A 72089-nucleotide genomic window follows, 5' to 3' on the forward strand; every position below is an offset into this window, starting at 1 on the left:
GACTGCTGTGCGAGCCACCCGGGCAAGGCTGACAACAGCAAGTTCAGCCTCGGGCGCAACCGGAAGCTCCGCTTCGCCCGACCTTAGGCCTCGGCCTCGGGAGGAGGTCTCCGCCTCGCCCGACCCCAAGACTCGGCCTCAGCCTCGGCCTCGGGAGGAATCGCGTCCTCACCCGACCCTGGCCTCGGCCTCAGGAGAAGTCTCCGCCTCGCCCGACCTTGGGCTCGGACTGACCGCGCCACAGGGGATACATCATTACCCTACCCCTAGCTAGCTCAGGCTACGAGGGAACAAGACCGACGTCCCATCTGGCTCGTCCCAGTAACAGGTAATGATGGCTCCCCGCGTGCGTCCATGACGATGGTGGTTCTCAGCCCCCTACGGAAGCAAGGAGACGTCAGCAGGATCCCAGCAACGCCGCCAGCTATGCTTCTAGAGGGCTCAGGCACTTCTCCGACGGCCACGTTATCGCGTACACAGGGCTCTAGCACCTCTCCGACAACCACGTTGGCATGTACACAGGGCTCAGGCACCTCTCTGCAGGACACGTTAGCGCATAAGCTACACCCCCATTGTACACCTGGACCCTCTCCTTGCATCTATAAAAGGGAGGTCCAGGGCCTTCCTGTGGGAGGGTCGTGCGGAGGGACGAGCAAACGAACAGGCTCACTCTCTCTCTCTCTCTCTCGCGAACGCTTGTAACCCCTACTATGAGCACCCCCTGGTGCGAGATAATACGAGCCGCGTTTTCCCCTTGTGTTCCATCTCGCGCCAACCCATCTGGGCAGGGGCACGCAACGACAAATTTACTGGTTGGCTTACGGACTCCCCGGGTCCGAAACGCCGACAAATGGTGGCCGAGAAATGGCCCATGAAATAATGAAAAAGAGCGAAAAAGATATTCATGACGCTCGAGAAGCAGAGAAAAAGCTGAGAAAGCCGCAGAACTCGAGAGACGGATAGGTATCTGTTGGGACCATGCTTCGTCGCCGAAGGTCCTGTAGAAAGAGACAGCTTCGGCTGAAGCTGCTCATACGTGACGCCGAAGGCACCATTCATGAAGCTTCGGTATTACAACATATCTGAAGATGAAGGGTTGAATCGACTTAAAGATAGAATGACCTTTTAGCCCATGAAGGTCTGAGTCAATGTTGTAAACTTTTATGAGGGGTATAATTGTAATTCCTCATAGGCTGTGTCCTGTGCCTATAAATAGTGAACAATATTCCTTTACTGTTCACGCATCCCTGTAATTGCAATCGCATCACTCGGAAATTATTCTTTGCCAAGGCAGAGGTATAAATGTGTTTAATATTTGAATACACCAAGTTTATATAATATAAAAATGATATCGTTTACTTATAATTTATTTGTCTTTAATACTTCATATCTCGTATTGTTTTACATAATTTCTGAGAGTTCAATTACGAAGATTTATCCTTCGTAATTGTTCCGTTTTTAACCTTCGTCCGAAGTTCATTAAATCCTTGAGGAAATAATGCTTCAGCGGGCGAAGGGCATTAACATTTAACATTTTATGTTGCCTTGTTCTTAATTCATAGCATTTGAGAGCAAGTCCCCAACAGTATCGCTTAATGGCTTTTAGTTTCGTCATTTGTTTTCGTGGCTTCGAACTAATTGATTTTTTCTATCGCAGCTGAGCTATCTCCTCCACCGGAACCGTTCGACCCACTGGCCGACCCAGAAAAGCGAAAGCAATAGAAATCATTAATATGGCCGAAGCTATCATCGACGAAGTTGTTACCAAACTTTTTAACGAAGTTGCAGAAAAAGTTCTAAAGGAAGAATAGTAGTTAGTGTAAAAACATCTCTAGAATGTTTGATGTAACATTTGCTGAACTATGTGTTTAATATTTGGTGTTTATAAATTCGAATGCAATATGCGAAATGTTTGTAATTCGGTTCTTTGCGATGCATGAAACTTTATGTACGTACCGTTTTTGAGCCTTCGGCGAAAAAACACCTTCCCTTCTTTTCATGCTTCGTAAAGAAGAGTTTTTATGCCTCGTAAGAATCATCCATACTTGTAAAAACATCAATGCTTCATAAACAATAGATCCCTTCTTCCACATCAGAACCGAAGAAGCTGTAATTCTCAGCTTACTTTGTGCCTTGGCATCTTTTCATTTTTTATAAAGCATTCTCCGAAGATCGGCTTCGTTTCCAATTGATGTTGTTGATGTGATATGATGTATGATGTGATGCTATGCGATATGATGCGATGATATGATGCAAAGAATGATGCTAATGCTGAAGACACATACCCACGCTGAAACACAATCTCTGCGTCCCCTTAGGAACCATCAAAATCTCTTTGCCGTTTATTTTTCGGCTTCACCGCTTATTTTTTGGTGTAAGTTCTGCATCCCCTTAGGAACGTCTTTTGAACTTCTTCGCCTTCTATTTTGGCGGTATTCTCGTTGACTTTTCACGCTTCGCCTTATATTTCGGCGGTATTTGGCTCTGCATTCCCTTTGGAACGACTTTTGAGCAGAAAACTTACACTGTGCTCCCTTGGGAACGACTTTTTGTAGCTTCGGCAAACTTACGTTGCGCTCCTTAGGAACGACTTTTTTGTAGCTTCGGTAAAATTTGCAATGCGATTTTTAGCTCTGCATTCCCTTAGGAACGATTTTTGAGCTTCAGCAATTTTTTGAGCTTCGTGAGTCTATGGGAAAGATATATTTCATTATGTCAAGAATGAAGCTATTACAAGAAATTAAAAATGACAAGAAGACTAGATTTATATTGATTGTTTCTTATTAAAAAGAAAATGACAATGAATGTAAAAATACTTCAGAGGTAGGATATCTCTCAATAGATGTGTTTTGATTCTGGCACAGTACTGTTGAATGTGCGAGCTTCGGATTCCTCCCTGAGATCTCGCTGCTGATGAGTCTGATGGCTCCCTTCTGGCTGCTGACCTCGTGAATAGGCAGGTTGTAGTGGCGGCGGAGGTGGAAGCTGTGGCCAAGAAGCCTGTGGCTGACTAGCCGAAGCAACAAAAGCTGCATGATGATTACCCACATATTCTGGTATATAGGTGAGTGACACGAAGCAGTGTGCAGGACCTGCTTCGGTTGACTTTGCCAGGCTTCGGCTTCTGCGATCTCCTTCTGCTTTTGGATGGTGATTTGGCACATTCTTGTAGTATGACCCTTGTCTTCACCACAAAATAGGCAGTAAATCTTCCTGGGCTGGTCCCCATATCTTCCTCCGAAGCCCCTGCGCCTCTGCCTCTTAGAGCTGGCGACCGAAAAGAGTTTTGTTGCTGCCCCGAAGATTGTGAAGTATGCTGCGGCCTCTGCAGCTGACCTCCTCTGTCATCACTCTGAGTAGAGTTGTGAATTGACCTGACATGCCTCAGGTGGATTCTTCCTCCGAAGCCCCTGGTCATCTCAGAGAACCTGTAAGCTTCCTCCATTCTTTGGCGGAAGTCATTGTCAGCCCTGATGTACTCATCCATCTTTTGAAGCAGCTTCTCCAGAGTCTGTGGAGACTTTCTAGCGAAGTACTGGGCAGTAGGTCCTGGACGAAGCCTCTTAATCATGGCCTCAATGACAATTTCATTGGGCACTATGGGCGCTTGTGCTCTCAGACGCAAGAATCTTCGGACATACGCCTGGAGATACTCCTCATGGTCTTGTGTGCATTAAAATAGGGCCTGAGCTGTGACTGGCTTCATCTGAAAGCCTTGGAAACTTGTCACTAACATATCATTGAGTTTCTGCCACGAAGTAATAATCCCTGGCCGAAGAGAAGAATACCATATTTGAGCCACATTCTGAACTGCCATGACGAAGGATTTGGCCATGACGGCTGCATTGCCTCCATATGAAGATATAGTTGCTTCATAACTCATCAAAAACTGCTTCGGATCTGAATGCCCATCATACATGGGGAGCTGAGGTGGCTTGTATGATGGGGGCCATGGAATAGCCTACAGTTCTGCTGCCAAGGGAGAAGCATCATCAAAGGTAAAGGTATCATGATTAAAATCATCATACCATCCATCGTCGTTGAACAAGCCTTCTTGATGAAGCTCCCTGTGTTGGGGCCTTCGATCTTGTTCGTCTTGAGCAAGATGGCGTACTTCTTCAGTGGCTTCGTCGATCTGCCTTTGAAGATCAGCCAGTCGGGCCATCTTATCCTTCTTCCTCTATACTTGCTGATAGATTATCTCCATGTTTCTGATTTCTTGATCCAACTCTTCTTCCTGGAGTGTCGGACTAGTGGCCTTCCTCTTCTGGCTTCGGGCCTCTCGGAGAGAAAGGGTCTCCTGATTTGGGTCCAGTGGCTGTAGTGCGGCAGCCCCTGGCGCTGAAGCTTTCTTCGGCGGCATGACGAAGATCAGTGCTTGCCAAAGGTGGTCGAAAAGGGTTCACCGAAGGTGGACACCAATGTTGGGGACTTGTTCTCAAATGCTATGAGTTTGAGAACAAGACAACACAAAATGTTAAATGTTAATATCCTTCGTCCTTCGAAGCATTATTTCCCTTAGGATATAACGATCTTCAGACGAAGGTCATGAAGGACATACCTTCATTATCGCAGTTATATTAATGAAAGTTGAAGCATATGAAACATGGAAGATAACATGAATAATCACATAACATCATTAACATAAATTTATTATACCATCGGGGAGAAATAGAAACAATATTAAATTACAAATGTACCTTCAGCTTGATAGAAGGTAAAAGTACAAGTGTGACGCACGAGCAATTACAAGTCAGCGTGAACAGTACGGGGGTACTGTTCATCTATTTATAGGCACAGGACGCAACCTGTGAAAAATTACATTAATGCCCCTTACATTTATTATTGACTTATATACAAATCTATAAGGACTAAATAGCCTTTTCTCCTTTAAGTCGGTTCCTTTTCCCGTGAATGAGCCGAAGCTCCCTTGCGCGTAGCTTCGGAGCAACGGCAACCTTCGTCACGATCATACTCTTCTCATCGTGTACGCTTTTATCATGAATCTGAAGGTACCTGTCCATAATCCATGCTTGAAAGACATTGTTAATTACGTTTTTGAGGACCTTCGGAGGACGAAGGCCCCCAACAGTGTTGCAAGAGGGATGTAACCAGAAAAGTTTTTAGAAGAGACTGAACTAAACCATTAAAAAAATACAACCTTACTAAGGGGTCGTTTGGAAGCACCTAATTTTTAATAAACTAGTTTATAAAAACTAAGATGGTTCCAAACATTAGTCTATACCCCGGTTTATAAAAACTAGATTACTAGTTTCTTAAAAATTAAGAAGATAGACTTCTCTAGCTAAACCAATTTATGAAAACTGAGATTGTTCCAAACACTATTAACTAGTTTTTTTATAAACCATTTTTTTAAAAACTGAAAGATAGAAATTGGATTTTTAAAAACTAGTTTACCTCTGAACAGAACCTAAACCACTTAAAATAGACATGTATAGTAGTTTGAAATAGTATTACGTTACAACATCGAGGTAATAATATATTAAAACATCAATAAAACTATAAAATACTCTCTCTGTTTTCAAATAATATTCACTATAACTTTTAGTTTTTATGTCTATAATCAAATGGATAATAATAAATTTAAACACATATTTTTATATCTTTAGTAACTTCCCTATCCCATCCTATATTTTAAGTTTTACTTTTAAAATAGTGTGAAATAATATTATTTATAGTGCTGTGTCTCTTATTCTACACGATTTGTAGAAAACAATCTTAGTATACATTTTAGTGGAGCTCTATGGATGATAGTGAGGCTGGATTCAACCTTACGTCAGCGCTAGATCCGTGCCTCGCAATAACTCAGCAGCCGTTCTCACAGTATGCGAGGCTTTGTGAGCTAGAACAAACAACAGTGTGTGAGCAGAGAAATTTGTAATTTTTTGCCACTCTCAGTTTTAGCTTCTTGTTATTATGATATCCCATATCTATAGTTGGTAGAACTATTTGTGTTTATGATAGCATATTAGCGAAACCACAGGTAATAATGTCAAAATTGCCGGCCACCCCAGTGCCCCACCAGGCCACCACACCCGGGCCCGCCCGCCGTCGTGCGCGCCTCAACTCAAAAAACACAAACGGAGACGAAAACCACAACCCCAGCACCACCACGCCTAACGCCGCCTCAATCCCTCCCGTTTCAACGATTCTCTCCGCCTCCAGCTCGCCCCGCCGCCGAGTGAGATCCACCCGCACTCGGCCCTTCCGCGGCGGCGATGGCAACTGGCGCCGGGTGGGCACCTGGGCGGCCCGTCGAGAGGCATGGCGCGCCCCGCGGAGGCAACGCGCGGTCCAAGTCGGTCGTGCCGGGTCCGCGCCGCCCCTCCCCGTCCCCCGCGAGGTCGCGGCCAGCCGCCGACCACAGCGGCAGCGCTGGTATCTACTACTATCTATTTCCCCGTGAACTATAGGACAATGCATCCCCCACCCCTTTTTTCCATCAGCAAATCGAGGAGGCGCGTGTCGGAGTTTCGCTGTTTCATTTTGTCGGTTTCTCTCAGTGCGTAATCGATTCGACTCGAGAGTTGAAATCAACCGGGGGTGTTGCAACGGTAACGGAGATGCAGTGGGGGAGATAAGCGGGTTGCTGCATTGGCGGCTCGCTGTTGCTTCTGAGCTGAGTCATGGATCGTTGTGGTGGCACCAATATATATCTCTCAGACGATAGCCCTTCCCTACTGGCTAGCTTGTTCACGTCAACCCTGCTCACTTGTATCGAATTTACGCACTGACGGTTGTGGTTGCACAATAGCACTGGCCTAATATATACCGTAACATGTGTTTTTTATTGTAGTGCGTTGTTCTGATCATAGTAGATCTCCGCTTCATTATCATGGAACCCTTAGCTTGTTGCTCTATTAACCCAGAACTGACATAAAGATGCTCTTCACAATCACAGATTTGTGCAGAGTGAGAGTTGCTGTAAGGCTCCGGCCGAAGAATTCAGAGGATTTAGCTCATGGTGCTGACTTTGATAGCTGTGTTGAGTTGCAGCCTGAGGTTAGCTTGTCCACCCCATTTAACCTTTTCATTTTTTACCAGTAATCACTATTTTTTTCTGCAGCTGATTGTGTTGGTGGTCTTGTTTTCTGTAGTCCAAGAGGCTGAAACTGAAGAAAAATAATTGGAGCTGTGAGTCCTACAAATTTGATGAGGTCTTCAGTGAAAGTGCTTCACAGAAACGTGTGTATGAGGCAGTTGCAAAGCCTGTGGTTGAGGCAAGTCATGCATTCCAGATGCCACTAATTAATTTAGTTGTTGCAAAATAGAACAAATTGAAAGATGTAGATTTGCTAGTGCTGTAACCTGGAGTAACAAATGTTTACAATATTTTGCTCATGGTTGAATCACGATAATAATTAATTATTATTTTTTTCAGAACAAAACCTGTCAACTTTGCTTATTAGTTTCCTTTTGTAGGCACTGCATTTCTAGTATAGTGACTAGAAAGTTCATTCATAGTGTATTGTGTAATAATATTTTACAAGTCAATCATCACTTCTGCATTTCCATGATTTCCTTTTCTAGTTCTCTTGCTTGACAAACTACTTCAACTAATATTTCTTTTTTGCATCCCCTTTTATTTCTCTACTGAGATTTTGGGGTTGCCTTGTAAGGGTCCACTCTTTCTCTAAAGATACACATCTCACCTGCGTGTTTGAGGGAAAAAGGAGGAGGTAGTCATTGAGTTACATTTCTTTTTGTAAGAATAAAATAACTGCTGATTTACTTTTGCAGAGTGTATTAGAAGGCTATAATGGGACAGTAATGGCCTATGGTCAAACAGGTACTGGCAAAACATACACAGTTGGTCGACTTGGGAAAGATGACCCTTCTGAACGTGGTATAATGGTCAGAGCATTGGAGCATATCCTCTCTAGCCTGTCTTTTGAGACAGACTGTGTCGCCATATCATATCTACAGGTTCTTTTCCCAATAACTGATATAATTTGTTATTTAACTTTTTTCACTTTTTAAATTAGCGCCCGTGAATATTTTTGTAGAATTGCTTTAACTTTCTTATTTGATGTTATTATTTGTTGATACTTTGTTATTGCAAAAACAACCATATTTATATGTTGCTGATCATGTAATTTAGCTTCGAAGAATTGCTTACTTATCATTGTTTATAGATGTTTTGTTATCACAATATTAACATTTACTTATATGCTAATGGTCATGTGACTTGTTTCAATCATACAACTACATATTCTGTTAACCTAATTGAACTGGTTCTGGAAGAAGATAGCACACATCATATGACTTGCTTGAATGTTTTTTGCACGGTAAATTGTTATGTTAAATAGGTTATGAATTGCGGGAGGGTCTGAATATTTTCATCTAATTCGGCACTTAACTGCCAATCCATGAAGGCATAGAGCAAGACACTTGTGCAGATGTAAATTTCTATAAATGTGTTTTGTCCATGTTATATTGTAGTTCTTCATGCTAAATAAATCCACCAGACGAATCTATGGTCTTATGGATGGGATAAAGTGTCAAAGTTTACTATGTAGACTTCTGACTGTGTACTATTAAAATGGACAAAAGATGGCATAATATATTTAAGATGTTCATTGGCAATTTTTCTATCCATCCTTCCTAAGTTTCATCTTTATAACTAGACAAATGGTGGCTTATCATTTGAGTTTGGTTTATCATGCTAACTTGTATCTACTTGCTGTATAGCTGTACTTAGAATCTGTACATGATTTACTGGCTCCAGAGAAGACTAATATTCCAATAGTAGAAGATGCAAAAACTGGTGAAGTTTCCTTGCCAGGTGCTGCGATAGTTGAAGTTAAAGATCTTGAACATGTTTTTCAACTTTTGCAAATTGGTGAGGCAAATCGTCATGCTGCTAATACTAAGATGAACACGGAGTCATCTCGTAGTCATGCAATTTTAATTGTATGTTCCTGCATTGCAATAATTAGTTCTGTTATCACTTCTATTTTAGGTTCCGTAAGTAATGATATGGATATGCACTATTGATGCCTTCTTTTCAGATCCATTTGCAAAGAAACACAAGAACAAAAGAAGAAAATGGTAGCTCTTTATATGATGTTAGACATGACACTTTTCCTGATGATCTGCCACTTGTTCTCAAAAGTAAACTCTTGATTGTCGACCTTGCTGGATCAGAACGAATTGATAAATCAGGTAAAACTTCTCTCCATTTTTTATTTTTCTACTTCCTCCAGTCTGCTTTCTAAGGTGTTTGAGAGTTTTGGAAAAGTCCAGTTAGTAAGACGCATGGGGTGTCCGTGGGATTATTCAACGGAGAGAATTAATTCTTCACGGGATCCTAAGCATTGCATGACATCATGCAGACTATCCGCTGGTGTTGCGGGCGGCAAGTCGTGCAGTAACTCACGAGCGCGACTATCAACCGAGTTTCTTCACTTTCTTGGTACCTATGTTTCTAACTTTGGCCCCTTAGAAAGTGGACTGGAGGGAGTAATTGCAAATCAAGTTGGTTACTAAATATTGTCACAATGTGTTCATTGCTCTGTATTACCTTTTTTCTCAGGAAGTGAGGGTCACATGATCGAAGAAGCCAAGTTCATCAATCTCTCGTTAACTTCCTTAGGAAAATGCATTAATGCGCTAGCAGAAAATAGTTCTCATGTACCCACAAGAGATTCAAAGCTTACAAGGATACTTCGTGATTCATTTGGAGGTGCTTATGATTTGCTTATGTTGTTTGTTAATTACTAGCTTCTGTTTGCTGAGTTCTCCCTGAGTACTAGGCTATCAGCATGGCATCTTCTAAAAATATTTCTTACATGGCTCCAGTTCTTAGCATAAGGCAGCAGCAAGTACTGTGCAACTCCTAGCTGAACAAGACAAAAGGATGATATATATGTTATACTTTCCAAGTTGAATTTGGATTGTGTCATGTTTTTAGGTTGCTGGTTATCATCTTTTTGATGTCCTGATGTCGTGTCGTGACTGAAGTTCCCATTTAATTATTCCCTCCGTCCTATAATATAAGACATAACCACTTTTTTTTTCTTGTCCCACAATATAAGGTGTGCTCTCTCTATGCACACGTATATCGATGTAGTGGTATAGAGAGAATTAAATGCATTTTTTGGTCTTTGAACCATAGGTGGTTACACCTTATATACTGGGACAGAGGAAGTATTAAAGAACAAATAGCGTTGGAAAGAACTATTTACAGTAATGATTGGCAGGCTGAGTTACAGTTTCGCTGGGTAAAGTATTTGGATAAGTTAGTCATGTTAGGTGTAAAGTTTTCATATGCAATCTTAAAACTTTGGAACATGCACATTAAGCCACAGGAAGCTAATTTGGGGAAAAACGAGGGGGGGATAGCACTGTACTGAAACCATATTGTATTATTCATGTGTTTGATTAATTCAATTTGGATATCAATTAATAGTGGATTAACTCAATTTATAATGACATAATAGTTACTATTTTGCTATATCATCTGGTGGACATTTGTTCAAGTCTTCAATTGGCAGGGACTGCTAGGACTTCTCTTGTTGTGACAATAGGTCCATCTGCTAGGCATTACTCAGAAACTTCAAGCACAATCATGTTTGGGCAGAGGGTAAGTTCAATTCACCATTCCATTGGTCCAATGTTGCATTATCTTTCTTTTCAATATTATTGTGTTTTTTGTAATACTGGAAGTTTGGTCGTTTCTCTTTTCATATGTGTAGGAACACCTTACTCTTAAACAGTTAGTATTTATCTTCTGCGTGTCTTTCATGACTAAGGTGTTCTACAAAACCCAGGCACTAGATTGTTGAACCTGGTAGTTGAGACAACTTTCACTAGTTGTATGATGGTTAAGCATTACCAAATTGCAATCAATTATAGACATGTATTTCTCGGTGCACCTGCCTTTATTCAACTTAATGCACTTTCACCTACTAGCGAGCTGGTTATGTCATCTCAATTGCTTCGGTGGTAGAAAACTAGAATTATGATTGTGAAATTAAGCAAAGTAACAAACCCAACTTTGCAGTTCTCCACATGGGTTACTGGGTTCTGGCACCCCCTGTAGATGAGAATAGCAACACATGACTGCAAAACTGCTTCCGATGGCAAATACTGTTAGTCAGTTACCTAGCTGCCTTTTGAAGCAGTGAGCTAGTGACTGCCTGAGGCTGCGACATCCTGAATCAACGAGTGCCTACAAGCTGAACCGTTGAACCTCCCTCCCTACTCTGTCAGCCAACTCAAAGAAATGCGTGAAGACCCCCCTTCCCCTACCCATACACACTCACCCTTGGCATTCATCCATGCTAGTAAACGCCATCAGCCATGGAACACAAGTGGTGGGATCTGGTCTAGGGGATGCTAGAAACCATGGACACAAAATTTGTGTCCTTTACACGACGTATAGTAATAGACTTATGAGATTATGATATAATCCATTTCTTGTTTTTGGTACCGTAGTGCTACCAAAGACATTGGATCATTGAAGATTGTAACCACATTTTTCTTTGGAAAAGGAATGCTTTCTTTGAGTCTCTTAAAACTTATTTCTTGGGTTTTTATTTAGTTTGTGATTTGCAGGCAATGAAAGTAGTGAACACAATAAAGCTGAAGGAAGAGGTTGATTATGAAATTCTTTACAAGAAGATGGAGCGTGAGGTTGACCAACTCACATCCGAGATGGAGAGACAACAGAAGGTTATAAGAAGTGAGAAAATGCAGATGGATAAAAGGTTGAAAGAATCTGAGAGGTCCTTCCATGATTTAAGAATGACATTTAACATGCAAATTGAGGTATCTTTTAAGAAATGCCTTTTCCCCTCCCCTTTCTCTCTCTTTCTCTTTTTGGTGAGTTCTTGTTGGGTTTTAACTCTAGCCTACCCCAACTTGCTTGGGACTAAAAGGCTATGTTGATGTTGATGTAAAGAAATGTGTTAGAGATTGTATAGGATTGTATTTAGGCATATCTTCTAGATATGTAATTGCCTTGTACTCCAAGCCATATTGGCCCTATATATATGAAGGTCGATGATCAGATTACACATTAGCTTTTGGTCACCATTGACAGCCTCTTCACCGCCAACAAAGCTCCATGGGCGATCTTCCTGAGTCATGAGTTTCACTCGATGCCCACGGGCGATCTATCCATCAACGAGTGTTGCAAGCAGCTTAAGACCCTCATCAACGCCCTTTGTGATATCGACGTTGTCATCATCGATTCCCATCTCTCCTGAACCTCCTCTATCGCCTCAACGCCTTCTACATCAACACCGCCCGACGACATTGCCAACGCCAAACCCTTGACGTCCTTCGTCGAAGTATGCAACATGCTGATCCTCAGGTCCTCAAAGAACCGCGCCTCACCAACAACGTCAAGGATGCCTAGGCTATCGACCACCTTGCTAGCGGTGCTGGCGGCGGTGGGGGATGTTTTGGCTGCTGCAAGGGCCTTGCTGCCTTGATAGCAGCTAGCGGCGCGGGCACGGTTCCTGCAGGAGGCGGCAGCTGCCGCAACTGGCACAAGGGCCATGGGAACCACCAACAAGCAAGGTCGTGTCCTTCTGGCCAGTGGGTCGTGCTCTCTACTGGTCTTGCTTGGCGCCCACCTTATGTAGCTATGCTCAGGCCTTATCCCCATGTCAACACCGTCTTCGCTGGGTCTCAAGCCCTCTGACCATCTAGCCATGGTCGGAGCAAGCTAGGACTGGTCTTAGCCTGCCCCTGGGTGGCAGGAATAGGTCCCCTTCCCTAGCTAGGACCCATCTGCTATGGTGGTTGTTCTGCAACAGCTGCAACTCCAGGGATCCAACCCATGGGTCCTTGACACCGGTGCCCAGTGTTATTAAAAGTCACTTAAGCGCCTTTTAAGCGTTGTTGAGAGCTTAAAGCGTTGCACCATTTCACGAAAAAAATGTAAAACACTCGTTTTAAGAACTAAAGCGTCCGTTTTAGGCGTTTAAGCGCTATCGGCCGTAAAAAGGCCAATTTTAATGCTTTATGGAATTTCAGCCTAACCTAGCCCATGTTTGGAAAAACACTTACCCTAAAACTGTCTAGGCGTCCTCCACCTCACGCGTGATCTCACCCTCGTGCCAGTGCCAGTGCCCGCTTCCCCTGCTCTCAGGAAGATAGGAAGATGGTTGCCTCCTATAAACCCCTGTAGTGCTCTTACCCTCGTCCAGCAGCAATATTCCCCACCGATTCCCACCAGCCTAGATATGAGCCAACATCAGGTTGAGGAGCCAAAGAATGCAGACCGAAATTCCGTAACAACAGGTACCAGAATTCCCTGGAGAAGGAACAGGTAACAAGGAGATGATCAATAGTTTCATCTTCTTGATCACAAAAGGGGCACTTCTCAGGATGACTCAGCCCTCTTTTAGTAAGTCTATCCACTGTCCAGAGACGATTTTGTGCAACCAGCCAGATGAAGAAACGACATTTTGGCAAGGCCCAAGTTTTCCAAATTTCCTTGTAATGAGGGAAAATTACAGACCCCAAAAAGAAGCCCTCGTAAGCAATCTTTGCTGAATAGATGCCATTAGGAGCAATACTGAAAACATGTTTATCCTCAACCTCAGGCTGCAGCTGCCAAACTGAAGTCATGTCCCACAACTGAAGATAATCTGTTAAGACTCCCACTGTCAGAGGACCTTTAATGTCAGTGATCCATTTTCTGTCTGTAATTGCCTCATAAACTGTCCTGCTATTGATAATCCTGTTGGGTATAATATTATGCCCATGTTTGTTTCAGCTTTTTGTGGCTTCTGGCCACCAAAAGCTGTTGCGGACTGCCAAACGCGTCAGCTTTTCAGCCAGCTTCTATAAAATTCGTTTAGGTAAAAACCATTTAAAATCAACATAAACATATAATCGGTTGAGTTGTTGCAATAGTAGGAATCTGTCACTTTCTAGATCCTGAGTCCTATAAACATCTTTATCTTCCTCCGCACGTAATCCTAATAATACTCAGATTCTCCTCACAGCCAGATTCTCCTCACAGCCAGATTCTCAGAAAAGCTGGTCAGAAAAAAGCTGAACCAAACAGGCCCTATATAAACTTGGAGTAAGATCTTTAATTCGCTTACCATATAACCACTTATCCTTCCAAAACTTTGTATTTGTGCCATCCCCCACCTCAGTAATGACCACATCCATGAAGAAAGCTCTAGCTTCTCCAGGTACTTTTATGTGGAGATCAGACCAAGGGCGAGTAGGATCTGTCTTCTGCAGCCAGAGCCAACGCATTCGAAGGGCCCAACATAATTCTGGAAAACTAGATATGCCAAGACCTCCAAGCTGCAGTGGTCGGCAAACACGACCCCAGGCGACAAGGCAATGACCTCTCGCCTCCTTTTGGCCCCTCCAAAGAAAGCCCCTGCATATTTTATCAATTGCATCCAGACCCCATTTTGGAATCTCAACTGCCAATTGACATACACTTTGTCCATGAGAAAGTCACCTTGGGTCAAGTTTGGGTGCTCCACGTGCCGTCCTCACATCAGTTTGCCGCCATCATGACCAAGGGCTTGCTTGTTCAGTTATTTTACTGATTTTCGGTGCAGTCTTTCCGTTCGTGCTTCTCCCGCCGCGATTGCGGGCGAGTGTTAGAGATTGTATCTAGGCATATCTTTTTAGATCTATAATTGCCTTGTACTGCAAGCCATATTGGCCCTATATATATGAAGCTTAGCCCCCTCCCCACCTTAGGGTTGTTACTAACCTTGGATTGATAATTGATAATTAGTCCCTAAGGACTGTAGGTAATATATATAGCCAGTAGGCCTGGGCCTAATGGGCCTTAACACCCCTCCTCAAACTCAAGGTGGAAATGGAGGATCTGAGGCTTTGAGTTTGATCAAGTGAAACTGATGTTGTGCTCTTGTTTGTGCTTTGGTGAAGAAATCTCCCAATTGATATTCTGAGGGCACATATTGAAGATCAATAGTCTTCTGCTGACAATGAGATCGAGTAAAGGATGCATCAACACCTATATGTTTAGTAAGTTCATGCTTCACTGGATCATGAGCAATTTGTATAGCGCTCAAGTTATCACATAACAGAGGTGTAGAAGTATCACAAGAGACACCAAGATCAGCCAAGAGCCAGCGCAACCAAATAATTACAACAGTGGTAGTGGCAAGTGCCCGAAGTTCGGCTTCAGCACTGGAACGAGATATGGCCGCTTGCTTCTTGGATTTCCATGCAATGGGAGATAATCCAAGGAGAATACAGTAACCTGTAGTAGAACAACGGTCAACAGGATCACTTGCCCAAGTGGCATCTGAATACGCATGAAGCTGAAGTGGGCTATCGGAAGCATAGAGTAAACATCTGGATCTTGTCCCACGTAAATATCGAAGCACACGAAGCAAATGCCCATAATGAACTGAAGTAGGGGTTGATACAAATTGGCTCAACATATGAACAGCATGAGCAATATCAGGTCTGGTGATGGTGAGATAAACAAGACTACCCACAATATGACGATACCGAGTTGGATCTGCTAGTGGTGTCCCATCCTTTGGACGAAGTTTTAAATGAATATCCATCGGTGTTGCAACTGTGCGTGTATCAGTAAGTCCAGAGCGATCAAGAAGATCTTGTATATATTTGGACTGAGACAGATACAAGCCTTTTTGAGTCTGCTGAACTTCAATGCCCAAGAAATAGCTAAGCGGTCCCAAATCAGACATCTGAAATTCTTTACTAAGATGTTGCTTGACATGAGAAATATGTTCTGAGTTGTCACCTGTAATCAACATATCATCCACATATAATAGTAGTAAAGTACGACCTTTTGGAGAGACATGAACAAACAATGCAGGATCATGTTCACTAGAAGAAAAACCAGCAGCTGTGATGACAGAGATGAATCGCTCAAACCAAGCACGAGGAGCTTGTTTCAGTCCATACAATGCGCGACGAAGACGACAAACATGACCTGAGGGAGTATCAACCCCTGGAGGAGGATGCATATAAACTTCTTATTGCAGATCACCATTAAGAAAAGCATTCTTGACATCCATCTGGGAGATAGTCCAAGAAGATGAGGCTGCAACTGCAATCAAGGTTCGAACAGTAGTCATATGCGCAACAAGTGCAAAAGTCTCATCATAATCAAGTCCTTGAGTCTGTTGAAAACCATGGGCCACAAGACGAGCTCTATACCTCTCAATAGAACCATCTGATTTTGTCTTAACTTTGAAGACCCATTTACATGTGATAGGAACAACATGCGAGGGTAAAGGAACAATATCCCATGTACCAGTGCGTTCAAGAGCAGCCAATTTATCAATCATAGCTAGCTGCCACTCAAGAATCCCAGAAGCTTCCTGATATGTAGTGGGTTCAACAATTGCTACACCAGCCCGTGGAAAACCATAGCGATCTGGAGGTTCAATGGTACCACGGTCACGAAGACGGTATCCCTGAGTAAAAACATCATTAGACTCATTAGTGTTAGTACAAGAATCAGGTACAAGATCAGGATCAGGACCAGCCGTAGGAATAGAGTGGGAACGACGAATGTATGTTTGGATGATAGGTGGTTTGGAAGAGTAAGAGGTGGATGACGTGGAGGTGGAAGGTGGTGTTATGGGAATGAGAACATCAGATGTGGATGTAGAAGATGATGGTTGAGATGCAGGAATGGAAGGAAGACACATGAAAGAAGTAGATTCTGTGGGATAATAGGTGGAGTGAGTAGACTGGTTGTGAAAGAAGGGGCAATTTTCATTGAAACTCACATATCTAGAAATCCGAATATGACGAGTAGATGGATCATAACAATGATAGCCTTTGTGTTCAGGACTGTATCCAAGAAATACATACTCTATAGATTGAGCAGTCAATTTAGTCCGCTCACGTGGTGGTAACAAGACATAGCATATACATCCAAACACACGAAGATGATCATATCGTGGAGAAGTCCCAAAAAGAACTTCACCTGGTGATTTACCAGAAAGTTTAGATGAAGGTTGTCTATTAATGAGATACACGGCAGTGGAAACAGCTTCACTCCAAAAGTGCGAAGGTACAAAAGAAGATATCAAAAGAGTACGAGCACTCTCAATAATATGACGGTGTTTGCGTTCAGCAACACCATTTTGGGCATGAGCACCAGGACAAGAAAGTTGAGCTAGAGTACCCTCTATGGTCAATATCTGGCGAAAATTATCAGATATGAATTCACCACCAGAATCTGAACGAAAATTTTTAATAGTAGCAGAAAACTGGGTGTGAACCATGCGAGTGAAGGACTTGTAAATAGAAGGCAATTCCGAGCGACGTTTCATGAAGTAAATCTAAGTATAACGAGAATGATCATCAATAAAAATGACATAATATTTATGACCACCTTTAGAAATAAACGGAGCAGGACCCCAAACATCAGAGTGAATTAGATCAAAAGGTTTAGCAGAATGAGAATTACTAGTAAAATATGGAAGCTGTATTTGTTTTCCAAGATGACACCCTTTACAATGAAAACTAGACTCAATATGAGTAGAGCCTAAACATCCTGACTTTATTAGAGTAGACAGACGGGATCCACATAAGTGACCCAGACGATGATGCCACTGGGCGAATGACGTCGTGGGGCCCGAAGCAGCGAGCACATGAGGTGTAGTGGTAGGGGATGAAGGAAGACGCAAAGTGTCCAAGATGTAGAGGCGAGACGAAGATTTACGGCGACGGCCAGTCCCAATCACATCCCCTGTTTTGCGATCCTGTACAAAACAAGATGAGTCATCAAATCCAACAAAACAATTGTGATCGGTAATTTGACCAACTGATAGTAGATCCATGGATAACTGAGGTACAAAAAATATATTTGGGACAGTAAAAGTTGGATCAGAAAGAGAACCCTTGTGGGTGACATGACATAATGTACCATCAGCAGTCTGAACAGAAGTACCCTCGGTGACAGGTGTAGTAGACGCCAGCCGTGACTGATCAGATGTCACATGAAAGGAAGCTCCAGAATCAAGAACCCAAGATGATGACAAAGCACCAGCAGATGAAGTAGCAACAACCGCAACTGAGCCTCGAGGAGATGGTCCTGTACCACGACCACGATTAGCACGACAGACACGAAAATCAGCCAGCTTCTCTGGAAACTTAGCAAAGCAGTTCTCAGACCGATGAGTGGTCTTTTTGCAGTGTTCACAAGGCTGAAAGTAGGTGTTCCTAGACCTCTGAGCAGCAGCCAACACACTGTGAGAACTCACACCAGTAATAGAGGACATAGACTTCAGACGAGTCTCTTCAGCAAGCAATTCGGACAATGCCTGAGCCATGGTGAGAGTATCCGAACTGTGAAGCAGCCTTGCACGAAGGAAATCAAATTCAGGTCGAACTCCCATAACAAATCTGTAGGTAAAGAACTTCTCAATAAACTTGTGAGCTGGACAAGGCACAACTGTACAAGCGGGCACCATGGAGGTCAATGCACTCATAAGACGATCAAAGGCAGAATAATATTCATCAATGGACATATCATGTTGTTCAGTCACATGAGTCTGCTGCATAAGGGTATGTAAAAGAGCACCACTATCCTGAACAAATCGATCCTTCAGATGTGACCAGATAGCCTTAGCAGTGGTAAATTTAGACAGACTCATAATCATAGTTGGTTTAGTGCTATTGACCATTGCAGCCATTACCTTGCCATCATTTATCTGCCAAGTCTTGATTGCAGCAGCATTGCTTCTATCAGCTGCTAAAACTGGAGAATCTTCAGTCAAATGAAATAGTAACCCGTGACCTCTTAATGCAGTCTGGACACAAAAAGCCCATTCTGGATAATTCTGCCCATCAAGCACAATATTGACAACAATAGCGTTGGCCGACATATTGAGGAGCAATAAAACAATGAAGAATAACAGATCTGAAATAGACTGGCTTGATGGTACCAAATAAAAGAAACCCTAGCGGGTGCAGCAGATGAACAGTAGATACGCCGACTGCAGTCTTGGACGAAACCGTGCCCAGTCACAGCAGATGAATAGATCTAGCACAGAGAATCTGGCAGAGCAGGGGCCTTTGCTGACGGAGGCAAAGCCGCGACGGCGGAGCAGGGGCGGTCGGTACTGCAGACGGAGCAGGGCTGCACACAGACGGAGGCAGATCCGCGGAGCAAAGGCGAACGACGCTGCAGACGTAGCAGGGACGCGCGCAGACGGAGGCAGATCCGCGGAGCAGAGGCGGGCGGCGCTGCAGACAGAGCAGGGGCGCGCGCAAAGGAGCGCAGGGGCGGGCGGACGATGCGGTGGCCGCGACGGCGGCTGGCCGCGCGCGCCGCGCAGAGGGATGGCCGCGACGGCGGCTGGCGCGCGCAAAGGAGCGCAGGGGCGGGCGGACAGTGCGCGGTGGCCGCAACAGCGGCTGGCAGCGCGCGCAGAAGAGCGTAGGAGAGGGCCGCGACGGCGGCTGGGGGAGGGAGGGCCGCGACGGCGGCTGGAAAACTAGGAAACCCTAATCGTAACCTCCTCTGATACCATGTTACTAACCTTGGATTGATAATTGATAATTAGTCCCTAAGGACTGTAGGTAATATATATAGCCAGTAGGCCTGGGCCTAATGGGCCTTAACAAGGGTGTGTGGTGTTTCCCATGTATTTTTCTACAAAATGGATAAAAAAATTTGTGTGGTGTCTAGGAGCAAAGTAACCGGTTTTTATAATGTACTTGGCAAATACACAAAAACAGCGGCGTTGAACAGCCAATTCCATCAAAGAACGGTCTACTGCTTTGTTTATGAGATACAAATTTGAAGTTGTGCTTTGCCCTGCTGTATTTCCCTCAAATAGGAAATTGTTTGTACATTCACTTTGCTTTTCATTGAAGTGTTCACAGCGTTCAGTATGACCCTCTTCAGTACCATGATATGAAACCTTGCTTCAGGGGGCAAGAATATAACAAGTGATTTATTAACCCAGAATCTGGAGAAGGAAAACCGTCATTTGGAATCTTCAGTCAAAAGATTGACGCAGGACTTAGACAAAGAGAGAGGCCAAAACAATTTGTTGTCCAAACAAGTCACTGAGCTTGAGAAATTGCTCGACGAAAACAAGGTAGCTTGACACTACCACCTTATATGTTTCTTTATGCATTGCTCATTTTTTTTTATTTTGTTCTAGTTTAACATTGTACTGTTGCTGAATTGAAGAAGTCCATCTCATGACAATGTTGCTATTCTGGCATCTGTTGTTAGCAGCAGCAACAACTTGAGAACCTCTCAAAAACGAAAATTATTACTGATGAGTTTAAAGAGTATGAAAAGGAAATGGGAGAATTAGTAAGGAAACTTGAGGAAGAAAGGTGCTGTTCGTCAAGCATGAAAGATCGCATGAGTTTACTACAACAGCAACTATGTGATGCTCAGAGTTCTGCCCAGGTAAACTTTAAGATGCAGCCATTACCAAAATCAGGTAGTTCTACACCTAGTAAATGGGCAAGTTGTGACATATTTTTAGATTCTGGTTTCTAGAAATGTCATGCTTGGATATTATGTGTTTTTGGCTTTTTGCCCCTTTGTTTATTCTGTCACCAGTGTTGAAGTGTATAAGGGAATTGCCTACCTTCTTCTAATTGCTAAAACTTTTGGGTTGAACTGGTTAGTGTGTCCATTCTAACATGGTATCAGAGCCAGAGGTCTCGAGCTCGAATCCTGGTAGAGGTTGTATTTGTGCCTCCGTCCATTTAATTCCATGTCTGCGTATTTTCTCTGACTGCACATGAGTGGGGGCGTTGAAGTGTATAAGTAGATTGCCTACCTTTTTCTAACATGTTAAGCTTTTGGGTTAAACTGGTTAACAATCAGGACAACTTAAGTTGAACTTTAAGTGGTAAAATACAGTTTTATATGATTACAACTTTATAAGAGTTGTGTCATATATAATTATTTTCTTTTTCTCTCTATTTTTACTTTTTTTTGTTGGTGCCATGTTAGGTTTTTAACTCTAGCTTACCCTAGCTTGCTTGGGACGAAAAGGCTTTGTCGTTGTCAATGTTTTCAAGTCGTCCGATTAATTGCGATTAATCGTCCAAGTCGTCCGACTAATCGTGATTAATCGCCCTAGTCGGTCAGCTAGAACGACCAACAAGTCGTCTGACTTGAAATCATTGACTGTTGTTATTTTAAGAGTTCCATACTCCCAGTCTCAATTAGATTTAATATCTGCACATTGATAGGAAATTCTCATCTCCAAAATCCAGACTAACAAAACCACTTATTAGTCACTGGTTCCATTGTTTTTGAGCCTTGGAAGAGTCTTTGGAAGTCATGGGCTCCTCCCAAGTGTAAAGTGTTAAGTGTTCCTTTGGCTCCCCATCCGGAATAAGTGCTGGACTACAAACAGGTTAGAAAAGAGACGATTGCCTCATCCAGATGTTTGTCCACTCTGTGATTGAGTGAGAGAATCTGTGCAACACCTTTTGATCAGCTGTGTTTTAGCCCACCAATTTTGGTTCAGTTTTCTGGAACCACTAGGGCTCGGTCAATGGACTCCTGATGGTGATGATCTCTCCTTTGCCGAGTGGTGGAGGATAGTCTCTAATCAAGTTCTGAAGGACAGAAAGAGAGGACTTAATAGCGCTATCATTTTAGGAGCATGGTGTCTTTGGTTACAAAGGAACAAGGTTGTGTTCGAGGTTGAGCGACCGAGTCTCATGAAGGTGCCACAGTTCTTCAAGGATGAATTGCCCTGCTCGATGTTGGCTGGGACCAAACATCTTCAAGAGTTGGTTGCTAGGACGTCCCCTAGCGTTTAACATGTAATAGAGTTCTCTGTTGGTCGTCCCTTGCCTTGGCAAGGTTTTTGCATTTCCTTTTTCTTTTCTCTTGGTTTGTAAGACCTCCTTTTCTAATCTAATATATGAAAGATGCACAGCTCTCTTGCGCGTTCGAGAAAAAATGTTTTAATTGCCATAATATTTGATTTTTTGACTAACAAGATTGAATCTACAACAGAAAGCTTGTTTAACTTTCTGTTTAAAATGTATTGTGCCTGCAAATGGAAATGTGCAAGCAGTTCTACCACTTTGAACCTAATTCAATGCTACATAAAGTTAACAGCTTATAGGCTTAGAAGATGGTGTACTCAACCTGCCTAATTAGCATTGCGAATTTATTTTTATGTGCACCTGGAATAAATACTGCAGTTGATAGGTGTGTTTCATTGAGTCAAAGCATTCCATCTTGTAAGTGGTTGCCAAGGTTGCATATGAATTTGTTTTATGTGCACCGGGAATAAATACTGCAGTTGATAGGTGTGTTTCAGTGAGTCAAAGCGTTCCATCTTGTAAGTGGTTGCTAGGGTTGCATATGAATTTGTTTTATGTGCACCTGGAATAAATACTGCAGTTGATAGGTGTGTTTCAGCGAGTCAAAGCATTTCATCTTATAAGTGGTTGCGAGGGTTGTATTGAATTATTTTGCAAGGTCAAGTTATATCCAAACGATTGAATGCTGCACAGATGCCCTCAACTGAATATGAAGTATTGCCTTAATCATCAGAGAATGTGACCAAAGTATATTCCAGTTGCAGGAAAGTATGGCCCGTGAATTGGAAAAGGAATTAACCAAAGCGACTGAAGAATTTACAATTGAAATACAATCATTAAAAGGAAAGATCAGCGGACTTATTTCAGAGAAGGTAAAGCAAACCAGTCTTAGCTAGCCGACCCTGACTGTGAATCTTATAAACAAATGGTTTGTTTATTTACTTTAAATTTTCTGTAATTCTTGGTTACATGTTTCTTTGGTAATTGTTGCAGGAATCAATATATGATGAACTGAAGTCTACTCAAGAAAAGGTGCAGCTGGAAATGAGCCAGAGAAAAGGCCTTGAAGATCAAATTCTAAGGTTCAAACAGTCTGTGTCTGATAGTTGTGCTGAAGAGGTACAGTTCTGTTGTACCCTTTGCTATTTTGATGTTTATATTTTCTTATATGTATTTTTTCTCTTTGACAGTCTAAAACATCATGTAGTATGGTTAGATCAGGATCTGGATTAGGCAACACAGCTTTTGTGTCCAAATCAGAAAAATTAAGAGAGGCTCTATCTGGTCAGAGAGGTACCATATCAAAGATATTTGAAGAAGGTAACTTTGCTTCAAGGAAGATTAGCAGATCAAGTATTTGTCTTTTTTGAGTCCTTACCTTTTTTGTCTTGGTGATAGATAAGGTCACAAGGGGCATATAAGGGGATATCCCTTGGTATATGTTTTTCGTGGACGATGTACTAACTAGTTGGTGAAAGTTGGATATGAGTAAATAGAAAAGAAGAGTTAGCGAGAGACTCTAGAATCCAAAGGTTTAAGACTCAGTATAACTAAAACATAATTTATGAGATGTGATTTTGGCACTAAAGATAAGAAAGATGTTAGTTTGGAAGGTCAAGTACACAAAAAGTACACCTTTAAATATTTAGGATCAATGCTATAGATAGACGAGATTTTTTTGAAAGAAATACTGTAGAGGAGGCCCCTATAATAGAAATTTATTAATTAAAAGGATATAATAACGAAGCAAATAGAAAGGGGGGGGGGAGGGGAGGATCAGTCATCTAGAGTTTAGTCATAGGGATACAAGAAGCTTAAGAGCAGGGCTAAATCTAAACATCTACAGCTTCAACGTGTCGTTGAAACAAATCCTCCAAGAAGAGAATGAAGGGATGACGTTTCTGAAGATGTAGTCATTCCGCTGTTTCCAAATGGTCCAAGCCACCACCGCAACAATTTCCATGAAAAATCGCCTGCCAAAAACATTCTTCGCTTCTTCAAACATACTGAAGAAGTCAAAATCAAAATTCCATTGGATGCCCACATGACGCCAGCAATTTGAGTTGAAGGGGCGCTCGAACAGAAGGTGGAATGTAAGGGCCCAAGAGGGCCCACTGTCGATGTTATGAGCGGCAGATGGCTTGGGGGGTTAGAGGGCGATGGATAGGGTTACAGAGCGACAACTAGGGTTAGGGGCGCTGGGAGGTCGACCGTAGGGCTTTGCTCACGGCCGGCAAGAGAGAAGGGATTTCCTTCTAATATCTTGCTTACCTTCAATTGATACAATCCCTCTCCTTATATAGAGAGGGTTACTTGACCCCTAAGCACTAGATCTAATCTTATCTCTAATTTTAATCTTATCCAAAACAAGTCTATCTTTATCTAAACAACCTGAGGGGCATGCTACAGTGCCGCCTGCGGCAAGGAGTGCAGGTCAAAGGATAAAAAGATTAGTTGAGATTATCTAGGAGATTAGTTGGTATTATCTAGAAAGGTTACCGGTTAGTAGTTTGTTGATAGTTTTTAGGAGAGCTTTAAGGAGATAAGGATATCTAGCTAGATAGGGGCGGCCAACCGGCGTATTTATGTAATCAATAGATGAGAAATAAAGTAAGCAAGATATCAAAAGGGAGAAACCCTACTCTTGCCCGGCCGTGGGCAGAGACCCTCAGCCGATGTTCTTGCCCATCGATCCCCCTCTCCAACCCCCTCTATGCATCTACTGTTCATTGGCGGGACCGCGCTGCCTCCACCAGCAGCTCCAATCCCTCACCGATCTAGCGATCATAACATCTGGTATCAACTAGCTTGGGTTTTGATCTGATCCCATGGCTTCTGTTGCCAATTTCACGATGCCGTCCTAGCAACCGGCATCCCTTTCTCCATGGGCTGCGTCGCATGCCACCTTCGTCACGCCGTCCTGGCAACATGCATCCCCATCTGTCTCTTGACGGCTGTGGGCAAAGCCCTGCGGTCGGCCTCCCCAGCGCCCCTAAGGCCGTAACCCTAGCCGTCGCCCCCCTAACCCTAGCTATTGCCCTCTAACCCTCACAACCATCTGCCGCTCATAACATATACTATTGAGCATAATGCCATTATTGCAATGCACAGATCTCTTGGCTTCCTTGAGAAATGAATTTGTTAGATCAAGTCTGTTGTATTCAGGTTCCTCAGCTGTTCTCTTGAATGGTGTTCCCGAAAAAAGTTTCAAATGCAAGAGAGGGGTTCGACAGGGTGATCCTCTCCCCCCCTTTTATTTGTCATAGTTGCTGACCTTCTTCAGTGCATCATCAATAGAGTAGGTTCTCTTGGCGTGTTCTCGGTCCTATTTCCATCGACAGTTCACCGGATTTCCCAATCATTCAATATACAGACGACACCTTAATTATCTTGAAGGCTTCCCAAAGGGATTTGTTTTGCCTAAAAGGAATTCTCCATTCCTTTTCAGCTTCACTGGGCTTAATATAAACTTTGATAAATCCTGTCTACTGCCCATCAACTTGGATCATCAAAAAGTAGTTCACTTGGCAGCAGTTTTTGGTTGTCGGATTGGAACTTTTCCTTTCACCTATCTGGGTCCCCCGCTAGGAATCACTAAGCCAACGATTAAAGATTACCTCCCTCTCATCAACATAATTGAAAGAAGACTGAATTCAACCAACCTTTGGCTCTCCCTGGCTGGAAGGCTAACTCTGATAAATTCCACCTTCTTTGCTATGCCAATCTTTGCTATGTGCACTCCCAAGTTGCCGGCTGCTGTTATTAAGAACATTGATCAAATTAGAAGGATATGTCTTTGGAAAGGGAACAGTGATGTTGCTCATAACAATCCTCTCATCTCTTAGGACAAGGTCACTTGTCCAAAAAAGGAGGATTAGGTGTGCTCAATCCGAGAATTCAGAACTTGGCCCTATTGATGAAGTTTGGTCACATGTTTTATGACAGACTCGACATCCCCAGGGTTAATCTGGTGTGGGATTACTACTATTCTTCGGGTCGGATCCCTCACTGCTCCCTGAAAAAGGGTCCTTCTGGTGGAAAGATGTTACCAAATTATTAGCACTATTCTTCTGTGACAGGATGTTTGGAACAACCATTCCCCCATGACGGCTTTCCCTTGTCTCTACTCCTTCGCAAAAAATAAGGAATCCTCAATGCAGTCCTTCCTCAGCAACATGTTTTTTTTTCTCGAATACGCAAGAGAATTGCGTATTTTTTATATTAATAGAAGAAGCAAAAACACAAAAGTTATAGCCAAGAGGCCACACAAGAATTACAGGGGATAACAGGAGGAGAGAAACAAAGACAGACATAACAGCCCCAAACACACAATCACACCAGAAGCACAATATCACTTAGGTAGCAACATCTGGCAGCGACAGACCATTGGCACCAGCCAGCTTCCAAAGCATAATATCATGCCCAACCATGGCTAAGGCAGCAGAAAGATTTGGACTCATCCCATTGAAAACACAATCATTCCGATGCTTCCAAAGACACCACGCCCCCAAGATCACTAAGGAATTAAGGCTAGCCTGAGAAGATCCCCCCACGAGAGTGGAGATGCCTTTCCACCAAGCCATGAAGTCCTCTTCACCCGGTTGCGGTGCCACACCAGCAAGCCCAATCCTCTGGAGAAGGATAAACCAGAATTGCCGAGCGAAAACGCAAGACAGCAGCAGATGGTTGATCAAATGTTGGGATCATGGAAGATACTTTTCATACTCCTCTGTCCGTGTAGGCTGAACAGGAATACAATATCTTTTCAGAGATCATTGATCAAATGTTGGGATCTAGGGAAGAGATGGATAGATGGATTTACCCTTAGGGAAATAGCAAGTTCAGTTCCTCGAAGTTCTACAATCTCAGCTTTGCTTCCATCAACCCTCCCCCACCGTTTCTGTGGATTTGGCAGTCCAAAGTGTGCAAAAAGATCAAAATCATTATCTGGCTTGTCTTCAGAGACATAATTAATTCGAAGAATCTGCTCAAGAGAAAAGACCTTATGAATACGACTAGCAATCTTCATTGTGCCCTCTGTGACTTCAACTGCGAAGAGATGATCTTTCGTGATATGAGCGACAGATGGCTGCGAGGGTTAGAGGGTGATGGCTAGGGTTAGAGGGCGACATCTAGGGTTGAGGGCGCTGGGGAGGCTGGTTGCAGGGCTTTGTCCACGACCAACAGGAGAGAAGGGATTTCCTTCTAGTCTTTTGCTTACTTTAAATTGATACAATCCCTCTCCTTATATAGAGAGGGTTACTTGACCCCTAAGCACTAGATCTAATCTTATGTCTAATTCTAATCTTATCCCAAGCTAGTCTATCTTTATCTAAACAACTTGAGGGGCGTGCTACAGTGCCGTCGTTATTGTAGTGGCACTGTGGCGGGCCCTCTTGGGCCTGACACTACACCCCTCCTGGACAAGCAGGTCGTCCTCGAGCTGCAACCTAACGATGCTCCTCTAGACACAAACCTAACACCTAAAAACTGCGACTCTTTATTTTTGACCCCTTAAGATAAGGCGGACACCCCTGCGCATTGGACTTGCACGTGTGCAGTCACCTGGATCCCATGGACGCCATCTGGACGAAAGGGGAGCACATGGATGACCACCTGGAGGTCGCAACAATGAACAGCGGAGGTGCCCTCTTGGGGGCCGGTAGCGAAATGTGGTGGTGCTAAGAAGTGCACCCTTGTCGATGACGAGGGGAGTGCCTTCCCTACCGCCACTGCCGTAGAGTTGAAGTCTATCGCTCACGCGACACTCACCATGCTCGCACTTGGAGACAGCAGGCCGACACGGTTGCCGATGGCCGTCCGACAGGGCGAGGTCGCGCCCCTGTGCGTCGAGGTCAACCGCCACCAAGGTTGTCTTGAGCATCTGCTGGTAGGGCTGGACAAAAAACCCGTAACCCGAAACCCGAACACGGAATACCCGAACCCGAAATACCCGAAACCCGAATTTTGTTCGGGAATTTCGGGTAGCAACTTGCAAAACCCGAAATTATTTCGGGTAATTCGGGTATCACAATCGGGTACCCGAAATACCCGAATTACCCGAACTTTCATGTGTCATGTACTCATGTCATGCTTAATTATTAATTTGTACATCTATAATTATGTGTAAGTGTGCATAACTTGTGATTGTAGATTGCTTGTGTTTTATATGTCCATGTATATCATTATTCAAACTATATTTTTATACTAATTTAATAGGGTGTATGTGTTTTTATGAAGCCAACACAATAGTTCGGGTAGTTCGGGAATACCCGAACCCGAAATTCCGGGTACCCGAATTTTCAGGTATTGAAAAACCCGTTGTAATTTCGGGTATCGATTCTCAAAACCCGGAATTTTAAAAACCCGAATTACCCGACCCGAAAATTTCGGGTAACCCGAACGCCCACCCCTATCTGCTGGCGCACTAGGAGGCCACGCGCCACAGCATGCAGACACGCAACTACCAACGTCTGGTGCCGTGCGGCCAACGCCAGCTGTCGCCCACGTTGCTCTGCTGCCTTGATTTGCAGCAACCATTGCTCAACCACTAGGAGCGAGGCTTGCATCTTTGTGAGATTTGCCCTTATGTCGGCCCACAAGTCCCCCATCGATGGAGCTGGTGATTGCTAAGCCATGGCTGCCCATAGTGGCGTCGCCCATGGGGACAGAGCCACCGTCAGCGAAGATGATGTGACGAAATTTGGTGCTGCCCTTGGAGATGGGCACGCCGGCGTCCAGGATGTGGTGACAAAATTGGCAAGCAATGCTGCCCATGGAGATGGTGACGCCGGTTGCCAGGATGACGTGACAAAGGTGGCATGCGACACAACCCATGGTGATGGGGACGTCGATTGCTATGACGGCGTGACGAAGGTGGCATGCGGCGCAACCCATGGAGATGGGGACACCGGTTGCTAGGATGTCATGACGAAGGTGGCATGCGATGCAGCCCATGGAGATGGGGATGTCGGTTGTCAGGACGCCGCCGCGAAATTGGCAGCAGAATCCATGAGATCGGATCGAAACCCAAGCTAGCCGACACCAGATGTTATGAGCGACATATGGCTGCGAGGGTTAGAGGGCGATAGCTAGGGTTAGAGGGCGACGACTATGGTTAGAGGGCGATGCTTAGGGTTTGGGACGCTGGGGAGGCCAGTCGCAGGGCTTTGCTCACGATCGACAAGAGAAGGGATTTCCTTCTAATCTCTTGCTATAACTTCAATTGTACAATCCCTCTCCTTATATAGAGAGGGCTACTTGACCCCGAAGCACCAGATCTAATCTTATCCCTAATTCTAATCTTATCCCAAACTAGTCTATCTTTATCTAAACAACCTGAGGGGCGTGCTATAGTGTCGACGTTACTGTAGCGACATTGTAGCGGGCCCTCTTGGGCCTGACAGTATCAAAGGTCTTAGCAAAATCAAGCTTCAAGACAACTACTTTCTTCGAATGATGGTATTGATGGATGCATTCGTAGGTTTAGGCCAAACAATCTTGAATAGACCTACTCTTGATGAACTCGTACTGATTTTATGAATGAGCTTTTGAATTAGGGGTTGGAGTCTGTTGGCCAGAAGTTTGCAGATCATCTTTATGGTAATATTGAGTAGGGAGATTGGTCTAAAGTCAGTAACCCTAACCGAGTTGTTAACTTTGGGAATCAGAGTGATGTAGGAGCTGTTGATGCCTTTTTTTTTTCTTGAATACGCAGGAGAGCTGCGTATTTTTGTATTAAGAAGAAGAATAAAATGGGGAGAAAAAACCCCAGTACAAAGGTGTTACATTTGGCAAACCAAAACCAAAAAACACTCCCCAAACAACTAAGACACCTAAGACACCTCTTCTAAATGAAAGAAAGAGAGCGCTTTGGCTCCAGCCATACGCCAACCCATCAACTCCTCCCTTGCAGCTGCCAACACCACCGCAGCGCTAGGGTTACAGTTATCAAAAACACACCTATTTCTATGCTTCCACAAAGTCCATGCACCCAAAATGACAAGAGAATTGAATCCCTTGGATAAAGGCTTTCCCACCCTGGCAGCACTATTCCTCCACCAGGTTTCAAAACAGACGTCATCATGGGAAGGGCAGAGCTCCTGGAAACCACCCGACCGCAGAAGGCTGAACCAAAATTGTTTTGCAAAACTGCACTGAACCAGCAAATGGTTGATAGTTTCTTCCATCTGGTCGCATAAAGGGCAAGACTCTGGGTGATCCAGGCCACGCTTAGCAAGTCTGTCAGCCGTCCAACATCTATCGTGCTCCACAAGCCAGAGGAAGAATTTACACTTTCCTGGAGCCCAGGATTTCGAAATGCGTTCAGCAGGCTCAAAGCTAACAGAGCCAAGAAGCAAAGCCCTGTAAGCTAAACTAGCCGAGTATTCACCCGATTCACTGAACCTCCAGGTATGCACATCAGGAACATCCGGCTGCAGAACCATCCCCTCGAGTAAGTCACAAAGGTCCATGAGATTAGCAAGGGCTGTAACAGAAATAGCCCCTCTCAGATCAGCCAACCAATTGAGATCAGGCAAGGCATCCTTGACCAGGCGCCTAGAAGCAATACGCTTGGGCACCATACCGAAGACAGCAGGTGCCACCTCCTTAATACATTTGCCATTCAGCCAACGATCCTTCCAAAACAGAGTATCAGACCCATCTCCCAAATGAGTGATAACAGCCATCAGACAGCTGTTGATGCCTTCCAACTCATTGTCGAAGAAATCCTCGCAAAGATTGTAGAAGTCACTCATGACAAGATGCCAACAAGATTTTATAAATTTCCCATTGAAGCCATCAGGGCCGAGAGCTTTATCGGCCGACATATTCCGAACGATGCTATTAAGTTCAAAAGAAGAGAAGGGCATGACCAAGGAATCAAGGCCTTCCACACGCTGAACCAATGAGTCAATGTTGAAAAGCATAGACTGGTGGCAGGGATTCCCATTCTTTCCTTGAAGTCTTTCCAGAGTCGGGTAACTTTCTCATTATGCCCAGAGATGGTGACTCCCTCCTCATTGATGAGGACAAATCTATTTGTTGCAGTTGCGTGGAAGAATTATGTGCATTCATCTCCTAGCTTAGCCCATCTTTCTGTGTATCTTTGTTTCCAATAAACATTCTGAAATTTCAAGAACTTGGCAACTGATTTTTATAAGGATCCTCATATTGTTTTTTTTGAAGAAAGAGAGCTCTTTGTTCCTCTAATTTGTCCCGCACAAGAATGACTTCATTGCAATTATCAATGATACTTTTAAGGTTGGAGATAGACTTGCTCCATTTCTCAAGATTATATCTGAGATTTTTAAACTTCGCCACCATACGTGCAACGCTAGAGGTTGCAGGCACATGCTTGTTCCAAGCATCCAATACACCCGGGTGATCCACCCAATAGTTCTCAAACTGAAAAATCCTGGCTTTGGGAATGGAGGTACCAATCTGGGCCACACAGGGGATATGGTTGTTGGGGAGGAGACCGAACACAACCTCGATCGTAGAGCGAAGACCGTTGAGCGGAGTCTAAACCCGCCTTGGCTCCAAACTAACGGAAACCCCACTTTGCTTTCTATTGTTTTCGCAGGATCGCTGGTGCGGGGACTCCGATAGGCCGCACCAGACGGCGACAACCAAGACTTCGCATTATCCCGGGAGCGAAGTCCCTGTCACCCTTTGTGGCCTGCCGAATATGGAGCCCTTGCCAAACATCCGTTCAGCAAAGTCGGCCGAAGGGCATCTGGCGGCTTCATACTTTAGAGGTGACTCTCATTACCCTCGCGTCTGGCGGATGATCGAGGGGAAGCTGGTGCGAAGATTCTCGAGGACACCGTCGGCAGGCATGCCCCGCACGGCTCGGTACAACCCTGCGGGGAGCACGCCCGGAGGCCCACTTGTCAGCGTAACATGCGGGTGTGTAAATTAGTGTGTGCCGTCTCTTGTACGGGTGCCGCTGTAATTACACCGTTACATGGAATATTCTTTGGATATAGTAGGTAGACGGGGTTATGGGCGTACTTTGGACCACCTACCCCCGGACGGGCCTAAAAATACGCCCGTCCTGTAGTCTGATGTGACACGCATAACAAGAAGCTACAGTTCCCACCAACCATCTTGTCACCCTCTCGTGCTCTGCCTTTTTTTTTGTCACTGAGTGTTTGGGTCCACCTGACAACACGTCAGTGCCCAACAATGGTCTGATGTAGTCTTAGCCAAGGGGATAAGCAGTGTATTAGGGAAACTGGTGGTCCAATTTTGGTCCAATTTGCAGAAGTAAAGCACCAATCCAACTGGACCAAGAGAGGATTAGACTGCATATTGCTCCAACTGAAATTTTTGCCTTTCAATGGGATCTCTAAAATTCCCAGATTGCTTATGTTAGAGTTGAAGAGATTCATGTCTGAAAATTACCCCCTGGCCTGCTGCTATCCGAGACCGAACGATAGAAATTAAAATGACCCATGAGCATCCAGTTCTCAGAACAAGAGATAGCAGCAGTTGGAGCAATATGCAGTCTAATCATAAGTCTAGAGGGTCTGAAGGCAAATTTATTAAAGCGCTTGGGAGCATTTTTTTTTCAAAAATAGAGGAGTAATGATTTCCATTTTAGTTTATTGGATGGAAAAAAATAAACAACTTTCTTCGACTTTTTCTCTCACAGTGAGACATTTGCTATCCTCATTCAGCCCTCTAATATTCCAATTCAGCACATTCCAGCTTCTTGAGTTGTGATCCATTCGCACCAATCTTTGAATGTTGTCTTCCAGGTTGGCAATTGCATCGTTATTCCCTAATTGCCAATCATCATCAGGGGTCCGAATGTAGATAGGGATGGACCAAGAGCATCCTCTTTTCGTGTTGTCATCACCAAACGACAATAAGGCACCAGAAATATATAGGCATTTGACCAACACATAGGACTTGATCTTTGGGCTGTTATGCCACCTCAACAGCTTGCCAAAGGAGGCCACCACCTGATGGATACACATGTAGTTCATGTGGGTGACCTGAAATCCCAACATTAAGATTCAATCTTTCCTTGAATAAACGATTTCTTTGAAATTCTGGGCTCTGTCTTGGTGGATGAATCAAACTAAGGTGCCTTCCACAATATAAATATCACCAGAGAGTAGTCTATCTTTTTTTGGAAAAGACTCCACATCTAAAAAATGCCCAACCCAAAAGGATGAACCGAGCAACTAAGGACATGGAGATCAGATCATTTTCGATGAAGTCCCGAATCCTATGCACCCACATACCACCATCCAGCGGGGGAACCACACCTTTGACATCAGTTGCAATGATAAAATCATCACGCCTTGCTTCCTGCTCGAGCGCAAGATGGATTCGCACCCGCGAGCGACGATCATTGCCACCATCATCGATCACCAACTCTTGAGGGATAAAAGGTCTTAGATAAGCGGCAAAGTTGGCCATGATCAAGGAGGTAGAAGACTGTAGAATCCGACTTTTCTTCGGAGAAAACCCTAGGCGAGGAGAGGGAGGGGTTTTCTCAGAAGGAGGAACTGAACAGTTGCAATCGTCAGAATGCAAAAGGTCACTTTTGCTAGTGGATTTTGTGGGACCGGTTGCCGGGAGCACCTTGGGTTGCTCTAGAGCAAGCGGAACAACTTCCAAAGCAGTTTGCACCCTTTCACTGTTTGCCACTGCCTCATTAATGCGCTGTACCTTGGGCCTCCAGAGTAGTCGCGTCGACGACTTTGCACGCCTATTGAAACAGTGCTTCTCATAGTGGCCTAGCACAAGACAACGATAGCATCTGATCGGACATGGCATGTTTTGGCCAAGTGATAGCGCGAAAAACATCATGAGCAAAACATGTTATGAGTGGCCCCAGTCCCAAGGCTGGGGGCCACAACCACCGAGGAATGCGCCAGCGACGTGCGAACACGCCTTGCAGGTGAAGGAAGCGATTTGCACAGAGACCCTACAGGCTTAGCCTTACCTAAACCCTGAGAAATCCGTGCAAAGATAGACGTAACGTGCACCAGTCTTAGGGTAGGTGCACCGAAGAACCAAATCTTTTGAGAACCGAATGTTGGAAAGCATTACCAGCAAAGCAGTCCAAATTGTTGGCAAGAAGTGTGCCACGATCATCCCACTTAAACGGAGACGCCATTGCACCAAACCTGGGAATAAGGGTCCTCACCACCAACTAGGTAGTGGCAGGGGACCCCATGAGACTTGCGGAGAGCGGGAACATGGCAAGAGGCAGCGAGGGAGGCGAGGTGGCTGGCGGGAACGGTGGCAAGAGCGAGCGGGGGAGCCATGTGCATCAAGCTCTCATTGGACTCTAATGTTTCCCACGATAGACGAGGATATTGATGAAGCTGTTAGTCATAGAATCAAAGCGGGTGGATGAAGTGGCGTCAAACATCTAGCATTCTATATGACAAGGGAGTACCATAGAAGCTAAACGACAAGTTTTATAGGACGACGATTAGACTTGCTATGTTGTATGGTGTAGAATACCGACCTACAAAAAAGACGACATGATCAATAGATAAGTGTTGTGGAAATGAGTACGTTGTGTTGGATTTATGGCTATACAAGAAGAGATCGAGTTCGAAATAATGATATACATGATCTAATTGAAGATAAGCTTGTCTAACATCGATTGAGATGGTTTAGACGTGTTCAACGGAGACCAAAAAGCACTAGTCCTTAGTGGGATACTAAGGCATGATAGCAATGAGAAGAGAGGAAAATGAAGACTGAAGTTGACATAAGAAGATGCAGTAAAAGGAGACTTAAAATGAAGGAATATACCCAAATATTTAGCCTTGGATAAGAGTGCATGGAAAACAACTATTTATGTGTGCGAACCTTCAGTTGTGGGTTATGTTGGATTTTTAACTTTAGTAACCAGGTTTCCGATCTATGGGATCGAGGAACGTGGTACATTACTAAAACTAGGTTTTTACACTACAGAAACGAGATTGTTCCCACGTTCCCGAAAACGAGCAACATGGCAAAGTTCCATGTTCCCGGTTTCTAAATTTTTAACTCTATCTATCCCAATTTGCTTGGAACTAAAAAACTTTGTTGTTGTTGTATATTTGTCTTTCTTGAGCTGCCACGCTGACAATCATTTTGCCTCAATTGACACTCAGTTGGTCTTCCAAACGTGCTTGCTCTGTTGAAGTCTGAAGATCTAGATGTGCAGATCCATGCTGTCAAGGTGGTTGCTAATCTTGCTGCTGAAGGTTTGGGAATTTTCCCCTTGCAACTGTGCATATATTCAACACTGCCTTGATCTCCATGAGTCCATTTGTATGGAAAACTTATCTGAACATAGGGAAGCTACAAAGAGAGTATTGATACTTTGGTATAGCATTTAATAAATGAATTAATATCTCCACTTGCATATTTTGTTTGTTTAGTTTCTCTATAAAAAGATATCTGTGTATGGTACTATGATTGCATTAAGATTGTAAAAAAGGTTAATGTATCAGTGCACACATACGCATCTAAGGATTACATCATGCATCACAAACAAACATGAACAGCCAAACAAGCGAATCAACTCACAGTGAGTTGAGGCAGCCTTGTTGCCTAACAGTTTTATGTTATTATTTATATGAATCCAATATGTTAATTCTAAAAAATATGAATTCAATCTGGACTGGCCAGAACCCAAAATGAATTGCTACCCCACTGTAGCTTCTAAGTTTCTTCTGTGTGCTTGTTTGGTTGGGAGTTTGAAACTGCAAAAATTACTTCAGTACTGAGATGCATGACCAATTTTTCTCAACATTTCTCTTGAACAAGTAACTGTAACTCTACATTATGCTTTCTGTTCTCTAGAAGGCAGATAGTAATTACTTTCTTTTCAAATATTATGTTTTGCCCAAGACCAAATCTCAAGTAGCTTCAACTATGACTGTTTGAATAATGGTTTCTTTGATATATCACTATTGAATACTCCCTCCATCCCATAAAATAAGGCGTATAATTTTCTGGCATGATAAAGTGGAACTTTGACCATTTTTTTAAACATGCCATCAATAAATACAAAAAGAGCATCATATTAAAGTACTTTTGAATACAAATCTAATAACATGCATACACTAAAAAAATACTTCCTCCTTCCTAAAATATAGTTCTTTCTAGCCCTCTTTTTTCCGTCCATATTCGAATGAATGATAATGAATGTAGACATACATACAAACTACATTCATAGGTTAATTAATGAATGTATGTTTAGTCTAAAACGAATTATATTTTGGGAGGAATGGAGTATGTGTTTTTGGCTGAATTATTAGTTAAAATTTTTAAAACATTTGACTTTTTAAAAAAACATGTACCCCTTAATTTATGTGGAGGGAGTATTATTTTTTAACAAACCTAATAATACTATTTTAATGTGATGAATTTAAATAGGTTAGAAGTTAGAACATATTAGTGGCTGAAGTAGAGTTTCACAACTCAGATTTAAGAAGTGTTATATTTCTAGTGAAGTGTTAGAATTATGACCAGTTTTTGCTCACTTGTCCTTTTCTGGGATTGCAGATGTTAATCAGGAAAGAATCGTTGAGGAAGGAGGGCTCGATGCTCTTCTATCCCTTCTAGAAACATCAGAAAACACCACTATTCATCGAGTCACTGCTGGTGCTGTTGCTAACTTGGCAATGAATGGTAATCGATTCATAGTTTCCAACAAAACACCCATCAGATTTCTCTTCAATTTGGTTGAATTGGTCGAAAAATCTACTAGATCACTGCCAGGATTTCTTAATTATCATCATTTTATACTGCAAAATGGTGGTCAACATGTGTATTTTAACCATTAAAGAATTTCTTTGACACATGAATACCAAATTATTGCATTGCTAAAGAAATATTACAGACGGACACTTTCATCTATCATCGTTACAGATGAAAATGTTCTATATGCATGTGAATTTGTTAAGCATTGCATCTCAATTTAAGTTCACACTTTCTTGAACTGTTTTGATGTTTGTCTTATATCCACTAAAGTTAATCTAATCCCAAATAGTAATTGGATTAGTAGTAAAGTTCAAAAGAATTAAATCATATTGGAAACAATGTTTGTGCAATTTTTTGCCATCTCATGGGTGGAGATTTGTTAATATGATATGCTAATATTGTCTCATTCCAATTATGGAGGGCTTTACATGTTCTCGCTTGGTTTGATTACTTACCATAACTGGTGGTGTGTGATGCAGACAGCTTTATTGCTTCAAATACTTAAATAAGTTGTGGTAGAATTAAATCAATATGAGCGTAATTTTTGCATCCTAAGCATTATGTATTTATGTTAACACTCGATATTGCAGGATCAAACCAGGGAGTGATTATGAATAAAGGTGGAGCTCGATTATTAGCAAATGTTGCTTCTGAAACTGATGATCCTCAAACTTTGCGGATGGTGGCTGGCGCAATTGCCAATTTATGTGGGAATGGTACAGCTTGTTGTCGTTATTTTTTTCTTGTTTTTTATCAAAATTATGGTTAATATTCTGTTGGATCTAGAAGACTAGTTATGCACAAGCATTAGTGTACAATTCATTTTACTGTGATCATTTTGCTAGAAGTGGAACGTCTATATTTTGGGAATAAAAACGTGACCTATCAGATGTGTACTTTTGCAGAAAAGCTGCACTTAATGTTGAAACAAGATGGTGGAATCAAGGCACTACTGGGAATGTTTCGTAGTGGACACGCCGATGTCATAGCCCAGATAGCACGAGGAATAGCAAACTTTGCAAAATGCGAATCCCGGATGATAAGCCAAGGTTTGTAACTTTTCTATTTGTTCGTCAAAAGTCCCTTGTTTTTCTGGTGAGCCATCATAGCTGCGTCCACATGGCTTTTGGCTGGCTTGACTACTTCAGAGTGCTGCATTGCTGAAGATTAAGCCATTGAAGTGGAATACATCGAGTTTTCCTGATTTCTTATAGTTCAATAATAGGTCACAGGAAAGGGAGGTCCCTTCTGATTGAAGATGGTGTTCTTTCTTGGATGGTGGCCCATTCAACTATGTTTTCTGCTTCAACACGAAGACATATTGAGCTTGCTTTTTGCCACCTAGCTCAGAACGGTAAGCACATTGAGGTTTGCTCTCGACCATTTTGCGCTGATATCTTACCAAATATCGCCCACATCTTTGCAGAAGACAACACTTGTGACATCATTGCTTCTGGCGGAATCAAGGAGCTGCTTCGCATATCGAGGGAGTCCCCGAGAGAAGATACACGTAATTTAGCTAAGAAGGCTTTAGATTCGAATCCTGCTTTTTTAAGAGAGATCCAATGACTCTTCTATGGCCAAGACAAACATTTCATTGTAGACTCATCCATGATACTATACATATGCAGATGATGTTCCATTTTCTCAAGGTCCCACGCTGCCACGCTCATGCTCATCCAAACAGCAAAAAAAAAAAAAAAAAGATAAGAGCTCCGTTTGGATGAGTAGTCCAATAGCTGAAATCGCAGTGGTCAATAGTAATGGTTATATCAATGGTTATAAGTGCATTAAATATGTTGTTAGATGTCAGATAAAATAGTCGCGGATGATCTGGCCGTGTACCCAAGATGGTCCGCGAGGACGCTAAAAATGAATTTTGTCAAACTCGGAGAGAGAAAGAAGCATGATGGCGAACGAGGTGGCAACAACTGAGGCGAGGACTGTCATTATCGTGCGGAGGTATAGATGGTCAAATGGGCTGTGTCTGGCTGGCTCGAGACACGACCCATTTAATAGTGCCTAGACCTGCTCGACACAAGCGTTATGTCGTAGCCTTAGCCTGTAGTGCTGGCACGGTCCAACACGATTATATTTTTTATTTTTACAAAAAACGTGTATACATATGTACAATTTATATTCAATATTAAAACACATAAACATGCTGTTATACTGGTTAGATGGTTTCACCTAATGTCTCGCACCGTTCTTTTATCAGGGCGTGAGTTGTAAAAAGATGATGCGGGATGACCGTTGAAACTGGTGCTTTGTCTGGTTTCATTGAATAGGGATGCTCGCTTAAGTCTACTTGTACTTGAATTCCGCATAGCCCGTTCTGTTAAGAAATATGAGCTGTTGTTCTTATATAAGCTGTTGCTCTTAAAATCATTCCTTATGAGCTATGGCAAGTGAGCTGAGTCTAGTTTAGATCCTATTTCAATCGGAACTTTCCGCGTCGATCCTTTTTTATTACGTCTTGTTTTTACTCCTATATTGGGAGTTACTCTACGTATTGCTTGACGTAAAACCAATAGTAGATTTGTTTCTGTCTTTTGTTGAATCTTTTTCATGGCTCGATAGAGAATTTGATAAGCCAATGATTTTTTCTGTCTTTCATAATACGATTAACCACCATGTTAACTAATCGATTAGAAAAATGGATCGGATTTTGTGGTTCTTTTTTCTGCAGTACCTCGACGTGACATGAGCGTGAAAGAGGTTCAAGAATCTGTTTTCTTTTTATAAGGGCTAAAAATAAATCACTTAATTTTTTGGCCTTTTGGCCCCATATTGTAGGGTGGATCTCGAAAGATAGGAAAGATCTCCCTCCAAGCCGTACATACGACTTTCATCGAATACAACTTTCCACAGAATTCTATAGGGATCTATGAGATCGAGTATGGAATTCTGTTTACTCACTTAGAAAATGACAAATGTACATGTATGAAATATCCATGGGTAATCGGGTTCAAATTATTGCTTCCTAAATCCATACCCGTTTACCCAATAAGGGCTTGTTCGGTTATTCCTGTCGCATATGGATTGGATGGGATTGGAAAAAAATATGAAGGATTTTGACTTGTTTGGGATTTAAACCCATCCAATCCCACCCAATCCATATGGATTGAGAGGAAAGCGAACAAGCCATAAGTGGAGATTTTGTCCCATATCCATACCTATGAGGACAATTTTTGTCTCATACCCATACCCTAATAGGGGAATTTCCCACGAGTTAGCGGGTATCAGATCCCCATTGACATCTCTAATCACGGCCACAGACCCCGATTCCAAGCAGTCTACCGTGCCAAGTGTGAAGAACATGCGTACACATGTGGCGTCATGGCCTCGTCAGCGTGGATCCAGCGGTAATGTACATATAGCACTACGGTTAGCTTTTGTTATCTCTTTCTTATTACACAGGCTACTTCCACAATATTCCAGGTAGCTCATACAAAAAATACATGCTATTGAAAACTTTCTATGAAAAGCGAACAATTCAAGTGCGCATGTGTATCAGCAACAGAAAAGGTGTAACAGAAGGAGGCATGCATGGATGCATTTTTTTTGCAATTATCTTCATTAAGGATCGCTTATATAGAGGAGACCAAGACAATCCCAGTTTACAATACTGTAGCCTAAAGAAAGCCATGCTCTTGGCTTGGACATGAGAAGTGAGTAGGCCTAGAGAAAGCCATGCTCTTGGCTTGGACTGATAGACATTGTCACGTTGACCTTGTATGCCTTGTTCTAGATTAGCCATTGAGTTACTTAAAACTAAGAAGTGTGTGGCTTTAACCTCTAAGGACTCAAGTGTTCGGTTAGACAGATCCAGAAGGAGATTAGAGGGGATTAATCCCCTTCTGGATCGGTCTAATCGAACAAGTCCTAAAGCAGCAACGTCAAGTGGTTGGTGAAGACAAGAAAGTTCATCATTGCATAGGTATCTCATATTTGCTTTGATATAGAGATTGCTTACGTGCATGAAGCTATGTTTACGATGAAGACATCTATCCCTATTAGACTATCTCCAGAAGCTATTCTAACTCATTCCATATTCCAGAATCAAAGGCTTACGCAAACTAGTTAATCCATAAGGTTGTGATAGTCATCAAGCACCAAAATCAATTAGATAAAATGGTTAAAGACATTTCCCTTTCAGCTACAACAACAAAACATGCTCAATACTATGGCACATCCAAGGCATGCACCACATATGACTCCATGTTACGGACAAGATAGAAGTCATTGATCCTCTGTCGGACAGATCCCACTGTCCAATATGCATGTAACTCGCTCCTCCATTTAGCTATAAAAGAAAGGTGTAGAGCAACATAGAAAGAGATTATTTTAGAGGGTTCTCCTAGACAAAAACACAATCAGAAGAACCTAGTGTCTAGTAAGGTAGAGGTGAACTAGGGACTGGTTAACTTAAAACTCTCGCCAGAACTAAAGGAAATGGAGAGCTAGACAGTCATAGGGCTGCAGAAATATCTGAGCATGTAATATTCTTCATCTTCCCATTCATCAATCCATCATACACAAAGAGGATGTAGGGTATTATATATTTGCATCTTAAACGTCTTTAAATCTCTCATGTGTCGATAGCCATCTCAGTACCTAGGATCAACGTGCCTCTAACTTACACCCCATGCTTTATCCCTCACTCATCAATCTCCTCAAGTACCAATAGTACCCTAGTGTCATTACCCGTAACATTTGGTTGCTAGTTAGGGGAAGTTGGTTGGTGTGCTTTGCTGAGTTACGCAGCCATGGCATTATCGACCCACCCACTCGATAGAGCAGTCTCCTCTGACATCGTCTCCAACAACTATGTCCATGAGCCACAACACAAACCATATCATGATCTTGTTTAGTCTTATTCTTCACTACCTCAAGCAGGAGGACACCACCTAGTGGGGTTGTGTGATGGTGCTCCAATTTTAGGGCGTATGGTAACAATTATCATGGTATATATATTGGAGCCTCTAATTAGCAACAATAATATAGCATTAGCTAGATACATGGTGTTTGAAAAATGTTGATGATCAAATATTGTTTCCAAATGAAGGAATACATTTTGAGTTTTTAGCGCAAGTGCATAGAGAAGATTGTACACAGGAATAGACTTGGCAGTGGGGCACGTTCGAAGTAGGACCCTATAGGTTTTGGACCCGACAGGGGTGGGGTGAGTCTAGTTTTTCACTACGGGTCTATGGCTTTGGGGACATGAATAGTGACAACTACATGTGGATTTTTCTTTACACCCTCGTGTTTCCCATGGGCTCTATGGTATAGAAATAATAGACTATGGTACAGAAATAAGTTGTGCCTAGGTGCAATAGAGTCCTAATAGTTATGTTGTCATTACTGGATATCATATAATGTTTGTATTAGTTTATTGGGTGCCATGAATTATATATATATGTATGTATTCATGCAGTCATGAATATCTGCGCATTTGTATTCTATCTTTAGGTGTCGGGTCTCGACTCCTCCATCCGGTTTCGGATCTATAGGAACAATGATGTTTTAGTGGGGGTGAATTAGGCAATCTAATTTCTCTTTTAATTCATGACCTTTATTTTTATCTTAACCAAAACCTATGCAAGGAACTGATCTTTCTTAGGTGCAATGGTGGTTTTGACTAAATGTTGATATCTCTACCACAAAGAGTTATGTGACCTAGATTCTAGACCTATCCACTAGCCTATAACTAAGCTAGGAAGGTAAAACACATAACTATGGTAACACAATATAAATGTGAAAGCTTAAATGCAATAGAGATACAAACTTCTAATGATGCGTCGATATTTTATCAATGTATTGAGAAGAGCACAAGTGTTCCCCTAGTACTCGTTAGAGCCCCATATAAGAGAAGCCCATGCATGAGCCAAGTTCTCGGCTAGGTAACCCCATCGATAACCCGAGGCCTTCTCCACATGCAAAGTGGTGCTCTCGTTCCAGCCTTTCCTAGATGCTCGTTGCTGACTTCACTATCGAGTTTTCAGCTGAAATGTCACGAGTCTCGTTCCCACCTATACACAACAATGATGACCACACCATAAACATGATTATTTGGATCTTGCAAGACTTACGACTCCTAGTACAACTACAATGATACACGCAAGCGTCAATGGATGCAACAGTGTGCACAAGCACTAAGGATTTGAGGTATCTATTCATCACTTTTACTTATAGGCAAATCCTAGAGCAAGCACTAATATAGCAGTCTAACTAACTTAAACACTTCACAAAAGCACCTACAATAATCACCGAGTGATCTTTAAGCATTTGGGTGTCTAGATCAATAGAATGCAGTTTCAACTCTCTAGCAATGTTTCTCAACACTCAAATGGACAATTAGGATGGTATATATAGCCTCAAAGTCCAAAACTATCCACAGGAAACAATACATTAAATGAGTTCTTATATGCTAAATATGTGAGAAGTGCAAATCAGAGACAAAGGTATGTTTCTAGACTTGGTGAATTGTTTTATGTACTAACATGGTTATCTAAGTGCTAGAAACAATGCCAAGAAAAGAAGAATTAAAGTGGAGAAAAGTTGGCAAAGTTCAGCCAACACCAACTCTGGCCAGGCACATCGGACTGTCCGGTGGTGCACCGGACAGTGTCCGGTGCGCCAGGCCAGCCGGCGGTGAACCGACTGCTCTCGAGAAAACACAGAGGCGTATGACTATAATTCATTGGACTGTCCGGTGGTGCACCAGACTGTCCGGTGAGCCAACGGTCGCCAGCGCCAACGGTCGGCTGCGCAATCCGCGGGTGACGCGTGGCCAGCAGCAATGGTCGGTTGGGCACACCAGACTGTTCGGTGTGCACCAGACAGTGTCCGGTGCGCCAACCGACCCCGAGGACCAACGGTCGGATGCACTAGATATGGAAGGAGATCGCGCACCGGACAACTACAGTGACTGTCCGGTGCACCACCCGACAGAAGGCAAGTTTGGCCTTCCAAGTTGGCCTCCAACGGCTCCTAGCTGCCTTGGGGCTATAAAAGGGACCCCTAGGCGCATGGAGGACAGCACCAAGCTTTCACGAAACATTCTAAGACTCCCAGACTCCGACTCCACGCTTTGATTCTCTGTGTTAGCGATTTGAGCTCCATTTGAGTTGCGAACTCCGTGTGTTGTGTTTCAATCTCAAGTTGTGACTTGTGTGCGTGGTTGTGCTGTGGATTTGAGTCTTGTGTGTGTTTCTATCCCCAACCTTACTCTGTGCTTTCTTTGTGATCTCAATTGTAAGGGCGAGAGACTCCAAATTGTGGAGATTCCTCGCAAACGGGAAACATACTCTAAAGGAAAAGACCGTGATATTCAAGTTGATCATCAGATCACTTGAAAGGGGTTGAGTGCAACCCTCGTCCATTGGAACGCCACAACATGGAAGTAGGCAAGTGTTACTTGGCCGAACCACGGGATAAAAATCGCGTGCCTCTTGTGTTGCTTTCTCTGTGATTGTAGTGTTCACAAGAACTCGCTTCAAAGCTACTTAGCTGTACTAACACTTTAAACTAAGTTTTGTTGCTATTAGTGTTTGATTTTATAGGATCACCTATTCACCCCCCTCTAGGTGCTCTCAATTGGTATCAGAACCGTACTCTTCGTCTAAGGGACTAATCGCCCGAAGAGATGGATCCTAAGGGAAAGGGGATGGTGATCAACGACAAGGAGAAGGAGCCTCTCTTCAACGAGCCAAGAGACGATAAACCTACCGACTCTGGCTCAAGTCACAAGAAGAGAGATGGGAAGAAGAAGAGGCGCATCAAGAAGATCATCTACTATGACAGCGATGCCTCATCTTCTTCACCAAGGGACGACGACGACTCCTCGTCAAAGAAAAAGATTGTCAATCAAAATTATTCTTTTGATTATTCCCGTATTCCATACAATTCAAATGCACATCTACTTTCTATTCCTCTTAGAAAACCTGCACACTTTGATGGAAAGGATTACTCATTTTGGATCCATAAAACGCCTAGTATTTGGGAAATTGTAGAGAATGGGATGCATTTTGATAGTACTGATAACCCTGTGATTATAAATGAACAAATTCACAAAAATGCCCAAGCCACTACTATTTTGCTAGCATCTCTTTGCAGGGATGAATATAATAAGGTGAGCGGCTTGGACAACGCCAAGCAAATCTGGGACACCCTCAAGATATCTCATGAGGGAAACGACGCCACCATGATTACCAAAATGGAGCTGGTAGAAGGCGAGCTGGGGAGATTCACGATGATCAGGGGAGAGGAGCCAACTCAGACCTACAACAGGCTCAAGACCCTCATCAACAAGATCTGAAGCTACGAAAGCACAAGATGGACGGATCATGATGTCGTCCGACTCATGCTAAGGTCATTTACTGTAATTGACCCCCATCTTATCAATCTTATTCGTGAAAACCCTAGGTACACAAAGATGACGCCCGAGGAGATCCTTGGAAAGTTTGTGAGTGGGCGCATGATGGTGAAGGAGGCGCGATACGTGGATGACGCACTAAATGGTCCACTACCCGTCTACGAGCCACAACCTGTTGCTCTCAAAGCAACAAGCAGCAGGGAGGCGCTACCAAGTAAGGTGGCACAAGTGGAGGCTGCCGAGCTAAATGAAGATGAGATGGCCCTCATCATCAAACGCTTCAAGACGCACTCAAAGGACACAAAGAGTACCCCAACAAGAATAAAACAAGGGGAAAGCGCTCCTACTTCAAATGGGGTAAGACTGGTCACTTTATTGCTCAATGTCCCGATAATGAAAATGACCAGGCACAAGAAAGATATGGGAAGAAGGAGAAGAAGAAAAGTTATAGGAAGGCGAAAGGCGAGGCTCATCTTGGAAAAGAATGGGATTCTAATTGCTCATCATCCGACTCCGACGATGAGGGACTGGCTACCTCGGCCTTCGATAAGTATTCACTCTTCCCCAACGAACGCCATACCTGCCTTATGGCTAAGGAGAAAAAGGTACGTATTCGGGACACTCCCAAGTACACTTCCTCTAGTGATGAAGAATCCTCTGATGATGAAGTAGATTACTCTGAATTGTTTAAAGGTTTAGATAGAGCTAAGGTAGAGAAAATTAATGAATTGATTGATGCTCTAAATGAAAAGGATAGACTTCTAGAAAAGCAAGATGCCATTTTGTATGAAGAACACGATAAATTTGTTAGTGTTCAAAAATCTCTTGCTCTTGAAATTAAAAGAAATGAAATGCTATCCTCTGAGTTATCTACTTGCCATGAATCTGTCTATAGTTTAAAGAATTTAAATGATGAATTAAATGCTAAGCTAGAGGAAGCAAATGCAACTAGATCATGTGTAGAACATGTAGTTATTTGCAATAGATGCAAGGACTTTGATGTTAATGCTTGTGATGAACATCTTATTTCTATTGCTAAATTAAGCAATGAGGTGGCAAGTCTTAATGCTCAACTTAAGACTTGCAAAGTTGATTTTGATAAATTAAAGTTTGCTAGAGATGCCTACACTATTGGTAGACACACCTCGATTAAGGATGGACTTGGTTTTCGAAAGGAAACCAAGAACTTAACAAGCCAAAAGGCTCCCGTTCTCAACAAGGAGAAAGGGAAAGCCCCTATGGCTAGTAGTTCCCAAAAGAATCATGCCTATATTTATGATAGGAAACATTCTAGGAACACTTATAATGATGAATGTTATGATGATGCTGCTTATTGTGATTCACATGCTATGTTTGCATCTAGTTCCACTTTTGTTCATGGTAGAAGTAGGCCTAGGAGAAATTATGCTATGCATCATGCGCCTAGGAAAATGTGCAATGAACCTTCTACCATTTACCATGCTTGCAACACTTCTTTTGTTTTTTCATGTAAGAATGCAAAAGTAGTTGCTAGGAAGTTGGGATCTAAATGCAAGAGAGACAAAACTTGCATATGGGTTCCAAAAACTATTTTGACTAACCTTGTAGGACCCAACAAGAGTTGGGTACCTAAAACCCAAGCTTAAATTTCTTGTAGGTTTATGCATCCGGGGGCTCTAGCTGGATAATCGACAACGGATGCACAAACCACATGACGGGGGAGAAGAAGATGTTCACCTCCTACATCAAGAACAAGGATTCCCAGGATACGATTATCTTTGGAGATGGGAACCAAGGCAAGGTTAAAGGACTGGGAAAGATAGCCATTACATCCGAGCATTCTATCTCCAATGTGTTTTTAGTTGAATCGCTCGGGTACAACTTATTGACTATGAGTCAATTATGTAACATGGGCTATAATTGTTTATTCACAAATATAGATGTATCTGTCTTTATAAGGAGTGATGGTTCATTAGCGTTTAAGGGTGTATTAGACGTCAAACTCTATTTAGTAGATTTTTCGAAAGAGAATGCCGATCTAGATGCATGCTTAATGGCTAAGACTAATATGGGCTAGCTTTGGCATCGCCGTCTAGCACATGTTGGGATGAAGAACCTTCATAAACTTCTAAAGGGAGATCATGTGTTAGGACTAACTGATGTCTGCTTTGAGAAAGACAGACCTTGTGCAGCATGTCAGACAGGGAAACAGGTGGGAAGCACTCATCACAACAAGAATGTGATGGCAACATCAAGACCACTGGAGCTTCTTCACATGGACCTCTTTGGACCCGTTGCCTACCTTAGCATCGGGGGAAGTAAGTATGGTCTTATAATTGTTGATGACTTTTCCCGCTTCACTTGGGTGTTCTTTTTGTAAGACAAAACAGAAACTCAAGGGACCCTAAAGCGCTTTCTAAGGAGGGCTCAAAATGAATTTGAGCTAAAGGTGAAAAAGATAAGAAGCGACAACGGATCCGAGTTCAAGAATCTACAAGTCGAAGAGTTTCTTGAGGAGGAAGGCATCAAACACGAGTTCTCTGCTCCCTACACACCACATCAAAATGGTGTGGTAGAGAGGAAGAACAAGACACTGATTGACATGGCAAGAACAATGCTTGGAGAGTACAAGACGCCTGAGCGGTTTTGGTTGGAAGCTGTGAACACAGCCTGCCATGCCATAAACCGGCTCTATCTGCATCGCCTTCTCAAGAAGACCTCCTACGAACTTCTTACTGGTAACAAACCCAATGTCTCTTACTTTCATGTATTTGGGAGCAAATGCTACATTCTGGTGAAGAAAGGTAGACATTCTAAATTTGCTCCCAAGGCAGTAGAAGGGTTTTTACTAGGGTATGAATCAAATACAAAGACATATAGGGTCTTCAACAAATCATCAGGATTAGTTGAAGTCTCTAGCGACGTTGTATTTGATGAGACTAATGGCTTTCCAAGAGACCAAGTTGATCTTGATGACATAGATGAGGATGAAGTTCCAACGGCCACAATGCGCACGATGGCGGTAGGTGATGTGCGACCACAAGAATAACAGGAGCAAGATCAACCATCTTCCTCTACAATGGTGCATCCCCCAACTCAAGATGATGGACAGGTACCTCAAGAAGAGGAGCGGGATCAAGGGGGAGCACAGGAAGATCAAGTAATGGAGAAAGAAGCACCACAGGTCCCTCCAACTCAAGTCCGAGCGTCGATACAAAGACATCACCCCATCAATCAAATTCTGGGTGACATCAGCAAGAGAGTAACCACTCGCTCACTCTTAGCAAATTTTTGTGAGCATTACTCGTTTGTCTCTTCTATTGAGCCTTTCAAGGTAGAAGAGGCCTTGCAGGATCCGGACTAGGTGTTGGCCATGCAGGAAGAGCTCAACAACTTCAAGAGAAACAAAGTCTGAAGCCTGGTGCCACGTCCAAAGCAAAACGTTGTGGGAACCAAGTGGGTGTTTCGCAACAAGCAAGACGAGCACGGAGTGGTGATAAGAAACAAGGCTCGACTTGTGGCAAAAGGTTATGCCCAAGTCGCAGGTTTGGATTTCGAGGAGACTTTTGCTCCTGTGGTTAGGTTAGAGTCAATTCGAATTTTGTTAGCCTATGCCGCTCACCATTCTTTTAGGCTGTTCCAAATGGACGTAAAGAGCGCTTTCCTTAACGGGCCAATCAAGGAGGAGGTATACGTGGAACAACCCCCTGGCTTTGAGGACGACAGGTATCTCGACCACGTGTATAAGCTATCTAAGGCGCTCTATGGACTTAAGCAAGCCCCAAGAGCATGGTATGAATGCCTTAGAGATTTCTTAATTGCTAATGCTTTCAAGGTTGGGAAAGCTGATCCCACTCTTTTTACCAAGACTTGTGATGGTGATCTTTTTGTGTGCCAAATTTATGTCGATGACATAATATTTGGTTCTACTAACCAAAAGTCTTGTGAAGAGTTTAGCAGGGTAATGACGCAAAAATTTGAGATGTCGATGATGGGCGAGTTGACCTACTTCCTTGGATTCCAAGTGAAGCAACGCAAGGATGGTACCTTCAACTCCCAAACGAAGTACACTCAAGATCTTCTCAAGAGGTTTGGGATGAAGGACGCCAAGCGCGCGAAGACACCGATGGGAACCGACGGGCATGTCGACCTCAACAAAGGAGGTAAGTCCGTTGATCAAAAGGCATACCGGTCCATGATAGGTTCACTACCTTATTTATGTGCTAGTAGACCGGACATTATGCTTAGTGTATGCATGTGTGCTAGATATCAATCCAACCCTAGGGAATGCCACCTTGTGGCCGTTAAGCGAATTCTTCGATATTTAGTTGCTACGCCATGCTTCGGGATCTGGTATCCAAAGGGGTCTACCTTTGACTTAATTGGATATGCAAACTCCGATTATGCCGGGTGCAAGGTTGATCGGAAAAGTACATCAGGAACGTGCCAATTTCTAGGAAGGTCCCTGGTGTCCTGGAGTTCCAAGAAACAGACATCTGTTGCCCTATCCACCGCTGAGGCCGAGTATGTTGCCGCAGGACAGTGTTGCGCGCAACTACTTTGGATGAGGCAAACCCTCCGAGACTTTGGCTACAATCTGAGCAAAGTCCCACTCCTATGTGACAATGAGAGTGCAATCCGCTTGGCGGAAAATCCTGTTGAACATAGCCGCACTAAGCACATAGACATCCAGCATCACTTCCTGAGAGACCACCAGCAAAAGGGAGATATCAATATTTTTCATATTAGCACCGAGAACCAGCTAGCCGATATCTTCACCAAGCCGTTAGATGAGAAAACATTTTGCAGGTTGCGTAGTGAGCTAAATGTCTTAGATTCGCGTAACCTAGATTTATCTATAGCATACATGTGTTCTATGCCTTTACTCATGTTACTTCAAGCATTTACATTATTCGTTGTATATTTGTGGTGCTCAAGTTGTACAAGACCTCCCAGGACCTCACAAGTCCATATGCAAATGGTGCACATATTTAGGGGGAGATGTGCTACAACTTGACCCTTTGAGACTAACCTGTTTGTTTGAGTATACTTGATGTAGTCTCAAAGGTGCATTGAAAGGGAAAGGTGAACTTGGACAATGAAAAGACTTCCACTGCACTCTGGTATTAGTGTACTTACTTCCAAATTCATACTTGCAATCTCATTGCCTTTTTGCTCTTAATTGACGTTTTTTTGGTGAGGCAATGGGGTTAAAAGGCCAAGAATGATCCTGTTTTGGTGCTTAATGCCAAAGGGGGAGAAATTAAGGGCCAAAAGCAACTGGATCAGCCAACCACTTGAGAATCTTGAAAATTGTAGAGTTAGAATTTGTGATTTGTCCAAAATACTCTTATTGCAAAATTTGGTCTCTTATGGGGGAGAATTTTGATTATGGGAAAAAGGGGGAGTTTTTGGCACTTGATCAATTTTTCTCTTGAAATATCTCTGGATTTGCCCAAACAAGTGTGTTTGACTTAGAGATAGGAAAAAGAATTTAATTTGCAAAAACAAACCAAGTGGTGGCAAAGAGTGATCCAAATATGCCATAATCATTAGCAAAAATAATTTGGTCTTCAATTGCATTGATGTTGCACTTCTTTGGTTGCTTTTTGATGTGTTGGCATGAATCACCAAAAAAGGGGAGATTGAAAGGGAAATGTTCCCTTAGGCCATTTCTATAAGTATTTTGGTGATTAGATGCCCAACACATTAATTGAGTTCTTATGTGCTAAATATGTGAGAAGTGCAAATCAAAGACAAAGGTATTTCTAGACTTGGTGAATTTTTTTATGTACTAACATGGTTATCTAAGTGCTAGAAACAATGCCAAGAAAAGAAGAATTAAAGTGGAGAAAAGTTGGCAAAGTTCAGCCAACACCAACTCTGGCTAGGCACACCGGACTGTTCGGTGCGCCAGGCCAGTCGGCTGCTCTCGGGAAAACGCAGAGGCGTACGACTATAATTCACCGGACTGTCCTGTGGTGCACCGGACTATCCGGTGCGCCAACGGTCGCCAGCGCCAACGGTCGGCTGCATAATCCGCAGGCGACGCGTGGCCAGCAGCAACGATCGGTTGGGCACACCGGACTGTCCGGTGCGCCAACCGACCCCGAGGACCAATGGTCGGATGCGCTAGATATGGAAGGAGATCGCGCATCGGACAGCTACAGTGATTGTCTGGTGGTGCACCGGACTGTCCGGTGCACCACCCGACAAAAGACAAGTTTGGCCTTCCAAGTTGGCCTCCAACGGCTCCTAGCTGCCTTGGGGCTATAAAAGGGACCCCTAGGCACATGGAGGACAACACCAAGCTTTCACGAAACATTCTAAGACTCCCAGACTCTGACTCCACACTTTTGATTCTCTGTGTTAGCGATTTGAGCTCCATTTGAGTTGTGAACTCCGTGTGTTGTGTTTCGAGCTCAAGTTGTGACTTGTGTGCGTGGTTGTGCTGCAGATTTGAGTCTTGTGTGTGTTGCTCTCCCCAACCTTACTCTATGCTTTCTTTGTGATCTCAATTGTAAGGACGAGGGACTCCAAATTGTGGAGATTCCTCGCAAACGGGAAACATACTCTAAAGGAAAAGACCGTGGTATTCGAGTTGATCATCGAATCACTTGAAAGGGGTTGAGTGCAACCCTCGTCCATTGGGACGCCACAACGTGGAAGTAGGCAAGTGTTACTTGGCCGAACCACGGGATAAAAATCGTGTGTATCTTGTGTTGCTTTCTCTGTGATCGTAGTGTTCACAAGAACTCGCTTCAAAGCTACTTAGCCGTACTAACACTTTAAACTAAGTTTTGTGGCTATTAGTATTTGATTTTACAGGATCACCTATTCACCCCCCTCTAGGTGCTCTCAGTACAGAGTGACACACCAGACATGTCTAGTGGATTGTAGCCATTCTCTGGTTATTGTGTAACCTCTCTAAGTACCATGTCCAATGGGGTACCGAGTGACACACTGGACACATCGGGTGCATTATGGATCTCCTCAAACACGCTGCATACCGCTCTAGAGCATCTCCAATAGTTATGTAAATTCTAGCTCTCTGAATCATCAATTTAAGAAGTTACTAAATAACTTTGGAAGTCAAAAATTTGTGAGTTCTCTAATAGTTCTCTAAATATAGATTGTAGTTTTGTTTTATATCTATCCATATCAAAAAAATAAGTCACAAATGTAAACAATCACCTCCATTAACTACATAATGCAGTCAACATTTCTGTTTAGGGGGTTGCTAAATAGTTGCCAAATGTAGAGAAAAAATGAGGTTAGATGAGAAGTTGCTAAATTTAAAAAGTTCATTTAAAGAACAGTTGGAGAGGAGTTTTATATTAACTACCTAAACTATTGATTTAGGAAGTCTTTTAGAGAACTACTAGAGTTGCTCTAAGTGCCATATTCGGCACCCCATCCGGTGCTACATCTGGTGCACACATGTGTGTCCGGTGTAATCTAATCAGGATTCCCTTTCTTTACTATAACACAAATCATATCCTCTGATTTATCTTGTACCTAATCGAACACATTTGATGATGCTGAGGATCATGTTTTTCTTTGTTTATTTGCGTATCTCGGTCAGGCTTCTTTCGACTTATGTCTTGGACTCTAGCATGATATTTGTAGATTTTCCATTAATCTTCTAATGTCTTGTTTGAGGTGTTGATCTTTTCGATCACCACTTTGTCTTCGTCTAAGTCCACATAAATCATTTGAACTATATCCATAAACACTAGCAAATAATATTAGTTCAAATGTTTATGTCAATCATCAAACACAAAATCAATAAATCAAATGATCCTTGATCCATTTTCCTTATAGGTGCCCATTGGGTTTGAGAGCTAGAGGGAATCTTACCCCTCTATGGGGTTTCAGAACAGGGCGAGTTTTAAGTTCAAATTTCAGAGACAAGTCAGAGGATGTTGAACCTGTCTTGTTGCCATCCATACATACGATACAAGAGTGGTGGACCAAGCATGCATGTGTGTTCAAGGGTGTTGGAATAAGTGAAACCCTAACCCTAAACTAGGATTGGGAGTATATTATATAAAAGAGTTAGGTGGGCCAAGCCCATTACAATAGGGGTAATTAGGTAAATATAGGAAAACCCTAACCAAACCCTAATAGTAGTCTAACATCCCCCATAGTCTCAACTATATCATGTACATATGTTGAGACTAGATCGGAACTCAGTGAATGCATTCGACGGCAACCCCTTTGTGAAGATGTTAGCTGAAAGTCGCCTAAAGGGGGGGGGGTGAATAGGCGTAATCTGAAATTTACAACTTTAAACACACACTTCAAGCCAGGGTTAGCGTTAGAACTTAAATCATGTCCGGGAGAGAGGGGAAAACAAATCAAATGCAAATCAAGCGAATGAACACGATGATTTGTTTTACCGAGGTTCGGTTCCAAAGAACCTAATCCCCGTTGAGGTGGTCACAAAGACCGGGTCTCTTTCAACCCTTTCCCTCTCTCAAACGGTCACTCAGACCGAGCGAGCTTTCTCCTTAATCAAACGGGTCACTTTGACCCCACAAGGACCACCACACACTTAGGTGTCTCTTGTATTGATTACAAGTCACTTTGGAACAAGAATGAGGAAGGAAGAAAGCGATCCAAGGAACAAGAGCGCAAATGAACACGAACACACACTCTCTCAAGTCACTAGGTGGTTGGAATGAATTTGGGACTTTGAGAGGCTTTGATCTTTTTATTTGTGTCTAGGAGTGAATGCACTAGCTCTTGTATTGAATGAAAACTTCAGAAGACTTGGATGCTTGGAGATGTGGTGATTGGGGGTATTTATAGCCCTCAACCACCAACAAGCCATTGGGGAAGGCTGCTGGCGATGGGCGCACCGGACAGTCCGGTGCGCCACCGGACAGGCACTGTAGGCTGTCCGGTGCGCCGCCACGTCACCCAAGCGTTAGGGTTCGAGAGCAGTCGACCGTTGGCGCCATTGTCTTCTTGTGGCACCGGACAGTCTGGTGCCACACCGGACAGGTCCTGTTCACTATCCGGTGCGCCTCTGACTCTACGGCTCTGACTCTGTGCGCACTGTTCCTCTGTCAGCGGCTTTTGCAGTCGAACGTTGCGCGAGTTAGCCGTTGCTCCGCTGGCACACCCGACAGAACGGTGAATTATAGCGGAGTGCACCTGCTGAAAACCCAAGAGTGGCTGGTTCAACCCTGTACGGGCCTGGTGCACCGAACACTGTTCGGTGGCACACCGGACAATCCGATGCGCCAGATCAGTGCACACTTGGTTTCTTTTGCTCCTTTGAAATTGGATCCCTAACTTGAATATTTATTGGTTTGTGTTGAACCTTTGTGCAACTGTAGAACATGTATTCTAGAGCAAACTAGTTAGTTCATATTGTCGGTACCCTAGAACTAGGGTACCCCTTACTACTGTATAAAGACGCAGTACCCACGCGACTATTTTTAGTCGCGTGGTAAAAGAGCTGTATGTGGGACCAGGCCATGACTCGCCCCAGCCTCGGGCGACTACTCTGGGCCAGCAACAGCACCTGACCCCACCACATGGGCGGGTTCACTGCCACCACGTGTCCAGAGAAAGTGACATGCTCTGAGGTATCACCAGTGAGTCCGGACCCCCATGGGAAAGTGCCGGACCCGTGTATATACGGTCTGGGACTCCAAGTTTGGTCCAGGACCTCCACGTGTGCAAACCGGACCCCTAGAATGGGATCCGGACCCCCCGTATGGGGTCTGGGCCGCCCACAGTGGGGTCTCAGGGTTCCAGGACAGAACATACCCGGGCCTTAATCAGGACCCAGGCGGGGGTCCAGAGCCGACATGTGTCCAGACCTGATCTGGTGGGATCCGCACTTTATCACATACACTCCTGCTCCCCGCCCAGGCAGAGACCCGATGCTGCCACGTGGCCTACTACGCGCGGCATAAGCCAACGGGCGGAGCCTGGCATAAAGCCTCTGGGCTACGCGCGTCTTTGCATTCATTACGGATAAGACGTGCGTCTGTCCATTCCAGTGACAGGCGGCGTGCCCAGTCCACGTTGCGTGGGCCATGCAGTTTCTCACACGTTACCATAGCAAGGGCAATGACTCACCATTACTCGTGCGTTTCCAAGAAAAGGGTTACTGCCTATCAATGCTGCATGGACTGCAGTCATCATGACTCCCGCTGATTACTCATGTGTTACTAAGACAGAGGGAGCAACACAACATCCAGTAAAGATCTTGGTGTGCTGTCAGCATTAATTATTCACATAATGTATTTCTTCCATTATGCTCCTGGGCCCGCATGTCGGGGCTCAACATCCTTGTATGTGCTTCCCTTAACCTATAAAATGAAGGCACACAGCGTTACAAGGGACACACTCAATACAATTTACACACAGTGGAGGTAGGGTATTACGCACCAGTGGCCTGAACCACTACAATCCCTTGAGTCCTCTTGTGTTCGTGCGAAATTCACCAAACAGGCAAACGCTTAGGCCCCCTCCTCATATTAGGATTAGGGCGGGTGCATTCCGCCACCCGACCGGAGGATTTTCCCACCGACATTTGGCACGCCAAGTAGGGGTTTGAACCCACACCCTAATGGAAGAAGGGTGGGTGGAAGACACTGGTTCCAGGACAGAACATACCCGGGCCTTAATCAGAACCTAGGCGGGGGTCCAGAGCCGACACGTGTCCAGACTTGATCTGGTGGGATCCGCACTTTATCACATACACTCCTGCTCCCCACCCAGGCGGAGACCCTATGGTGCCACGTGGCCTACTATGCGCGGCATAAGCCAACGGGCGTAGCCTGGCATAAAGCCTCTGGGCTACGCGCGTCTTTACATTCATTATGGATAAGACGTGCGTTTGTCCATTCCAGTGACTGGCGGCGCGCCCAGTCCACGTTGCTTGGGCCATGTAGTTACTCACATGTTACCATAGCAAGGGCAATGACTCACCATTACTCGTGCGTTTCCAAGAAAAGGGTTACTGCCAATCAATGTTGCATGGACTGCAGTCATCATGACTCCCGCTAATTACTCATGCGTTACTAAGACAGAGGGAGCAACACAGCGTCCAGTAAAGATCTTGGTGTGCTGTCAGCATTAATTAGTCACATAATGTATTTCTTCCATTATGCTCCTGGGCCCGCATGTCGGGGCTCAGCATCCTTGTATGTGCCTCCCTTAAACTATAAAAGGGAAGGCACACAACATTACAAGGGACACACTCAATACAATTTACACAGTGGAGGTAGGGTATTACGCTCCAGCGGCCTGAACCACTATAATCCCTCGAGTCCTCTTGTGTTCGTGCGAAATTCACCAAACAGGCAAACGCTTAGGCCCCCTCCTCATCTTAGGATTAGGGCGGGTGCATTCTGCCACCCGGCCAGAGGATTTTCCCACTGACATTTGGCGCGCCAGGTAGGGGGTCTGGCTTTAGGTTTTTCGCCTGTTTTCTTGCTCGACACAATGGTTCAGATCGTCGAGCACCGCGACTTGTCTTCCGAGGACTTCCTGATGGAGGAAGGGGCATCGTATTCCATGCCATGAGGCTCCAACCGCCCTGCGCCTAGTGCTGCTGCTATGCACGCTGTGCGGCAGCACACGCCTGCACAGTCATCCAGGACTCCGTCAAGGGCTGCTCCTGGTGGGGCGTTGTCTGCGGCCAGGGAGTTGCTACGTAACCCTCCAAGTTCCACGGCCTCACCGGGGGCCATGAGGCAATGGCGCGAAGATGTCGACCGACTCCTCGGCATAGCCCATCCTAGCTCGGCCAGGTCCAAGCCTCGATCATTCCAACGTCAACGCGAGGCGTCAACATCTATGCGCTCACCCTTAGTGAGGGGTGCACAGACTGACGACCTGCGGGTAGAACTCAACTGCAGGCGTGCGGGCGAGGATGCTCGAGTCTCTCTGGAGAGGGCACGTGAGCGCCGGTAAAACTTCGAGGGATGCAACCTCGACCAAGACTTCACTGCAAGGGATGCCCGAATCCAGGCGGGTGTCCCATAGGTCGGCATGGGCTGCGCCACACTAGCGGATCATCTCCGCACGGAGACTTGGCCACCCAAGTTCCGGCCACACCTGCCGGAGAAGTACGACTAGGGGTGGTAATGGATCATGGCCCTAATACTTGCTTCACAAACCAACAAGGCCCTTAATTTTGTTAGTTCAAAATTGTATTATTTTATGATCCGGCCCTAACTTGATTCGATCCTTAGATTTGCTAGGCTAAATTAAATGGCCCGTTACCACCCTTAAGTACGACGGTACATCGAACCCGTCGGAATTCTTGCAGGTCTACGTCACCGCCATTACGGCAGCTAGTGGAAACACTGCTGTAATGGCAAGTTACTTCCATGTAGCCTTGACCGGGCCGGCCCGGACCTGGCTCATGAACCTCACCCCAGGGTCGGTCTACTCCTGGGAAGAGCTCTGTGCATGGTTTACAATAAACTTCGCCAGTGCTTATCAACAGCATGGTGTGGAGGCTCTCCGGGCTTTAATCTCTCGTTTCACCAAGGTACGGGGGACTATACCTTGCATCTCCAATGCCTCCATTGTCACTGCTTTTCGACAGGGGGTGCGTGATAAGATGTTGGAGAAATTGGCGACGCATGACGTGGAAACCGTCACTATGCTCTTCACTCTGGCCGACAAATGTGCCAGAGCTGCTGAGGGTCGTGCATGGCACTCGGCGCCGTAGACCGGAGTTACCCAGACGGGTGGCTCAGGTGCCACCACCCAGGGCGGTGGCAAGAAAAAGAAGAAGAACCGCGGTCACGATAAGCCGCAGTCTGGTGCTCTGGTCGCCACAACTGCTGCTGGGGGCCGGGACGAGCACGACAAGCGCCCATGGCAACAGGGAAGTGATAGTGGGTCATGCCCTGTTCACCCCAACAGTCGCCATAGCGCCTCAGAATGCCGAGAGATCCTAAAGCTCGCGAAGAGTATCAGCGAGCGGTGCGACCAGGCCTCCAAGGATGGCTCGCCGCCTTGACGCCGGCCTGGCAAGGAGAAGGTCGACGAAGGTGACGTAGCCGCGGGAGAACGGGACCTCGGGTATCAGGCCCCCGAGCAAGTCCTCAAGGACATCGTCACTGGAGACTCCGACTCCGGTGATGACAACGACCGCCGCAAGAAGCTGTACGTTATGTATGGCGGAAGCTGGGAGCTCACCTCCCGTAGGAACGTGAAGTCCCTACGCCGCGAGGTTCTTTCGGCGGCCCTAGGGGTCCCAAAGGCAGCCCCACATCAACGATGGCGGAGCACCATTATCTCCTTCAGGGCATCCGACTGCCCCGAAAACATAGCAGGGGACGGCATATTACCACTCATCACCGCCCCTGTCATCGCAAACATGAAGTTGCATCATGTCCTAATTGATGGTGGAGCTGGGCTCAACATCATCAGTCACGCTGGGTTCAAGCAGCTGCAGATCCTAGGATCCCGACTGGGACCCTCTCACCCATTCTCCGGAGTGGGCCCTCAACCGGTGTATCCCCTTGGAAGCATCACACTCTCGGTTACATTCGGGACCAAGGAGAACTTCTGCACTGAGAACGTCCAGTTCGACGTTGCGGAGGTTAACCTCCCTTTCAATGCCATCATTGGCAGGTCGGCCCTGTACCGGTTCATGGCCATTGCCCATTACAGGTACTTGGTCCTCAAGATGCCGTCCCCTGCTGGGGTCCTCACCGTGCGGGGCGACCGCCCCGCTGCGCTTGTAGCTGTCAAGAAGTTGCACGCTCTGGCGGCAGAAACCGCTCGCCTAGATGATGGGGGGAGGGACCCCTCGACTTCCTGTACCAAGGCGCCTACCAAGGTGCCTAAGGTGCAACCATCTGGAGCAGACGGCGGTCCTGTCAAGACTAACCAGCTCAGCGGGGATTCCTCCCAGACCACTCGCATCGCGGGCAATCTGGAGGAGAAATAGGAAATCGCGCTCGTCGCCTTCCTCCAGGCAAATGCCGACGTATTCGCATGGGAACCATCACAGATGCCTGGGATCCCCAGGGAGGTGATCGAGCACCATCAGAAGATCCACCCTAACGCCAAACCAGTGAGTTAGACGCCTCGGAGACAGTCCATTGAGCGGCAGGATTTCATCCGTGAGGAGGTCCGGAAGCTGTTGCATGCTGGCTTCATCGAAGAGGTCCACCACCCAGTATGGCTGGCCAATCCAATCATCGTTCCCAAGGCTAACAGGAAACTTCGGATGTGCATCGACTACACCAACCTCAGTAAGGCCTGTCCCAAGGACCCATATTCACTTCCACGAATAGATCAAATCGTGGATTCTACCTCTGGGTGCGACCTCCTGTCCTTCCTAGATGCTTACTCTGGTTTCCATCAGATCCAGATGTCTAGGCAAGATAGGAAGCATACCGCTTTTGTAACAGTGGATGGGCTTTACTGTTATGTTGTAATGCCTTACGGTCTGAAAAACGCCTTGCCAACATTTGTACGAGCGATGAGTAAGACTTTTGGTGACCTGATTAGGGATAGGGTAGAGGTATACGTTGATGACATCGTGGTCAAGACTAAGAGAGGGTCGACCCTAGTGGAAGACTTAACCCTGGTCTTTGACAAGCTGCGGGCAACACACACGAAGCTGAACCCGGAAAAGTGCGTCTTTGGTGTCTCCGCAGGGAAGTTGCTGGGATTCCTGGTTTCGCACCAGGGCATTGAAGCAAACCCAGAGAAGATCAAAGCATTGAGACAATGAGGCCACCGGTCTGCATCAAGGACGTCCAAATGCTTACGGGGTCACTGGCCACCCTTAGCCGCTTCATCTCAAGACTGGCTGAGAGGGCGCTACCTTTCTTCAAGCTATTTCAGAAGTCCGACCCATTCTCTTGGACCGAGGAGGCAGAACGAGCCTTTCGAGAGTTGAAACAGCACCTTGTGTCCCTACCAATACTGGTAGCTCCAGAGCCAGGGGAGCCGTTGTACTTATACATTGCAGCGGCTACAGAGGCGGTGAGCATGGTGCTGGTCACCGAAAGGATGGCACAACATCCCCAGGGGAGTCAGAAAGTTCCCCTAGGAGAAGGTGGTGGTCCGACCACCACGATGGTGATGGAAGGTCAAGAGTTTGAGGGCTCAGGACCAACCGCAGGGGTCCGAACCATCCAGAAGCTAGTCTACTACGTCATCGAAGTCCTCCATGAGGCAAATGCCAGGTACCTTGATACGCACAAGCTTATCTATGCTATACTTGTTGCGTCCAGGAAGTTGCGCCACTATTTTTAGGCACACAGAGTTGTGGTGGTGACCTCCTTCCCGTTAAAGGCCATTCTCCACAACTCTAATGCCACGGGCAACATCGCCAAGAGGGCAGCGGAGCTTGCCGAGTTCCAACTGGACTTCCAGCCTTGCCACGCTGTCAAGAGCCAGGTCCTGGCTGACTTCATCGTGGAATGGACCCATTCCCCGAGCACTCCTGGGGGTCCAGATCCCGATTCAGACCCCACACCTGCAGAGCCCAGGGTTCCGATCTTCACCGAGCCCCACTGGACGCTCTTCTTCGACGGATCCGCCTGCTAGCAGGATGGCGGTGTTGGAGTGGTCCTCATCGACCCAAGCGGAGATCAAGTGAAGTACATGGTGCACCTTGAGTTCAAGGCCACCAACAACATGGCAGAGTATGAAGCACTAATTTTCGGCTTGACTGCGACCCTATCTCTAGGGATCCGCTAGCTCCTTGTGAAGGGGGACTCCCAGCTGATTATCAAGTAGGTCCATGGCGAATGTAGCTGCAACGAGCCAAGGCTCGCAGCTTACCTCCTCTACGTAAGGAAGCTGGAAAAGGATTTCATTGCCCTGGAACTGCAACATGTTCCTCGGGCTAACAACTCAGCAGCAGATGAACTCTCCACGAGGGCATCAACTTGGACACCCGTGCCCGAGGGCGTCTTCAAAAGATGGCTGCTGAGACCTACCACCCAGCCTGCCGAACCGGGCGAAGGGTGTGAGACAAGCACCTCGAAGCTACCGGTCCCGGTGGCGTTCCACCTACAGAACCCACCAAGGATTGTGTGTGCTACAGAGGGCTCTGCCAACCTCTTAGCGCCACAGCTAGTAGCTCAGAGTGGTCCCGATGCATGGATCTCTGAGATCCGGGACTATCTGAAAGAAAATATCCTTCCTAAAGATCATGTGTCCGCAGAGCGCATAGTGCGGTTGGCTAAACTATACACGATGGTAGAAGGGGATCTATACCGCCGTGGCACCAACGACATTCTCATGCGATGCATCACCTAGGAGGAGGGTCATGAGCTACTCGCGGAGATCCATGGAGGAGAGTGCGTAAGTCATTCATCATCCCGCACACTTGTTGGTAAGGCCTTCCGGCATGGCTTCTACTGGCCAACTGCTCTCCAGGATGCAGCTGAGTTGGTAAAGTCCTGCGAAGCATGTCAGTTCCATGCAAAGCAGATACACACACCGGCTCAGGCTCTGCAAATGATTCCACCCTCCTGGCCATTCGCCGTATGGGGGGTGGATATCCTGGGGCCATTCCCCAGAGCTGTCGGCGGGTACCGTTTCCTCTTCGTCGCTATCGACAAATTCACAAAGTGGCCAGAGGCTACCCCTATGGTCAGTATCACCCAAGGTGCTGTTGTTGCCTTCCTCAAGCCGATTGTCTATAGATTTGGGGTCCCAAGCCGTATCATTACGGACAACAAGTCCCAGTTCAAAAGTCGGCTCTTCCAAGAGTATTGCGAGGGCATCGGCACCCAGCTCTGCTTTGCGTCCGTGGCTCATCCCAAGAGCAACGGGCAAGCTGAGAGGGCAAACGCAGAAATCCTCAGGGGACTCAAGACACGCACCTATGACTGCTTAAAAAAGCATGGTGCAAATTGGGTCAACGAGCTTCCGTGCGTACTATGGGGCAACTGGACCACACCCAGCCGAGCTACCTGGGAGACCCCGTTCTTCCTGGTCTACGGGGCTGAAGCCTACCTTCTGAGAGCACCTAGAGGGGGGTGAATAGGTGATCCTGTAAAAACTTAAAACTTATAGCCACAAAACTTGGTTAAGTGTTAGCACAATGAAATCAAGTGGCTAAGGACCGAGCTCTTGTGAAACACAATAGTCACAATGAGAACAAGCACAAAAGACACGATGATTTATCCCGTGGTTCGGCCAAGTATAACACTTGCCTACTCCACGTTGTGGCGTCCCAATGGACGAGGGTTGCACTCAACCCCTTTCAAGTGATCCAATGATCCACTTGAATACCACAGTTGTTTTCTTTCTTTTACTTTTCCCGTTTGCGAGGAATCTCCACAACTTAGAGTCTCTCGCCCTTACAACAAAGATCTCAGTGAAAGCACTAGAGTAAGGGAGGGAAGCAGCAAACACAAATCCGCAACAATACGCACACACACAGCCAAGACTTGAGCTCAAATGAATCGCAACAAGTTCACCACTAGAATGGAGCTCAAATCACTAAGAAAGTCAATCAAGTGCACGGAGACGGAGTGTGAAAGATTAAGAATGCTCAAAGTATGCTTGGGTTGACTCCTCCATGCGCCTAGGGGTCCCTTTTATAGCCCCAAGGCAGCTAGGAGCCGTTGGAGGCATTCTTGGAAGGCAATTCTTGCCTTCTGTCGGGTGGCGCACCAGACAGTTCGGTGTGCCACCGGACAGTCCCTGTAGCTATCCGGTGCGCGATCTCCTTCCTTTTCTGGAGCATCCGACCGTTGCCGTTTTGTGGCAGTTGGCACACCGGACACTGTCCGGTGCACACTGCCGACCGTTGGCGCGTCCACGCGTCACACGCGGATTGCGCGACCGACCATTGGCTCACCGGACAGTCCGGTGCACCACCGGACAGTCCGGTGAATTATAGCCGTACGCCGTTGAACGCTTCCCGAGAGTGACGACTTCGCCGCGGACAACTCATCGGACAGTCCGGTGCACCACCGGACAGTCCGGTGATTTATAGCTGTACGCCGCCGTCGAGTCCCGAGAGCGAACTGTTCACCGAGACTGGTCCTGGCGCACCGGACACTGTCCCGTGCACCACCGGACACTGTCCGGTGCACCCAGACCGAGCAGTAGTTGGCTGTACACAGCCAACTCTTTTCCAAAATGATTTCTCCTGTTTCTAGCACTTAGACACAATACATTAGTCTTCAAGTCAATGTACTAAGTCTAGAAACATACCTTGTATCTTGATTTGCACTTCTTGAGTCTTTGGCACACATTAATACTTAAAGCATTTGTGTTGGGCACTTAATCACCAAAATACTTTAGAAATAGCCCAAGGGCACATTTCCCTTTCAATCTCCCCCTTTTTGGTGATTTATGCCAACACATCAAAAAGCAACTAATAGAAGTGCAACATCAATGCAAATGAGAACAAGAATTGTTTTTGATTCAAATTTGACATATTTGGATCATTCTTTGCCACACTTGGTTTGTTTTTGCAAATCAAATTCAATTTCCTATCTCTAAGTCAAACACACTTGTTGAGGCATAAAAAGAGGTATTCCAAGAGAAATTGATCAAAGATTCAAAAACTCCCCCTTATTCCCATAATCAAACATTCTCCCCACAAGAGACCAACTTTTGACAATAAGAGACAATAAGAGTATTTTGACAAATCAAAAGTTCTAACTCTACTATTTTCAAAATTCTCAAGTGGTAGCTAATCCATTTGCTTGCTTTGGCCTTAATTTCTCCCCCTTTGGCATCAAGCACCAAAACAAGATCATTTTTGGCCCTTTAACCTCATTGCCTCCCCAAAATTGTCAATTAAGAGCAAAAAGGCAATAAGAGCAAGGAGATGAACTTGGAGTTAATTACCCTCTCATTGGAGTGCAGTGGAAGTCTTGCATGGTCCAAGTTCACCTTTCCCTTTCAATCCACTTTTGAGACTAATTTAAGTAAACTCAAACACAAGGTTAGTCTCAAAGTGTCAAGTTGTAGCATGCCTCCCCCTAAATAAGTGCATCACTTGCAAATGGACTTGTGAGGTCCGGGGATCATGTGTACAACTTGAGCACCACAAATGAACAAAATGCATAAATTTCGTGATCAAAGGCATAAAACACATGTATGCTATAGATCAATCCAAGTTACGCGAATCTAAGACATTTAGCTCACTACGCAACCTGCAAAAGGTTGACTCATCTAAAGGCTTGGTAAAGATAACGGCTAGCTGGTTCTCAGTTCTAACATAAAACACTTCGATATCTCCCTTTTGCTGGTGGTCTCTCAAAAAGTGATGTCGGATGTCTATGTGCTTAGTGCGGCTGTGTTCAACAGGATTATCCGCCATGCAGATTGCACTCTCATTATCACATAGGAGTGGAACTTTGCTCAGATTGTAGCCAAAGTCCCGGAGGGTTTGCCTCATCCAAAGTAGTTGCGCGCAACACTGTCCTGCGACAACATACTCGGCCTCAGCGGTGGATAGGGCAACAGAAGTTTGTTTCTTAGAACTCCAAGACACCAGGGACCTTCCTAGGAATTGGCACATCCCTGATGTACTCTTCCTATCAACCTTGCATCCAGCATAATCGGAGTCTAAATATCCAATCAAGTCAAAGGTAGACCCCTTTGGATACCAGATCCCGAAGCAAGGCGTAGCAACTAAATATCTAAGTATTCGCTTAACGGCCACAAGGTGACACTCCCTTGGGTCGGATTGAAATCTAGCACACATGCATACGCTTAGCATAATATCCAGTCTACTAGCACATAAGTAAAGCAAGGAACCTATCATAGACCGGTATGCCTTTTGATCAACGGACTTACCTCCTTTGTTGAGGTCAACATGTTCGTCGGTTCCCATTGGAGTCTTTGCGGGCTTGGCATCCTTCATCCCAAACCGCTTGATCAACTCTTGTGTGTACTTTGTTTGGGAGATGAAGGTGCTGTCCTTGAGTTGCTTCACTTGGAACCCAAGGAAGTAGTTTAACTCGCCCATCATCGACATCTCAAATTTTTGAGTCATCACCCTGCTAAACTCTTCACAAGACTTTTGGTTAGTAGAACCAAATATTATGTCATCGACATAAATTTGGCATACAAATAAGTCACCATCACAAGTCTTAGTGAATAAAGTTGGATCGGCTTTCCCAACCTTGAAAGCATTAGCAATTAGAAAATCTCTAAGGCATTCATACCATGCTCTTGGGGCTTGCTTAAGTCGATAGAGCGCCTTAGAGAGCTTACACACATGGTCGGGGTACCGTTCATCCTCAAAGCCAGGGGGTTGCTCTACATACACCTCCTCCTTGATTGGCCCGTTGTGGAAAGCGCTCTTCACATCCATTTGGAACAACCTGAAAAAATGGTGAGTGGCATAGGCTAACAAAATGCGAATAGACTCTAGCCTAGCCACAGGAGCAAAAGTCTCCTCAAAGTCCAAACCTGCGACTTGGGCATAACATTTTGCCACAAGTCGAGCCTTGTTCCTTGTCACCACTCCGTGCTCGTCTTGCTTGTTGCGGAACACCCACTTGGTTCCCACAACATTTTGCTTTGGACATGGCACCAGGGTCCAAACTTCATTTCGCTTGAAGTTATTGAGCTCTTCCTACATGGCCAACACCCAGTTCGGATCTAGCAAGGCCTCTTCTACCCTGAAAGGCTCAATAGAAGAGACAAACGAGTAATGCTCACAAAAATTAGCTAATCTAGAGCGAGTAGTTACTCCCTTGCTTATATCACCCAAAATTTGGTCGATGGGATGATTCCTTTGAATCGTCGCTCGGACTTGAGTTGGAGGGGCATGTGGTGCTTCTTCCTCCATAACATGGTCATCTTGTGCTCCCCCTTGATCACACGCCTCTTCTTGATGAACCTGTTCATCATCTTGAGTTGGGGGGTGCACCATTGTTGAGGAAGAAGGTTGATCTTGCTCTTTTTGTTCCTATGGTCGCACATCTCCAATCGCCATGGTGTGTATTGCGACCGTTGGAGCATCATCTTCATCTACATCGTCAATATCAACTTGCTCTCTTGGAGAGCTATTAGTCTCATCAAATACAATGTCGCTAGAGACTTCAACCAAACCCGATGATTTGTTGAAGACTCTATATGCCTTTGTATTTGAGTCATAACCTAACAAAAACCCTTCTACAGCTTTGGGAGCAAATTTGGAATTCCTACCTTTCTTCACTAGAATGTAACATTTACTCCCAAATACATGAAAATATGAAACGTTGGGTTTGTTACCGGTTAGGAGTTCATACGACGTCTTCTTGAGGAGGCGATGAAGGTAGACCCGATTTATGGTGTGGCAAGCCGTGTTCATAGCTTCCGACCAAAACCGTTCGGGCGTCTTGAATTCACCAAGCATCGTCCTCGCCATGTCTAAAAGCGTCCCGTTCTTCCTCTCTACCACACCGTTTTGTTGTGGTGTGTAGGGAGCAGAGAACTCGTGCTTGACTCCTTCCTCCTCAAGGTACTTCTCCACTTGAAGATTCTTGAATTCGGACCCGTTGTCACTCCTTATCTTTTTCACCTTGAGCTCAAATTCGTTTTGAGCTCTCCTTAGGAAGCGCTTTAGGGTCCCTTGGGTTTCTGTTTTATCCTGCAAAAAGAATACCCAAGTGAAGCAGGAAAAATCATCAACAATAACAAGACCATACTTACTTCCACCGATGCTTAGGTAGGCGACGGGTCCGAAGAGGTCCATGTGGAGTAGCTCCAGAGGTCTTGATGTGGTCATCACATTCTTGCTGTGATGAGTACTTCCCACCTGTTTACCTGCTTGACAAGCTGTACAAGGTCTATCTTTTTCTAAAGATACATTGGTTAGACCTAACACATGTTCCCCCTTTAGAAGTTTATGAAGGTTCTTCATCCCAACATGTGCTAGACGGTGATGCCACAGCCAGCCCATGCTAGTCTTAGGAATTAAGCATGCATCTAGACCGGCCTCCTCCTTCGAAAAATCAACTAAATATAGTTTGCCATCTAGTACCCCCTTAAAAGCTAATGAACCATCACACCTTCTAAAGACGGACACATCTACATTGGTAAATAAGCAATTGTAACCCATATTACATAGTTGACTAACGGACAACAAGTTATACCCGAGCGATTCAACTAAGAACACATTAGATATGGAATGCTCAGATGAAATAGCAATCTTTCCTAGTCCTTTAACTTTTCCTTGATTCCCGTCTCCAAAGATGATCGAATCTTGGGAATCTTTGTTCTTGACGTAGGAGGTGAACATCTTCTTCTCCCCCGTCATGTGGTTTGTGCATCCGCTGTCGATAATCCAGCTTGAGCCCCCGGATGCATAAACCTGCAAGGCAAATTAGGATTGGGTTTTAGGTACCCAACTCTTGTTGGGTCCTACAAGGTTAGTAACAATAGCCTTAGGGACCCAAATGCAAGTTTTATCTCCCTTGCATTTTGCCCCCAATTTCCTAGCAACCACTTTCTTATTTTTACATGAAAGTACAAAATTAGTGTTGCAGGCATGAAAGACAGTAGTAGATTCATTATGCATTTTCCTAGGCACATGAACAACATTTTTCCTAGGCATATGATGAATAACATTTTTCCTAGGCATATTTATACCATGCACAAAGGAAGAACTTGAAGCAATCATGGCATGTGAATCATAAGCATTACAACTCCTATTATAATAAGCATTCCTAGAAAATTTTCTATCATAAATAAATGCATGATTCTTTTGACTACTACTAGCCATAGGAGCCTTCCCTTTCTCCTTGTTGAGAATGGGAGTCCTTTGACTTGTTAAGTTCTTGGCTTCCCTTCGAAAGCCAAGCCCATCCTTAATTGAGGGATGTCTACCAATGGTGTAGGCATCCCTAGCAAATTTCAATTTGTCAAAGCCATCTTTGCAAGTCTTAATTTGAGCATTAAGACTTGCTACTTCATCATTTAATTTTGCACTAGAAGTAAGGTGTTCAACACATGCATCAACATTAAAGTCCTTACACCTATTACAAATCACAACGTGCTCTACACAAGAACTAGATTTATTTACTACTTCTAGCTTAGCACTTAAATCATCATTTAAAGTCTTCAAGCTAGAAATGGATTCATTGCAACTAGATAACTCAGAAGTTAGTAATTTATTCCTTTTAATCTCTAAGGCAAGAGACTTTTGAACACTAACGAATTTGTCATGTTCCTCATACAAAATGTCCTCTTGCCTCTCTAGCAATCTATCTTTTTCATTCAATGCATCAATCAACTCATTAATCTTTTCTACTTTAACTCTATCTAGTCCTTTAAACAAGCTAGTGTAATCTACTTCATCATCACTAGAGTCCTCATCACTAGAAGTAGAGTACTTAGGAGTTTCTCGAGCGTTTACCTTCTTTTCCTTTGACATTAGGCAAGTATGGCACTCGTTGGAGAAGAGCGACAATTTGTTGAAGGCCGAGGCGGCGAGTCCTTCGTCGTTGGAGCCGGACGAAGAACAATCCGAGTCCCACTCTTTGCCAAGGTGCGCCTCGCCCTTCGCCTTCTTGTAGACCTTCTTTTTCTCCTTCTTCTCATGTCTTTCGTCTCCCTGGTCATTTTCATTATCGGGACATTGAGCAATAAAATGACCTGTCTTACCACACTTGAAGCAGGAGCGCTTTCCTTTTGCCTTGTTCTTGTTTGAGTACTCCTTGCGTCCCTTCAATGCGGTCTTGAAGTGCTTGATAATGAGGGCCATTTCATCCTCGTTTAGCCCGGTCGCCTCAACTTGCGCCACCTTGCTAGGTAGCACCTCCCTGCTACTTGTTGCTTTGAGAGCAACCTTTTGAGGCTCGTAGATGGGCATTGGGCCATTCAATGCCTCATCAACGTATCTTGCTTCCTTGATCATCATACGCCAGCTTACAAACTTCCTGAGTATTTCCTCGGGTGTCATCTTGGTGTACCTAGGATTTTCACGGATAGAGTTCACAAGATGAGGATCAAGTACGGTGAAGGACCTGAGCATTAGTCGGACGACATCGTGGTTCGTCCATCTTGTGCTCCCATAGCTCCTGATCTTGTTGACCAGGGTCTTGAGCCTGTTGTATGTTTGAGTTGGCTCCTCCCCCCTGATCATTGCGAACCTTCCCAGTTCTCCTTCCACCAACTCCATCTTGGTGACCATGGTGGCGTCATTCCCCTCATGAGAAATCTTGAGGGTGTCCCAAATTTGCTTGGCGTTGTCCAAGCCGCTCACCTTATGGTACTCGTCCACGCACAAGGATGCTAGCAAAACAGTGGTAGCTTATGCATTTTTATGTATTTGCTCATTAATGAAAACGGGATTGTCAGTACTATCAAAAACCATTCCGTTTTCAACGATCTCCCAAATACTTGGATGGAGAGAGAATAGGTGACTACGCATTTTGTGACTCCAAAATGAGTAGTCTTCTCCATCAAAGTGCGGAGGTTTCCCAAGTGGAATTGAAAGTAAATGAGCATTAGAGTTAAACGGAATACGAGAATAATCAAAAGAAAAGTTTGAGTTAACCGTTTTCTTTTTCTCGTCGTCGTCTTTTTGGGAAGAAGAGGACTCGTCGCTGTCGTAGTAGACTATCTTCTTGATGCGCCTCTTCTTCTTCCCATCCTTCTTCTTATGACTTGAGCCCGAGTCAGTGGGCTTGTCGTCCCTTGGCTCATTGAAGGACTCCTTCTCCTTGTCGTTGATCACCATCCCCTTTCCCTTAGGATCCATCCCTTCGGGCGATTAGTCCCTTTCGTGAAGAGAACGACTCTAATACCAATTGAGAGCACCTAGAGGGGGGTGAATAGGTGATCCTGTAAAAACTTAAAACTTATAGCCACAAAACTTGGTTAAGTGTTAGCACAATGAAATCAAGTGGCTAAGGACCAAGCTCTTGTGAAACACAATAGTCACAATGAGAACAAGCACAAGAGACATGATGATTTATCCCGTGGTTCGGCCAAGTATAACACTTGCCTACTCCACATTGTGGCGTCCCAATGGACGAGGGTTCCACTCAACCCCTTTCAAGTGATCCAATGATCCACTTGAATACCACAGTTGTTTTCTTTCTTTTACTTTTCCCGTTTGCGAGGAATCTCCAGTCTCCACAACCTGGAGTCTCTCGCCCTTACAACAAAGATCTCAGTGAAAGCACTAGAGTAAGGGAGGGAAGAAGCACACACAAATCCACAGCAATACGCACACACACAGCCAAGACTTAAGCTCAAATGAATCACAACAAGTTCACCACTAGAACGGAGCTCAAATCACTAAGAAAGTCAATCAAGTGCGCGAAGACGGAGTGTGAAAGATTAAGAATGCTCAAAGTATGCTTGGGTTGACTCCTCCATGCGCCTAGGGGTCCCTTTTATAGCCCCAAGGCAGCTAGGAGCCGTTGGAGGCATTCTTGGAAGGCAATTCTTGCCTTCTGTCGGGTGGCGCACCAGACAGTCCGGTGTGCCACCGGACAATCCCTGTAGTTGTCCGGTGCGCGATCTCCTTCCTTTTCTGGAGCATCCAACCGTTGCAATTTTGTGGCAGTTGGCACACCGGACACTGTCCGGTGCACACTGCCAACCGTTGGCGCGTCCACGCGTCACGCGCGGATTGCGCGGCCGACCGTTGGCGCAGTCGACCGTTGGCTCACTGGACAGTCCGGTGCACCACCGGATAGTCCGGTGAATTATAGCCGTGCGCCGTTGAACGCTTCCCGAGAGCGACGACTTCGCCGCGGACGACTCATCGGACAGTCCGGTGCACCACCGGACAGTCCGGTGATTTATAGTTGTACGCCACCGTCGAGTCCCAAGAGCGGACTGTTCACCGAGACTGGTCCTGGCGCACCGGACAATGTCCCATGCACCACCGGACACTGTCCGGTGCACCCAGACCGAGCAGTAGTTGGCTGTACACAGCCAACTCTTTTCCAAAATGATTTCTCCTGTTTCTAGCACTTAGACACAACACATTAGTCTTCAAATCAATGTACTAAGTCTAGAAACATACCTTGTATCTTGATTTGCACTTCTTGAGTCTTTGGCACACATTAATACTTAAAGCATTTGTGTTGGGCACTTAATCACCAAAATACTTTAGAAATAGCCCAAGGGCACATTTCCCTTTCACCTTCCCCCAGAAATTATTATGGGCTCGCCACAGGTCCAGTCTTTCGATGAATCTATGCAGGAACAACTGTGGCGTGAGGACGTGGACTTCATCGACGAGTATAGATGTCGAGCGGCGATCCGAAATGCACGGTACAACCAAGCGCTCAGGCGCTACCACCAGCGATTTGTGCATAGTAGGGAGCTCAGGGTTGAGGACCTAGTCCTAAGGCGAGTACTGAACCGAGAAGGGCTCCACAAACTCTCCCCCAGTTGGGAAGGACCCTTCAAGGTGACCGAAATATGCCGGCCTGGGTGTGTCCGCCTTGCAACAACAGAAGGAGTACCTCTTCCCAATCCCTGGAATATAGAGCATCTCCGTAAGTTCTACCCATAAAAGCAAAACTGGGAGGGTTGAGTTTTCTTCCTTTGTAACTAGGTTGCACATATGTGTATGTCAATCCGATGAGGCCCGCCCTCGTAAGCCCGGTTTGTTGGTCTACACCCATGTATATCAAGTTATAAGGAAATGATTTACCCCCTAGATGTGCTTTTGTGATGGTTTTATTCTACTTCAGTTTACAAGCATTATTTTTTATCTAACCCACCCATACAGTTTCCCACCCTTGCTGGTATGATGACATCCGAATTGAGTAGCCAGGCTTGCAGTTCAGGACCCCTGTACTGCTGCAGGGGGTCCGGCAACCTGGGGACCAGTTCTAGAGAATGGGCGCTCGTCTCCTGGAGTGGTCCGGAGCTGTATATCTGCTTAGCATGGTTCTGTACCCTAAGCCTGCACACTTCACCACTCTGCAACGGGTGCCCTAGTATTTGGAACTGTGATCCTGTGGGTCCGGGCATATAGCTTGGCTTCCGAGGCTAAATCCTGCAGGTCCTATTGCATGAATCAAAGGGTGAAAGATACCAGATGGTGGGTCCTATGGGTGTGCTCCTAAAAACTTCAAAGCCGAAGTTGTGTGCAGGTCCAGGTCCCAGTCTAGTAGTAGGTAGTCTCAAACTGTAGAGACTACCTCCTAAGGGTCGGACCACCAATTTTATCTTTGGTATACTGGTATCCATCCTCGACACGTCGAGCCTACCTCCCAGGGGGGCCAAGTACCAGGGGGAAGTTGATGACGCTACACACAACAAGGCCAAATAACATACA

General features: G+C 44.8%; 1 protein-coding gene across 3 annotated transcripts; it reads left to right on the forward strand.

Moving 5' to 3' along the window:
* Positions 1–6054: 6054 nt before the first annotated feature.
* Positions 6055–38226, forward strand: LOC103631734 (kinesin-like protein KIN-UA). 3 transcript variants are annotated; one of them, XM_008652926.3, is made up of 20 exons: positions 6055–6399; positions 6923–7023; positions 7119–7241; positions 7762–7947; positions 8713–8934; positions 9033–9186; positions 9557–9706; positions 10518–10606; positions 11581–11793; positions 19941–20075; positions 20219–20398; positions 22551–22658; positions 22780–22905; positions 22977–23106; positions 34920–35012; positions 36319–36444; positions 37107–37232; positions 37422–37565; positions 37742–37870; positions 37943–38167. In XM_008652926.3, exons 1-20 carry the CDS (start codon positions 6240–6242, stop codon positions 38083–38085), a joined length of 2838 nt encoding a protein of 945 aa, XP_008651148.1. In that variant the 5' UTR covers positions 6055–6239; the 3' UTR covers positions 38086–38167. The 3 variants fall into 3 exon arrangements, with proteins under 3 accessions (XP_008651148.1, XP_008651147.1, XP_008651153.1); XM_008652925.2 differs by having other exon boundaries at positions 6086–6399; positions 22545–22658; positions 37943–38226; XM_008652931.4 differs by lacking the exons at positions 6055–6399; positions 6923–7023 and having other exon boundaries at positions 7169–7700; positions 7811–7947; positions 22545–22658.
* Positions 38227–72089: the final 33863 nt, after the last annotated feature.

Source organism: Zea mays, chromosome 1 (assembly GCF_902167145.1).
Source record: "Zea mays cultivar B73 chromosome 1, Zm-B73-REFERENCE-NAM-5.0, whole genome shotgun sequence".
Classification (NCBI taxonomy): domain Eukaryota; kingdom Viridiplantae; phylum Streptophyta; class Magnoliopsida; order Poales; family Poaceae; genus Zea; species Zea mays.

Excerpts from the sequence above, each read along its gene's own strand:
- LOC103631734 (XM_008652925.2), top strand. The coding sequence starts at position 6,240 with ATGGCAACTGGCGCCGGGTGGGCACCTGGGCGGCCCGTCGAGAGGCAT. Across the intron at positions 22,659-22,779 it reads GCGGACTTATTTCAGAGAAG|GAATCAATATATGATGAACT; the intron begins GTAAAGCAAACC and ends TAATTGTTGCAG. Across the intron at positions 36,445-37,106 it reads TGCTAACTTGGCAATGAATG|GATCAAACCAGGGAGTGATT; the intron begins GTAATCGATTCA and ends TCGATATTGCAG.